The following is a 50,663-nucleotide window of genomic DNA, read 5'->3' on the forward strand; positions in this document are numbered from 1 at the left end:
ATTTATAGGTTTGATTGGTTAACTCAGGTTTTTTTTGTTCTTTTTTAATTAATTTTTTTTTTAAATTAGATTGATTGAGAATTAGATTTTATGATTTATTTTGATTTTGATTTTCTTTTTATATTGTTATTATAATCTCATAACTTGAATCGTAAATTTAACATAAGTTAATTCAATATATTATATGTTAATATTAAAAAAAAAATTATCTTGAAATTATTTTAATTAAATTATATTTTTATAAATTATATATATTATTTTTAAACCCATAAAAATAACCGTATTTTACTAAATAAACTCATATAATTTAGCATTTAAACTTTTGTTTTCACATTCAAGAAAAATTTAACTCTACATGCGCGGGTTAATCATATCTAGTTATTAGTTAGTTACAATAGCTGGTGGGAGTGAAGAAAATAGAGCAGTCGCTATATATAACGAGTACAAGCACTCCTCAGTTGGCTGTTGGAGAAGGCGCGAGAGAGAAGGTCGCGGGAAAAAAAAAGAGTGTGCATGGCATCTGGGTTTTGTCTTTTGTTTTGTCCTTGTGACTATACAAGGTAAAGTTCTTCACTTTTTCTTTGAAATTGTACATGGCATCTGGGTTTTGTTTGGTTTTGATGGAAGTAACTTCCTTTTTCTGAAAGATTTGAATTATATGTGTAAGTTTATGTTTTCATTTTCTAGCTTTATAAAAAATACTTTCTTCCTTAAAATTTATGTTCTGAATTGGTTCTTGGTTAGAAATCTAGCTTCTTTTTTTTTGCCAGACTGAGTTTTGTAGTGGAGAAAAATGGCAATAACACTGAACAATGGATTCAAGATGCTAATAATTGGCTTAGGTGTATGGCGGATGGAAGGGAAAGAAATCAGAAACCTCATTATTAATCCTATTAAGCTTGGCTACCGTCATTTTGATTGTGCAGGTACCTCTCTCCCTTACTCTTTCTTGTTTTTGATCACTTTTTTTTTCTGGGTTCATGGTTTGATCATCATAGCTTTGAAAGTATAATAGCATTTTTGGGTTCTTGATTGATGAAATCCACATGGGTTTTTGCTGGTTATCAATAGAGTTCTTGTCTTTGTGGAAAATGAGGAACCTTGCTTGATTTTATTGCTTTTTCTTAAGATAACTAGCATGTTTAGAAAATTTGAGACAATCGGTTTATCTGGTAAATTTTGTTTTGAGGAGTTTCTGTTTTGTGGTTGCAGCTGATCACAAGAGTGAAGCAATAATAGGGGAGGTGTTAGCCGAAGTATTCAAAACAGGGCTTGCTTAGAGGGAGGATCTTAGGTTTAGTTTAATCACAGATTTTAACACTCGCATGATCTCATTCAACCACAACAGCAACCGCAATATCAAACAAGCTTTAAGATACTGTTTGGTAATGTGGCTGCGGGTAAGATTCACCCGCAGCCACACATTTTAATATTTGATAAAGGAAACAAAACTGATTTTGCTTGGTAGGGCCCAATAATTTTTGCTGCCTAGCCACAGGATTGGAGAAGCAGCATTTTGCTACTTCTCGTGGTTATTTTTAGGAATAGTGGAGTCATGCTCCACTATCGCAATGTTCAGATTTTTTTTTTATGAAAAAACCAATGAGAAAAGTTTAGTTTTTTTTTCCCCGAAAAACCAGTGCAGTTAATCGTGAACAATATTTTTTTTTTGTTTTTTTTTAAATTAGTTTAAGGTGAATTAAATTTACTCGTACTGTAATGAAATTGTAAATTTTTTAAAAAAATTGTGTTTTATTCGAAAAACTAGTATTTAATATTATTTAATAACACTACATAAATTAGAAAGATATCGCATAATGACGTAGCATTTGTGGAATTTGATCGCAATTCTAATAATAAAGATATCACAATCTTTATTATTTAATAACACTATATAAATTAAAAAATTCAGTTTTTGTTGTTGCGCTCTTAAGAAACCATGGAAAATATAGTCCTTGTTGGATAGATTTTGTATGTAATGATATTGCACATAGTTTAATGGAATAATAAATGTGCAAATTGAAAAGCATTTTTTTTAACCAAACACGTTAAACTATATTTTGTTCAACCTCAATTTCAACAACAGTTTTAACCAAACATATATTTTTTCAAACCAACCTCAACTAAAAATACTTTTTATAAAACAACTTTTTTCAAATCACAACAGCAACGTCAATATCAAACAAGCTCTTAAGTGATTATGCATATGGTGGTTATTTTTCTTGCTCTCCGCCTGGTTTTCAGCTATGGAATTCAGATCATGGACATGTTGTTGAGGCCTGCAAGGATAGTTTAAATAAGCTTTAGCTTGATTATATTGATCCTTACCTTGTACACTTTGCAGTAGCCACAAAGCATGCTTGTGTGTAGCTTGATAATCTGATCAGCTGGAGGTTCTTATGATGAACATAGGAAACGGCTTGCAGAGCCGACAAAGAGTTGCGATTAATCATTGTCTATTTCATTGCTTAGATGGTGCTCATTCTGAACATGTTTTTTAAGGAGATTTGACACAGTCAATTTCCTGGGAAACATCGATAAAACAGTAACGAGGATTTTTCAACTTGCAGTTCTAGCTATCATAGAAATGGTTTCGCTGGCTCCTCTGCATAATATATGGGGAGGGGGAATAAAAACAGATGGAAGACACGACATGTAAAGTGGGATCAATCTTTTACATTTTGACTTTTTTTTTTTATGTAAAAAATATATCGAGATAGCTTGTATATCCTAGTATTTTTTTAGGAAAAAAAATGCATACCGCACACGAGTTAAATAGCTAGTATATACAAAAACGAGGTTTTGAAGTATTTGATGCCTAGGTTTAGTTTGGTTAATTCAGGTTCTTTTACAAAGCAATATCACTTGAATAAATTGCAATGGAATCAAAAGTTTTCATTTCCCTGAAGCGAACCCAATTTCATTTTCATTGATCAAGTCAAAAAAATTAAAATTAAAATATCTCATGATTGAAAGGTTGTTCTTTCTTATGAGTTCGACCTTCAAAAAGAATAAAAATAAAGGCTTGGGCCCATGAAATAAACTTCGTAGCTCCATCACTACTTGGGTCGCATCGCCTGCAGGTTCAGTCTTTTTCCTTTCCCTTTCCCTTTCAAGGTTTTTTATTAATAAAGTTTTTCCTAAGAATAGAAAAACTATAGATTTGAAACTCGGCCGGTGGGTTGATCCAGAATCTGGTTAATCTAGAGCTGAAACCGGGTCGAGTTGAAGAAAAAATAGAAAAAGACATGATCCAGTGTGACCCGGCCGACTCGGCAAAACCCGGTTGCAACTCGTAGACTTTTATTTTTATTAAAACGACGCCGTTTTGAATTTTTTTTTAAAATAAAAATTGACCCGGCTGATCTGGTGATCCGGTCAAAACCCAGAATCCGAGTCTTGGACCGGACCGGGTACCGAGCCGGGTTTAAAAACTATAAGAAAAACAGACCATTATTTGTAATTCCCCACACAACCCTTTTCAAAAACGATTTATGATATAATTTTTATTTATGAACCCGCTGCATCGCAAATTTTATTTGTTAGTTATTCTTGTTGTAAGGAGAAAATAGTTATGATGAATAAATAGAAGAAAATATAAAAATATTACTAGTCCATAATTATTATAGTAGCATTTTTAGCTCGTTTAGCTATACGATTGGATTTGTTTTTGTTAAAATTTAATTTTTTTAATTTAAATTATTAATTTAGTATTTTTTAATTATTTTAATGTGTTGGTGTCAAAAATAAATTTTAAAAAATAAAAAATATATATTATTTTAATATATTTTTACTTTTGCTTTCAAAAATAATAACCGATACCACAATACTAAAAACAAATAACAACTTCTACTTTTGCTTCTAGATGCTTCTCAAAAGTGTTTTTAAATTGAAAAAATATTAAATTGATGATTTTTTTAATGTTTTTAATATACTAATATCAATAATAAAAAAATAAAATATAAAAAAAATTTATTTTAATATATTTTCAAATAAAAAACTATTTCAAAAAAATATTCTCCACCGAAATTTCAAATATCCTCCACGTTCAAGTAGGAGCAATGTCAACATAGCTGTCTGGTGGGGATAGCAACCCCACATCTCCACTTTCTTTTATTCTCTGTATAATTATTGTATATATACACAAGCTGACTCAGTATACGTCTGCAGACTCTACTCTGCGGTACTATTATTTGTTTACCGTACAAGAATATACGTATAAAAACGTATTTTGTTGTATAAAATATAAATTCCATCGTAGCTGGTCTTTGTTCTAATCTAACCGAGGCATTTGTTATATTGTTGATATATTTATGAGAAAACCCAAATCTAACCCCTAACGTATGATCCAATTATCTATCGAGTCTCAAACTTTTTTATTTTACTAATTTCATCCCTAACACAATCAACATTAGCCCCGCCTTCATCGTCCCATTGTCAATGCCATCCGATTTACATGTGATCATTGAATGCTTCCATACAAAGCACTAAAATAAACATAACATCAAAGCATCTTGTTTTTTTTTCCCTATTTTATCACGATCTTTAATGTTAAAACTATTATTTAAGAATTTGTTTTTTTAAGTGCAAACTCTAATCAAGCATATACATATATGTGCAAAATTAGATCGAGATCGACAGAAACAGAAGCTGAAAACAACAACAAATAAAGAATACATAATTATTAATGAACGAAAGAGACTATAAATATGAACTTCAAATTCATAGGTTTATCTTCTTTAAAATAATAATAATGAAGTCTGTTTTTTTTTAGGTTTATCAAGCTTTTATTATGTTAAAAACCCTATCTCAATTAAAAAAATAACAAAAATTTTAAAATAACAAGGAAATAACCATAGAAACTAAATTCAGGGCTCAAGACGAGATTTTCAAATCTAAATATCTGAGTATCGTAATAACGATTTCATAATTACTATAAAAAAACAATATTTAAATACTCTTGTAAAAATTTGATAATGATCCAATAGTTGGATAAAAATTTAAGTTTTTTTTTAGCTATTATTATGGTATAATGCGACTAGATTTTTTAGACTTAGATTTTTCATACTAGTTTATAAATACACCTATTAAATCATTTATATAATTTATCTATAATAAATTTTTATTTAACTATAATAGATTTACACTCACTATTTAGAATCACCCATCAAGAAAAGCTCGACTAATAATTGCAAGTCTAGTCGCCAACAATGGATGGACGGATGGATGAATAACATTGATTGTTATGTTTGAAACAAAACTGATAGATAAAATGAAAAGGGTTGTTTATGAATCCTTAATCTCGATGTTTGTCGTAGTTGTTGTAGCATAGTACTTGCAGACAGGCAGGCAGGAAAGATGGGATGAGATGAAGAGGGCATCCATGTACAGGGACTAACTAGGGCATACAAGATAAATCTCTTATTACAACTTGCAGCAGCTAGCAGACACCAATTATACTGCTTTACAGCCCACACAAAAATAAACGACTACAGTTCTACTACTACAGCAGCAGCAGCAATAATAATAATAACAATAACAATAATTTATTGTTATTGTTATTATTATTGTTATTATTATCATAATAAATCTCTCTCTCTCTCTCTCTCTCTCACTCTGTCTATTTCTTATTCATCTTCATCGTCATCTTCTTTCCTTTTTTTTTTTTTCTTGATATTATTAATTACGTCAAGACTTTTTTCAGTAAGAATATGGGGTTTTATTTATTCATTTAATTAAATATTCTTTGTTGTATATAATAAAGAATTATTTGTGATTTAGACTTTTTAGAGTGATGGAGTTTCGTGTTTGAGTTTGGTAGTGAGGGTGAGGGAGTAATAGTAGGGAGTAGTAATAAACCACCTCTTCCCTGGTCGCGTTGTCGGCGCGAGGTCACTTTCTGTCGGCAATGTCTGTACTGTATCCAACGATGATTCTCAACTTTATTATTTATTAATATTATTTTTAAAGAGAAAAGGTACAGCAAGCTGCTGATTGGTTTCAGATTTTTCCTTGCTTAATCAGTCGCAGTTTGTTTGTCGTAGACCAGGCCTTGAAGCTGTGTTCATCTTCACAACTGGGGTTTGTTTCTTTCTTGTTTTTTTTTTTCTTTTGAGAATTTGTTGCTGGGAATGTGGGGTGATTTTTTATTTTGGTGATTGTGCTATTGGAACCCTGACTCAATTTGTCACTGGCAAATGAAGCTGAGGTTTCTGGGGATCTGGCTGCATAATTTATCTGTGAATACAGGTTAGGAGATTTCAGATTTCCATTTATTTTCATGTCTTTCATTCTTTTTAATCTCAAGGAGTTTCAGTTTTGACACATTTCTCGTTTCTTTTGCTAGTCTGCTAAGTAGCATTTGTCGGTTCTCAATGAATTTGATAGTGTGTTTAATTTAATTAGTTAGGGTTTAACCATATGATTAGAATACTGGAGAATTCCTCTCGAAGGTTACTATTTGTCATTAATGCATTTGTCTTTGCTTCCTTTACCTGGGATTCAACTTTTCGCGCAGCTCACTTATTTTAAACAGAAATTGTCTTTATGGTTGACTTGAAAGAAGATCTTTTTCAGGGACTAGATGACTGTTTGACTAAACGAAATATCAATTCCTGCACCGATGTCGTTGCGTTATGTGTTTCTGTCATCCATGGTTATATGGATTATTGAATGCTGCTTGTTTATGAGGTGGCATTTTCTTTTCTTCATTATTGCTTTTCTGCCTTTCCTTTTCCAGGTTCCATGTATATTGTCTCATATTCGACTAAAACCTTACGGCATAGCTGAAGCGGTTCCCATACCAGATGTCAAGGACTCTTGCAGCCATATTGGGAGGTGCTGCAGGAGTCATGGCATTGGTGGGGGCAGTTATTTTTCTTCTATGGTGCCTTTCTCACAAAAAGAGCGTGTCAAGAACTTCAGAGACAGGATCTTCTGAAACATCTGTTCAAGGTAATAGTTGCATCATACATCATTCAAGAGAGGCTCAAAAGCAAGTGATTAAATGTTAAATGTGGCTGTTCTTTCGATTACCTGCTGTAGGAAGGCATGCAGGGATTGAGTTGTCATTACAAGAAGCAAGGCGTTTTGAGATGGAAGAATTGTCTCTGGCCACGAAAGGTTTTAGCGAGAAAAATTTGATGGGGTTTGGAAAGTTTGGGGAGGTATATAAGGGTTTGCTTAATAATGGGATGGTTGTAGCCATCAAAAAGAGACCTGGAGCTCCTAGTCCAGAATTCGTTGATGAGGTAATCATCACTTGCTGAAAGAATTGAGTTTCAGTCTTTCGGATGAAAACATTCATTAATGAACGAGAACCATTTTCTTTTAAGTTTGGGTTCTCCCCATAATCGCTCCATTTTTCATTCATCATTAATGCTGCAATGAACGGTGGCAGGATTGTTTTGCTAGCTTAGCACACCAAATTTTCCGAGGAATGAATAATAAATGCAAATAATTATTACAGACATCATTTGAGCTTTTTGTTCCTCCTAATTTTTAAATTAACCTATGGCATGATAGTTTATGTCATAGCCTGGTTGTTTGCCTATATATAACTCCAGGCTTAATAAAATAAAGCTTTTCTTCTCCAATTTATATGGATCTATCCTTTTCTGGGAAACTCAGCTTCAATTGTGTGGTATCTTAGTCCGTTTGTTCTAGGAGCCTAAAACTAGCATATGAATTTCATCTATGCTGTCCGTGATTACTATTCACTTATCTCTATTATGTTATCTCTATTGTCACATTGTCGAAGTTTTGGTCTAACAAGACTGACTTCTCGAAAATCAGGTGCGCTACCTTTCACCTATTCAGCATCGGAATCTTGTGACTCTTTTGGGCTACTGCCAGGAAAATGACCTACAGTTTCTTGTATACGAGTATATCCCTAGTGGGAGCGTTTCCAATCACTTGTATGGTAACTCTCTATCCAGTCACCGCTTTTGCTTGTTTGATCTGTGTTGTATAGAATTTACTGAGCTATTATGTCTTCTATATTGTTCTTCTCCATTTAAGCATCCATGGGACATATAGCTAGAAATTATTTCACCTGGATTTTCTTCCATGCATTATCATGAGATGTGCGATACTGCTACTTCAAACTGTTCCTCTTGTCATCTTCTTCTTAGATCAATATATACAAACCCTGTATCCATAATAGTTGATTCTCATTTATAATAAAGTCCTGGTGTTTTTGTTTGCAGGACCTGGTCAAACTTTGGATGGGAAGCTTGAATTCAAGCATAGGCTCTCAATCGCTCTAGGGGCTGCTAAAGGTGATCCTTTGCAAAATCAGTCAGCATTTTGGCTTTCCTGGTATCAGTTTTTCTTTCCTTTAGATATAATGCCAAGTTCAGTACAAAAAAATAGAGAGAGAGGGGAGGGGGGAGAAAAGAAAAGGAATATTAATATTGGTTTCACAAAATACTTTAGAGTTTGGTAAGACTTCATATTTATAAAAGGTTCTTCTTTGTGTGTATGAATGGTCTCAAAGTGCATGTGCCACCTCATTCATCTCATCCCATGCTACAGGTTTGGCTCATCTTCACTCTCTATCTCCCCGTTTGGTGCACAAAAATTTCAAAACAGCCAACGTTCTCGTGGATGAAAATTTCATTGCTAAAGTTGCAGATGCAGGACTTCGTAATTTCCTGGGAAAAGTTGATATTGCAGGCCCATCTACGCAAGTGACATCAGATGAGATATTTCTTGCCCCAGAGTATTACTCCGTAACTCTCCGTGTTCTATACAGCTTTTAACACTTTATAGCTTGTCAGTTATTCATATGACATTTACAAATGCAGGGTGAGAGAGTTCAGGCGATTTTCTGAAAAAAGCGACGTGTTCAGTTTTGGTGTATTCCTTCTAGAGTTGCTAAGCGGCAAGGAGGCAGCAGAACCATCTCCAGGGACGAATCAAAATCTGGTTGAATGGGTAAGTTATCAGTCTTGATCACTGTAGATTATGCTGTGATGTGTCTGTTTTAAAGTAATTCACTTGCTTCATTTGTCACCAGTTCAACTAGTCATATTAGTGAATGTCTGCGTGAATGGGCAGGATCGAGAATAAAGATTGTTTTTACTGCTATCTTGCCATCACAAAATATAATTGCCACAGATTTTCATCATCTCTCCTCGTGTGCTTGAATGAAACATGCAAGTGCCTGTGTTAATTTCTAAATATTCCCGTACTTCAAAAAATCAATAGAACTTGCACCATGTGTGGTAGTAAATTGCCACTAGTCTGGAAGTAAAATTAATTTGGTATCTTTTTCTCTAGGTCCAAAATACTCAGGACTACGCCAACTTTGCCAGCATTGTCGACCAAAGATTGGGGAGTAGCTTCACTGCTGAAGGTATGGAAGAGTTTATACAGTTGATGCTCCGATGTGTGGAACCTTCAAGTGAGAGACGACCAGCCATGAATTATGTGGTAATGGAACTTGATCGTATAATCGAGAAAGAGATGAACTTGACGACAGTCATGGGGGAAGGAACCCCAACGGTGACCCTTGGAAGCCACTTATTCAGATCAGCCATATAAAACAAATTTGTTTTCCTTAAAAATTGTTGAGATTGATTTTTGTGATACTTCAATTGTTTACTTCAAGTGTTTATTCCCCTTTTTTGAGAGCTCAGTGAAGATAGTCAGCTGTTTGTAAGTGTATAAAAGAACAGCTGTGTTATTATTGTTGTTATTTTTTTAATTTTTTTTTATCATAAATGTATTGATAATCTTGCTGTAAACCATTACTTTTCGTATATAAGGGGTTCTGTTCTGTTAGTGTTGGAAGAATTCTCCCTGCGGAGGGGGAAAAGACAACGGTTAAAAATCTTGTCTGGTTTGGTGTTAGCTTTTAACAATATATCATAATAATAATAAAAAAGCTCTCTGCAGCTTATCCAGAGAGGGCTTTTTGTATAAGCAGCTTATCCAGAGAGGGCTTTTTGTATACGCAGCTAATCCACCGGAGAAAAGACGTTCTCTAGCAGGTCTCAAGCAGTGTGAACATCGACAGCATTGCTCTCACTAGCATGTGACCATAAAGAAATGAAATTCAAAGCTTTATTTTTTCTTTCTTTCTGTTTGTAGTTGCGGTTTTAAAGTATTATTTATTTTAAAATATATTAAAATAATTTTTTTTAAAAAAAAATATTATTGATATTAGCACATCAAAATAATATTATGAAAACATTAAAATTATAAAGCAAAAATAAAAAATAAATTTTTTTTAAATATTTTTAAAAATACTTTCGAAACGCAATGCCAAATCACTTGTGAGGTTAAGTTCCTCCCAGTTAACTGAGGAGCGCAACCTTAAAACCTTCTGCTTGGAGTATGGTATTCTAAGAGTCCAAAGGCTTCTTTGTTTTTATGGTTTAAAAGTATTTTTTTATTTTGAATTAATATTTTTTTAGGTTTTTAGATTATTTTGATGTGTTGATGTCAAAAATAATTTTTTAAAAATAAAAGAAAAATTATTTTAATGCATTTCTAAGTGAAAAACACTTTGAAAAATAACCGCTATTACACTTTCAAACATCTCTAAAGTGAATGTATAGACTTGGGATGTCACAAGCATCTTTATTCCATGAGGGGTAAAGAGAGCATGAAGCACAATCTTCCACTTTGGGGTATTTGAGAGTGGTAGTGGTTGTTTTTCAAAGTGATTTTTGCTCGGAATGCATCAAAATAATTTTTTTATTTTTTTTAAATTCATTTTTGATATAAACACATCAAAATAATAAAATAAATCTAAAAAAAATATTAATTTAAAGCAAAAAAATAAAAACTCAAATTTTCATGAAAGACAAGTTGAACCGTAGCCCTAAACGAGAACTTTAACTTAACAAGCGTAGCGATAGCATGCTCGATCTCTAGCAAATTGAGAATTTTATTTAAATCCCGGTGCAACGGTTAAAACTTTAAAAAAATTATAAAATTTATTACAAATCAAAACTCTTAAAAAACAAAAAAATAAATTCATAACCAAGAAGAGTCATAAAAAATACTTAATTTAAGTCTTAATTGCCTGAATATATTGAATCTCTTTATATAGTAATAATGTCCAAAGTTATTAGATGATTAGAGAAGTGAACACACAGGGTTTAGTTTATAAGTATATAAAAATATAAGATCATTGTAAACTTGTTACCGTAGCAAAAGACTGACATGCATACTTGGTAAATATAATGCATACTAAAATATATATTGAAATTATACGCTCCCTTGATTAGACGAGTCATAAATTCTACAGAATTTCTGTCCGAAACAGTGCGAAAAAAAAAATTGCTCAAAATACTCGTTTTCAAAATTTTTTTATAAATGATTACAGAATTAAAATTGATATAAAATTAATTTCAGTAATTATCGTCTTTGATTACCTTTCTTAAAACTAAAATTAAATTTAAATGTTTTGGTTTTAAATTTGATACTTTAGGCTAAAATAATTATTCAAGTTATGAAAATGACGAGCCAAGCCAAGTTGCGCACGTGAGTTTAAATTTAGAACTCATTTTTTTTAGAATTTTTTCCCTTTAAAAATTTGGGTACCTTTCGGACATAATTTTAACTTCTTATCTCCTTATTATATAAACATCAAGGAAAATTTATTTTTTTTCAACGTGAGATAGAGTTTTAGAGGATTTTGCTTATTTTTTAAAATATTCAAACCAAGAATTTTTTAGATCAATTTTTTATTTATCTATAATTTATTTTAATTCTGTTAATATTTCATGTTAAAATAAAAAGGTTTATGTTATAAAATAAATTCGAACAAAAGTTTTACCCTAACCTAAAAAGTAGATGTACTCCATTTTAAATTTTGCTTTAGATGTGCTAAGTAATCATGTTTTAAAACAAAATTTCCATCAAGTAAAACAAAAAAAAACCTCTAATAATACTAAATAAAAATTTAAAAATTGTTCTCTTTAAATAGAAACCTATAAAAACCTAATAATAGTAAATAGAAAAATTAAAATAGGGAAAAAAAATTCAAACTAAAAATAAAAAAATAATAATTAAGGAAATATTTATTTCCTAAAAAGCTCTTGCATGTAGTCTTCTAGTCAGAAACTGTTTAAGCATAACCACCTCGGTATAAATATGAAAAGACTCAAAAAAAAAGATAAAAAAAGAGAATTATTCATCAAAATCTCATCTGTTCTATTACACCAATCAATTTATGTAGTAAAACTATAAAATTCTTATAATAATAATATAAAAATAAAAATATTCTCTTTAAATTTAAAAACTAATAAAACTTAATAATATTGAATATTAAAATAAAAAGGAATAAAAATTAAAATTAAAAATTTTAAACTAAAAAATTAAAAAAAATAAAATAATTAAAGAAAGTTTTTATTTTTCTCACAAAACTCCTACATCAAGGCCCATGATAATATTTGAGAACGTGATAACGGTTACTTTTCAAAAGTGTATTTTACTTTAGAAAACATTAAAATAATATTTTTTTATATATAATTTATTTTTTAACATTAACATATCAAAATAATTCAAAAATACTAAAAACAATTAATTTAAAATAAAAAATAAATTTTAACAAAAAAACAAGTTAAAACTCTCTCCTAAACATTTCCATTTTTCTTAGTTTGATCTCATTCAAGGATGTGTATATTTTTGTGTTTTAATTTTTTCCAAAAATGTTTTTTTAATTTTTTTTTTTAAAAAATTAAATTTATATTTTTATGATTTTTTTATAATTTTGATATGCTAGTATTCAAAATAAAAAATCTAAAAAATCATTATATTAATATATTTTTAATGAAAAAATATTTTTATAAAGACATCTAATTGTCAAACTCAAACTTTAATCCGAGATAAAATCTAATCATGTGTTTGGGTTACATTAAATAAAAACTGAAGAAGTTAACTTTTTTTTTTTAATTTTAGTTAGTTGGTTTTTAATCTGGGAATTTAATAGATAGAATCAAATGAAAAATTTATTTATCTAGTTTAATTAAAAACTCAATCCAGCCCTTGTACTCTCCAATTCCTGAACCAGCTTAAGGTTAGACAACATTTGTTCTCACGAGGATAGTCCCAGTAACTCCTAAGAAAGACCCGTTTTTCAATTTATTCTTTTTAAATAATATTAAAATAATATATTTTTAATAATTTTAATATACTCGTATAAAAGTTATTATTTTAATTAAAAAATATTTATAAAAATTTTTCTACATCGAATTATTAAACGCACTAAGCAAGCAAAAATACAGCATTACAAATCCAGAATTGGGTTGGATTGTAACCGGCGTGACGGTATTCTGTGAGCAAAACCAATCCAGAATTGGATTGGATTGTAACCGGCGTGACGGTATTAAAACCAAGGTACCAAACAAATACTTCCAAAAAAAAGAAGAAGAAGTTATCCGTGAGATCAGATAAGGATATTTTTGATATTGTTGTTAAAATGATGGATGTTTAAAATATATTTATTTTTTTATTTAAAGATAATTTTTTAATATTTTTAAATAGATAAAAAATAATTTAAAACACAATATTTATCTAACAAAGTTTTCAAACATAAATGATAAAAATATTCCTCTCATAATAATTTTGAGGTTTATTTGAATAATAATAAGAAGAACAAGTACCACTAGTTGTGTTTTCTTTCTTCATCGTTGAGCTCCACTAAAATTTAAGACCCACACTCAGACTCACAGAGAGAGAGAGTGGGAGAGGGGGAGAGAGAGAGATACACAGAGAAAGAGAGCTCCGTAAGGTTTCCAATGGAGGCAGGAGCTGGAATTCACCGTTCTTCTAATCCATCTCAAGTCAGGCCTCCCCCCCCCCCCCCTCCCTCGCTTATTCATTTTCTCTATTATTTTCTTTAATTTTCTCTATTTTGTATATATGCGCATTTTCGGAGTTGATGAATTCGATTCTTGTTGGATTGATTTTATGTGTTTCACAAGTTCTGATCAATCATTATCAGAAACGAAAAGAGAGCAATGGGAAGTGATTTTACAATTTTATTGCAGTTTTTAGATGAATGAATTCACTGCTTCTTGCCTTCAATAAATCAAACAGCTTCATTAGGATTGTTTTCAGATGACTTCTTTCTTACAGTATAATATGTTGTGTTATCTGTAATAAGATAAACCAAATAATTATTTCAACTAGTTAGTTTTTTTTTTTTTTTTTAGAGTTAGTGAACTTGCTGTGTGTTTTGTTGGCCGCTTGAGTAGGTTTTTTTATTTTATTTTAATTTTTATTCACGTTGGTGATGTTAGCTTCTTTTTTCAATATGATTTATAACTCTTGGCCATAGCGAGAATGAATTTTTCACTGACAAAGTCAATGATTGATTTTTTTTTCTTCCTGATGTGATGATATTTTAATCTTTGTTATTCTAAAGCATTATCTGAATGGTTGTGTTTGGATGGTTGCTGTTGTGTGCATCTGTGTTAAGTTATATGCTGAATGATAAGAACCCAAGTGATAGAGGTCGAGTTCTTCATAGCATCATGGTCATCAATAAACATTTATTTTAAATTTTCATGTATAAAGAAACAATTTTATTTTAGTCAATGATTTCAGCATAAATAGCTCAAATCAATGGCAAGTCAGGTCTGTACCATGATGGAATAAGTTGAAAACATAGAGATTACTCACTAGAAATAAAAAAGTTTGATTCAATTTATTTTTTATTTCCTAATCGTATTGTGCCACTCATGCTTTTCACAAGTCTTGTTGCCTCTCTTTAGTTCTCAATTCAAGCTTGCTGTAATTCTTGGTGTCAGAAGTAAACTAAGCAGGAGGCTTTTTTTTTTTTTTAATGAGCTAAAATGCCAATAGTTTCCTTGAACCATAACTTTACTTGTGTGTGATTTTGCAGTTTTCATGGTTAATTCTCTCCAGGAATCTACTATTGGCATATCAAAGCTTTGGGGTAGTTTATGGAGACCTGAGTACTTCACCTCTTTATGTTTATACAAACACATTTGCTGGGAAGATGCAGAAACATCAGACCGAGGAAGTAATTTTCGGTGCATTTTCCTTGATTTTCTGGACCTTTACATTGATACCTTTGATCAAGTATGTATGTATCCTATTGAGCGCAGATGATAATGGTGAAGGTGAGACAAAACTTCTCTATCGGATATTTTTCTCACATGAATTCTGATTCCATGCTCTCTTTCTGATACACTTTAATTTATGTCAGGCGGCACATTTGCTCTTTACTCGTTGCTTTGCAGGCATGCAAAGTTGAGCTTGCTTCCCAATCAACAAGCAGCCGATGAGGAGCTCTCAGCCTACAAATATGGCCCCTCAACACAGGCTATTGCCTCCTCTCCATTGAAGAGATTTTTGGAGAAGCACAGAAGACTTCGAACTGCGCTACTTGTTGTTGTCTTGTTTGGTGCTTGCATGGTCATAGGTGATGGCGTGCTTACTCCAGCAATATCTGGTAATGCATTACTACGAGTTATCAATAATTATGTATTTCCCAAACTGCATGAGTGTCTTGTCCTTGTCAACTTTTGACCATTGGAGGTGCTGTAAGAAACTCTTTTGCTTCCATCTTTAGCCGAGTCTTCTATTCTGCAAGGCATGTACAAGCAAGGAAGATCATTTATATATCTCGCTATTACAATATACTTGGTTTGTAAATTAATTTAATGAGCCAGCTTTACAAATTAGAATAAGGAAGACCATTTATAGACCATGTCTTCAATTGATTTTATTATGCAGGCATGCATCATCTCATTAGCAACTGTCATTGATACTGATGACAGCAGGGGTTTTTAATTTCTGCATTCTAATTAACTTATGTTTTACCTTTCCTTTTCTTTTTATGTCTTTTCAATTCTTCTGCCTGATTCACTACTTCACCCTGCAGAAACTTCTTGCATAGAAGTAACAACATCAACAGTTCTTTTCCCCACCTCAATACTTGGTCCCTGGATTAAATTTATAAATCGAATTTGTTTTGTGCTTGCAGTTTTGTCAGCGGTATCTGGGCTACAAGTCGCTGACAGTAAACTGACTAAGGGTAATTTAGTTATTCTTACCAACCTGTCCTCACAAAATTTGTATTATGATGCCTATTAATGCTTCAATATTTCTTTACACCTTACGGCTTCATAATACTCAGTTTTGACAAAGTATGCTTGCTATTCTTGGTAGGTGAACTTGTCTTGCTTGCCTGTGTCATTTTGGTTGGCCTCTTTGCTCTGCAGCATTGCGGCACTCATAAGGTAGCCTTTATGTTTGCACCAATTGTAATAATCTGGTTGGTGTCAATTCTCTCCATTGGACTGTACAACATTATACATTGGAACCCGAGGATTGTTCGTGCTTTGTCGCCTCATTACATTATAAAGTTCTTCAGCCAGACGGGTAAAGATGGTTGGATTTCACTTGGAGGGGTCCTTCTTTCCATAACTGGTATGTTGGATCAGGAAATTGATCTTGCATGATTTTGCACTGGCTTGTTGCATGTGATTGTCACTATTCATTGGGAGTTTGGTTGATTTAAAGTTGTAGTTTGGTCGGAAACTATTCAGTGCTCCGAATGCAATAACTGATTCAGTTTTGTACATTGCTAATAGCGCACTAATTACCAACAATTTTTCTGGGTCTCACCAGGCACTGAAGCAATGTTTGCTGATCTTGGTCATTTCACTGCCTTATCTATCAGGGTGAGTGTAAACTGAAACTGTGTTATTTGTCACCAAGGTACTTCTTATAATTGTATTTCCAAGTGATAAATTTAATGATGCTCTTGCCCGTGCAGCTTGCTTTTGCATTGGCTATTTACCCTTGTTTGGTTGTACAATACATGGGTCAGGCTGCATTTCTATCTAAACATCCCAACTCCATGTCAAACAGTTTCTATGACTCGATACCTGGTATTCAATGTGACTTTAAGTAACAATTGTTCCTGAATTTTCTATCCTATTGGAGTTGGTTTAATTTGTTCCCTAATTGCATATTGCAGATCGTGTATTTTGGCCTGTATGTGTTATTGCCACCCTTGCTGCTATTGTTGGAAGTCAGGCTGTTATCACCGCCACTTTCTCTATTGTTAAGCAATGCCATGCCCTTGGGTGTTTTCCACGAGTTAAAGTTGTTCACACCTCGAAACACATATATGGGCAGATCTACATCCCAGAAATAAACTGGATCCTCATGGTCCTTACTCTTGCTGTAACTATTGGATTTCAAGATACAACTTTCATTGGAAATGCTTATGGTAAGTCATTGCTCTCCCTCTGTCATGCTATGTCATTCTTTTCCTCAATTATCTGATGGTTAGGTTACAAAAGTGCTTTGTTGATGCAATTGTGCCTGCTATTATAGCTATATTTTGAGCATTCAAGACAGATAAGATTTTCAGTTCAGCTGTGGAATTTCAAACATTTTATTGCTATATGTGAACCATTTAGGAGTTCAGCTGCACAAATTAGCTAGAAGTTCTCTCTTCACTGCTTGCTGCCTCTTAATTTTGCTGTCTGGTGATTCCATTCTAAACTCTTATGTTAATGTACGCCAATTTTCCTGGGGGGTCATATTGGGGCCCAAAGTTGCTGCACAAGTCTCTCTGCAGGGTTAGCAACAGAGGGATGGCTGATGTTCTTTCTGCCCTTTTCCATACTTTTATTAGGCCTATGAGTATCATTTTTTCAGGCGTACGAGTATCGTAGTTGAATATCATAGTGATTTTTTGTGTTTGCGTGTTGGTTCCCAGGACTTGCCTGCATGACAGTCATGTTTATCACAACATTTCTCATGGCACTGGTCATAATCTTCGTTTGGCAGAAGAGTGTCATTCTGGCTGCATGTTTCCTTCTATTCTTTTGGTTCATTGAGGGTGTCTACTTGTCAGCAGCCCTCATGAAAGTGCCCCAGGGAGGATGGGCTCCTCTTGTGCTGTCAGCCATTTTTATGCTTATTATGTACATTTGGCATTATGGAACTCGCAAGAAGTACAACTTTGATCTGCACAACAAAGTGTCGTTAAAATGGCTACTTGGATTGGGCCCCAGCCTTGGCATTGTTCGTGTACCGGGGATAGGTCTCATATACTCTGAGTTGGCTACTGGAGTTCCTGCAATCTTCTCTCACTTTGTAACAAATCTCCCTGCATTTCATAAGGTGTTAGTTTTTGTTTGTGTAAAATCAGTCCCTGTTCCGTATGTTTCCCCTGAAGAACGCTTCCTCATTGGCCGAGTATGCCCAAGACCATATCGCATGTACAGGTGCATTGTGAGGTATGGCTACAAGGACATCCAGCGGGATGATGGCAGCTTTGAGAACAAGCTTATACAGAGCATAGCAGAGTTCATTCAGATGGAAGCTGTTGAACCACAATTCTCTTCATCCGAGAGTCCATCCCTTGATGGCAGGATGGCTGTTATGAGCATCAACCCTGTCCAATCTAGCTTGAGTTTAATGGTATCAGAGCAAGAAATTCTCAGCATTGACGAGTCTATCCAAAGTAGCAGATCTTTAACCCTCCAGAGTTTGCGATCTGCTTATGATGACGAGAATCCCCAGATCAGAAGGCGCCACGTGAGGTTTCAGCTGCCACCAAATCCTGGGATGGATCCTTTAGTTAAGGAAGAGCTGATGGATTTGATCCAGGCAAAGGAAGCGGGGGTAGCCTATATAATGGGGCATTCATACGTGAAGGCTAGGAGAACATCCTCATTCCTTAAAAAACTAGCTATTGATATTGGCTACTCATTTCTTCGGAAGAATTGCAGGGGCCCTGCCGTGGCGCTGAACATTCCTCACATCAGCCTCATTGAAGTTGGCATGATATACTATGTGTAATCATTCGGACGTTACCGTCCATTTGACCCCAGGTGGCCATATTTGAACGGCTGGACACAGAGGAGGCTCATGCCTGGCCATGGTCGTGGAACATACAACGTGTTAGGTTATTTTATGGCAGGTTTTCCATGAAACAGCTTTCCCCCTTTGTACAGATAAACCTTCAGCAGGCTCTTCATCTGATAAATTACTAGGGCTTTTCTATGAGCAAGAAATAATGTGCAAGGCATTGAGGAATATATTGCTTAAAATCTTATTAAATAGAGAACATTCTTGTGCAAGAGGGGAGAATTGATTGTGTTCGTGCCAAGGTCTGTGGGTATTATAGCTGGATAGAAACTACCTAACCTCATCTCCAGTCATTTAATTGAAAAGGATCCATTTGAGAAAAAGGTGGATAGATGGTGAGCCCATTCCATAATATCAGAACTTAAGGGACTCAATAGAGAAACCTCTTCTTTTCTTTTCCTTTTCCCTCCCAAAAATACTTTTTTCCTTTTCTAATTTTCCCATTTCAACCGCTCCCTCCTTTGTTTTTATATTATTTTAATTCTAAAATTAATGAAATGATAAATGTTGTTGTTTTTTAAAGTAGTTTTTATTTAAAAATATATTAAAATAATATTTCTTTTTATTTTTTAAAATTTATTTTTAATATCAACTATATAAAAATATAAAAAATAATTTGATTTTTTTTAAAAAAATTACTTAGGAAATGCTCGGGATTAAGAAATTGTCTGGGAACGCGGTGTAAATCGTGTTTTTAAAAAATTAAAATTTTTTTTTTGTTAAAATTTAATATGTTTTGTATATTTTGGATCGTTTTGATGTGCTGATGTAAAAAATAATTTTTAAAAAATAAAAAAATATTATTAACATATATTTTAATATGAAAAATTATTTAAAAAACAATTATAATCACAGATAAAAATGATAATTAATTCTAATGGATTAAAAATTGACACGCCACATTGGTTTATATATGTGGCAAGAAACTTGAACATAAGAAGAAGAGAACAAAAACATTTTTGACGTTGTCTTCAGTTAAACCTCTCCAAAACCTCTCAGGTCATTATTAGTTATCCTCTTGTTGGAAAATAATATAATAATTAAAAAGTCCCATTTCCATTTATGAACCTCCTCCTCCTCCCCCTCCCCTCTCTCTTATCCTCGTTCAATGACTTCTCTTGACATATCCACACCTCTTATCTTCAAACTCAACTCCTCCACTAAGCTGCGGAGACTTTTCTCTGTGAAATTACCTTATCGCCACAACCACAAACCATCATTTTCCCTCACCAATGCCGTCCGCACCCAAACAGCAGTTCCCTTTTCCAGCCGTACAGCCACCCCGAAGTACAAGATTGAGACGGAGCAGGACCCCATCTCCATCCTCAACGAGAGAATTCGCCGGCAACACCATGGAAAGAGAGAGGGCTCAAGGCCCATAATGGATTCTGAAGAGGCTGATCAGTACATACAGATGGTGAAAGAGCAGCAGCAGAGGGGATTGCAGAAGTTGAAAGGCGATAGGGTGGCAAAAGAAGGGGATGTTTTTAGTTACAAGGTGGATCCTTATACACTTCGTTCTGGGGATTATGTTGTGCATAAGAAGGTGGGAATTGGGAGGTTTTTTGGCATTAAGTTTGATGTGCCAAAGGGTTCTTCAGAGGCTATTGAATATGTGTTCATTGAATATGCTGATGGGATGGCTAAGCTTCCTGTTATGCAGGCTTCTCGTATGCTTTATCGATACAATCTGTAGGTTTTTTCTTCCCCTCCTTTTTGAACTGATTTTACACGTGCAGCTTCTTATTTGTTTTAATGCTTGATGAATTTTATAGGTTGCTTGTTTTATCTAATCTGGTTGGATTTTTTAAATTGTTAGTTAACTTCATTGGTTTATTCAGTTGCTAAAGCAGTTAGTATGAATTCTTTACTTCACATGCAAAGGCCTTGTCATAATTTTTTGTCCTTGTCCTTGTCCTTCCAGCCCGAACGAAACGAAAAGGCCTCGGACATTGAGCAAATTGAGCGATACTGGTGCATGGGAAAGGAGAAAGACAAAGGGAAAGGTTGCAATACAGAAAATGGTGGTTGACTTAATGGAGCTGTATTTACATAGACTAAAACAAAGAAGACCTCCCTACCCAAAGACTCCTTTCATGGCTGAATTTGCTGCTCAATTTCCTTATGAGCCCACACCAGACCAGAAGCTGGTAGCTATACAATCTTGCAAATATTTACTTAACTGCGTTTTTTAAATTTGTAAGCGAGGTTTCTTAGGTATCCTCATTGATGTTAGTGAAATGTTTATATTCTTAGATAGCATAAGACAATCCTATTCAGTTTTTAATTATTGTTGAGATTATGTTTTCATTTACATCTATTTTTCATTTGTTTGGAGGGGATAGGAATCCTTAGCTGTAGCTTCCACAGAATTCAACACCTTCCTTTCCCTTTTCTCAGATTCAACATTCATTATCTCATAACAGATGGCACAACAAACTTCACTAGTTTATCTAAACAAGTGTTATCCTTTTCTGTTTCCTTTCCTTTTCCTGTTCTCACAAATTGGATTCTCATTCCAGGCTTTTATTGACGTTGAGAGGGATTTGAACCAGAGAGAAACTCCAATGGACCGATTAATCTGTGGAGATGTTGGGTTTGGTAAAACAGAAGTTGCTTTACGTGCTATCTTTTGCATTGTTTCAGCAGGAAAGCAAGCTATGGTTTTAGCACCAACAATTGTTCTGGCCAAACAACATTTTGATGTTATTTCAGAACGCTTTTCCAAGTATTCTCATATCAAGGTTGCACTTCTGAGTCGGTTTCAGGTACATAATCTATCCTTTTTAGTCAATTCAGTGTATCTCAGGAGTTGGCTCATATTCATATTTGTGTTTATATCTTGCACACAAAGAGTTAGCATGAAGAAAAATCTAGACAAGATTTCTCTTGAAATAGCGTTTGTTGGTTCATTATGAAGCTCTAACAACCATTTCTGGAGTCAGGCATGCAGTTCATTGTCAGTTATATGCTCTTTTAATTAACAATTACTACTTTGGTTTTAAGAATGTCAGACCTGTGACTGCATGCAGAGTAAAGCAGAGAAAGAGATGTATTTGAACATGATTGAACATGGTCATTTGGACATTATCGTGGGCACTCATTCACTTCTTGGAAATCGTGTTGTGTATAACAACCTAGGCCTTCTTGTAGTGGATGAAGAACAGGTTTGCCTCCTAAGCATATTTCCGTTATGTGCAATGATCTTTGCCTTGTTGATCTGCATTACTACATCCTTTTAAAAAAATAATAAGAGAAAAGGTAAAGGTAACTTTTCCGTCGATGATGATTTTTCTATTTGGAAGGAAAACAAAGAAATTTGGCTGTGTGGCTGTCTTGGCCATCCAATCACTTTAAAATAATCAAAGAAATTTCTTTACGTTTAGCTCCTTATATGTGTTTTACACACATACAGAAATTTGAAATTGGTCATATGGATGTGTCAAAATGTGATGTATGCGAGACTAGGTTCAAATTGCATCAAGTTTAAAACATAACTACTATACCGATCGTTGTATTTGATCTCTTATCTAATATAAATCATGCATTGTCAATTTTCATGCTTTTGGGTGTCAATAGACATTCAGGCTTTATATCTCTTTAAATTTAATGTTTTACTTTATATGACCCCCAATTAAAGTTATACGTTAATAAGGTGTCATTGGATGTCAGGTTATAAAACACTTTAAATTGAATGTTCTATTTTGTCCAACTAATTGATGAAGTTGTATGCTTAAACGTGGCATCCAGGATCCATTGCTTATGCATGCAGGCAAGAATTTGTGTGCCTATGCTTTTGGACATTACATTTGTATATAATTCCCAACATAAAACAAAATTCCATGCCATCTCCATAAAAAAGGAGGGCTGAGGGAATGAACTTATTTTAATAGCTAGTTTCCTAAACTAGTCCCATTATTTGCAAATTGTTTGAAATAGTTTTTGTTGTGATCTGCATGTGCAATGTTCTTTGCTTTCCAGAGATTTGGTGTCAAACAGAAGGAGAAGATTGCTTCATTCAAAACTTCAGTTGATGTTCTTACTCTCTCTGCAACACCTATACCTCGAACACTTTATTTAGCATTGACTGGATTTCGGGATGCAAGGTAATATACCTGAGGCAAATTTGTATTAGATGAAGAAAATTTTGCTACTGGAGTAGATCCTGGATCCAGACATCTAGTTTAGTTTAGCCAAGCACTATGAGTTTCTAAATGGCCATTTGCTGAAGCATGTAAAGTGAAAATTCAAAGTCAGTGCTAGATAATCATTTCCCCTCAATTTGAAATGTATCATCATGGATTATTGTGCGATACTGACTTTGGACCTTTTCTAAAGTAGGATTTGAGGATCTTGGTTTGTACAATTAAAATTCAGAAGCGTGGATCATCTAAAGTCCGCTATTGTATGGTACACATACATGTTTAGTCATTTTACTCAATTTCTTGATTTCGTGTTGCCCTTGTAGATTGGAATCGTACAATGTTGAAATAGGATCCTTGTAGATGACGTAGGATCAAGGATTTGTTAAGTTGATTATGTTATAAAAGGCTATTACTATATACTATATGTTTTGTCGGATATCTTTTGTAGAAATATTTCCATACATATCTATTATAGAAATGAATCCATACTCCATGATGCAACCTAAATAATGATCTGAAGATATTAAAAATTATCAAACTGTTTGAAGACATGAACCTCATCCCCTTGAACATTTTTTGAAATTACTGATTTGCTGGTCTATAATCTGGGAACCTTAAAGATGCACTTACATTTTTCAGTTTAATTTCAACTCCACCCCCAGAAAGAGTTCCTATAAAGACCCATCTGTCGGCATACAATAAAGATAAGCTAATATCAGCAATCAAATATGAGCTGGACCGTGGTGGGCAAGTATTTTATGTCCTGCCTCGTATTAAAGGTATTGAATATGCCTTTCTATTTTTTTTAAGTGCAATGCTCGTGCAAAAACTTTTCAATCCTGTTGTACACTAAATAGGATTAGAGTGTTAAACATGCATAGTATACACTACTGGCACTGCTGATAATCATATATAATCGCCTGTTTGGTACATAACTTTATTTGTTTATCATATAACTTTATTTGGTACATCGTAAAAAATCTTCATTTACTGCTATCAACAGAAATTAAGAGCCAAAATTAAATGTGAAGAAGTTTGGTAGTTGGCATTTTCTGTGGTTTGTTTTCCTGATAGACTTCAAAAGTTGTTTGCTTTTCTCAATTTGGTGATATGGATCTATGCTTCACTTTTGCCTAACAGGGCTGGAAGAAGTGAAGGATTTCCTTGAACAATCATTTCCAAATGTAGAAATAGCTGTTGCACATGGGCAGGTATTTTTTTTATCTGAAAAATGTTATATGTTTAACGGGAAATTATCTTTGTGCGGGTATACGATAGTAGCTCAGACCACCCAAAGGTCCACTTTTAAATGTGTGTTACCATATCAAGGTTTGATTTGAAGGGTGTTGTTATTCTAAATTATGCAAATTGAACATTAACATCCTCATGGATTTTTGTCTTCCTTGAAGTTGCTTTCTTTTAGTTTTATTTGTTCCATGTTTTACTGTTTTTTATATTTTCCCTTTTATTCTCATTTTTGTAATATGAAAAACTAGCTTTGTGACTCAGAGGAATCTACCTTAGTATTTCATAAGGTAACAAGACAAAGCAGCAAACCATTCTTTTGCCCAAATGTAAACACCCGATTTTTGCCTTTGGGGAGTTGATTTTACATTCTTTAAGTTAATGTTGATTAATTTGCTAGAACCAAAATTTCAAGGACTTAATTGTGGTTTGTTTTGGGGTTAAATTGCAAATATTGGAAAGGAGGCCATGTGGCATGCAAGGATGGAATATTGGAAAAAGAGAGCTGAAAAGTCAAGAAAACTAGTTCATACTAGAATGTCGTGGCTCATGTGAATTGATTGATGGATATGGATATATGAACATGAATTGCTTGCTAATAGTAGTTATGAATATATGAGGATGGAATGGGCCAACCGCCAAGTCCCATAGTGAGACTTGATGCACACCTGAGGGTGCTGCTCATTTGCTTTGTAAATAACAGGTTCCCAGCTTACCATGGTCCTTTCATGAAGTAAAGCGGCTTACCCTGGAAAGTCATGTCTTGATCAAAACTCAGAGTGTATACTAATGTAGTTTTAGTTCCTCCCATTATGTAAATTTTGTTTTTGGTTTCCCACACATTCTGTGATGTTCTTTTCTTGCTGCGTGTGTTTAGCAATATTCAAAGCAGCTTGAGGACACCATGGAGCAATTTGCACAAGGTGAAATTAAGATTCTTATATGCACAAATATAGTAGAAAGTGGGCTTGATATTCAAAACGCAAATACCATCATAATTCAAGATGTTCAGCTATTTGGTCTAGCTCAATTGTATCAGGTTCTACCCTCTCCACTTTCTCCTGTAAATATGTTGTTTAAATATTTCTACAAAATAGTCAGAAGTTCTCCATTTCTAGAAAATTCTTCTAAAAAGAATGAGATCCCAAGCATCTTTTTTTAACTTAAATTGCATCTCTAGTACCCAAGCTAATAACCCATTCTTATATGTTTTGCTTCTTGCTGTTTTTCTCACCTTTCAAAGATTAACATCAGATATACTCTAAAAAAGTCTCCTGTCTCCTACCAGAAGAAGAAAAATTGGGTTCCCCCCTTCCCCCCTATGTCCTCCTAAACCACGCATTTATCATTGGATCTCTCTAATGCAGAAGTGTTTGTAGAATTAAGTTACTTTTTTCATCCGTTGAGCTATTTTATCAATTAGGTAAACCCAGAAAGCATCCTCACTGATTTTTCATTCGTGTAACAAAGAAACTGGAATGCATCCAGAATCCTTTATCTTGTTTTTGTTGTTGTTAGAAAATATTTTATCTTATTTTCAATCTTTAATGTTATTGCAATAGTTACGTGGAAGAGTGGGCAGGGCAGATAAGGAAGCTCACGCGCATTTATTTTACCCTGACAAGTCAATGTTAACTGATCAGGCGCTGGTATGTTCTGTAATACAGCCTTTTCTTTTTATTATTGCACCTGGTTGATTGTCATACCCCTACTAGATTTTTATGTAACTTTTGCAATCGTTTGACTTTTCAGGAGAGGCTAGCAGCTCTGGAAGAATGCCGAGAACTTGGCCAAGGTTTCCAACTTGCAGAGAGAGACATGGGTATAAGAGGCTTTGGTACCATCTTCGGTGAGCAACAGACTGGGGATGTCGGGAATGTTGGAGTTGATTTCTTCTTCGAAATGCTTTTTGAAAGTTTGTCCAAGGTCTGTTTCATGATGCATTTTATTATATCTTACTTATACATTGAGAAAGAAGAAGCTTTGTTCAATTGTTACGTATTTAATCTTTTGGATATCTTTGCTCTCTGGTTCCTTTTCTGTTTCTAGTCTTCATCATGGTGTCTTAGTCTGATTGAACAGATAAAGTAAACCAACAGTATAGTTTCTGCACTACAAAATGATGGCTAGCGAATTCAGTATATATAATAGTAACTGGGTTGTATTTCTATTGTCATCAGTTTAAACTTCAAATTTCTGTTCTCCTATTTTTGCTGCCCTTAACCCTCTTGAATTTTGTTTTCAGGTTGATGAGCACAGGGTAATTTCAGTTCCTTACCAGTCAGTACAGGTGACTTCTTTATTCTCTGGTATCTTGTTAGAATGTAAATATGTTTGATTAACTTGAAAGGAAACTATGTAACATACAGAAACTATGAATATTTAGTGTGCCATGTTCTAAATTTTCACTTGCATCAGTTTGCTTATGTTAAGATATAATGAAATAATGGGTTTTGAAAAATCTGAAAGAAGCTTCCTCGGGACAGAAAAATAAAAGAAGAAGAAATCTCCACATTATGTTTTGAGAAATTATGCTCATGTGCTTGAGTTTCTTTGTGTCAAAGAACCAGTTCAGCTAAAAAAAACTTAAGTTAGTAGAAAAAAGAATGGGAGTGGTGATATTCGAATTCATGATTTTTTGCTCATTAAAACTTTGGTAACATGTTAAAGAACCAGTTCAACCCAGAAGATTAAGCTATCAGGTGAGGTCAGAATAGTAGTCTATGTCTGATCACTTACTTTCAGGAATAGAGTTCAGATTCTAGTCTTAGTAATCTTATGTTGTAAGATAGGAGATAGAGTTCACTACCTGTCATTGTCCGGGAAGAGAGTTCTCAAGATATGATTTATATTATTCTCTAATATTTTAATAGCAATAAATTCTAATGAGCTTCTAGCTCAGTGGTAAGCAAGAGTACGAGATGAGATATCAGGTTCGAATCTCACCTTTATCAAAACTCTAATAAAATCAGAACACACTCGTATGAAGAAGAAGAAGAAGAAGAAGAAGAATTAATAATAAGTTCTCAATGAGGCACAAATGTACAGGGAGCTTGTCATTAAGGGATAAGAGATTGACCTTATGGATTATATAGCAGGAAAGCTTCATTTTAGACGAGAGGAGCATGGTCATGAGTAAAAATCTGATGTCATGATATAGCAATTATAAGTGTAAAGTGTGTAAGAAGCTATATGTTAGCTCATAATTACATCCACGTTACTGAAGAAACTACCAAATTTCATTGAACGTCTTGTTTCCACTATTGATGTATGTGTAGAGTTTATGATTGGCAATGATTTTTTACTCATATTAATCCATTGTTTGCGGTTTTCAATGCAGATTGATTTAAATATAAACCCTCATCTCCCTTCTGACTACATAAATTATTTGGAGAACCCCATGGAAATTATTAATGAAGCTGAGAAAGCTGCAGAGACAGATATATGGAGTTTGATGCAATTTACAGAAAATCTGCGTCGCCAGTATGGAAAAGAGCCTAGCTCCATGGAAATTATATTGAAGAAGCTTTATGTAAGGAGAATGGCAGCAGATATTGGGATAACAAGAATTTATGCATCTGGAAAGATGGTTGGCATGGAAACAAATATGAGTAAAAAGGTTTTTAAGCTGATGACAGATTCAATGTCATCTGAAATGCATAGAAACTCTTTGTTTTTTGATGGAAACGAAATAAAGGTAATTTCTACAATATTGTTATACCTTTATTGATTGGTTTCTCTCTTCTTTGACACATGCTCACATTCAATGATGTGATAGATAATAATGCCCTTGGCTCCATAGAGGCGAAGAACGAGAAGAAATGCTAACTTTGACCCAAATTTTATGTTACTGAGTAGTGTGGAGATAAGAAAATATATATGATGCTCTTCTATACCTGATCACTTTAACATCGCTAATGTAGTTAAGAGTTTTCACTCCTTTTGTTTTCCGTACCAATATGGATTCAAGATATCTTCACTGATATAATCTACCAGTTATATTTAGGGTTCTTTAAAGATTTCTTTGGAATTTAAACATTGTCTTTTAACTCTCTTTTTCTTCTTTAATTATTTACAGGCTGAACTTCTTTTGGAGCTACCGAGAGCACAACTGCTAAATTGGATCTTTCAATGCATAGCAGAACTCCATGCTTGCCTGCCTGCCCTTATAAAATACTAGTATCATTTACTCTACAGAATTAGCCCTTCCATGAACTTTCCCTTTTGCACAGTTTCACCAGTGATTCTTGAAGAGGCAAACAAGAATGCGTATCTCCCAAGTTTTGTTACCCTCTGGTCTAAAGTGCGTGTGAAATTTCATGAAGATGTTCCAAACCAAAACTGAGCACCAAACTAACAAATATTTAGAAACATATTTGTTTCATGTCATGGCGCGTGGTTGGGATTATACTGAGGCATTATGTCAAGGTGAGTCACGGAAGCTTCTGTTTCTTGGTCAAACCATTACCGCTCTTGACCAGCTATGACTTTGCAGGATACACAGGTGTAAAGTGGTTGGATTAAGTCATTCTCGTGCTACAAAGAGCAGTTTTCACTGGGAGAAGACCGAACATATTGGTGATGGTGACCGTGACCGTGACCGTGACCGTGACATGTCTCGTATCATCTTTTCAGCATGAACAGGATGTACAGTATGAATTCAGCAAGGGCAGTGAGCACTGCTCCTTTTTCTGCGCCATTGTCACAAAGAAGCTTCCCTATCGGTTGGTGCTGAAGAATCAATAATGTTATTAACTACATCTTGGCATGCATTTTTGAGAGATGCATGATGATGGTCAGAAGGATGGTTTGTGTTGTTTATAGGTGATTTAGGAAAACATCTACTTCTTTCAGAAATCCGTGCTGAATTGCCACGAGATAATTGGGGACAATTTGTGAAGGGAGAAGGCATGGTGATTGTAATTGTTGAACACCATAATTTACCCTTGTGCCTGTGTGTATCAAAAAGTCTTGAATTGCCACGAGATAATTGGGGTCTTAAGATTATTTTTTTGTTGCTTTTTTTTTTTAACATACTAAATGCTAATTTAAGACCAGAGATAAGTTTATTGTAATCCCTGTAATGTTTTTTTAGGTTTTTTTAATATAAAACAATGGGTGAAAAATGTTTTTTTTCTTACACCTAAAAGTTTGAAGCTTGACATTTTGACTAGTAGATAACGAGTCATTTATTTTTGTAAATGACATGTCGTATGATATTTTATTTAAAAGAAAGGAGTGGATGACACATGGGCATGTTTTCTTCTTCTTTGGCCAAGTTAGAGAGAGAGAGAGTATTGCCCCGTTAGAAAATGTTCAAGGCTAGCTAGAAGTATCAGTCCGGTGAGAGGCGGAGCTACATAGAGAAGAAGGGTGAATTGCCCCATTAGAAAATGTTCAAGGCTAGCTAGAAGTATCAGTCCGGTGAGAGGCGGAGCTACATAGAGAGAAGTATCAGTTCTATCTTGTCATTATTTGCACCAAGTCCTGTATTACTCGTAGCACATCCCTTTCAAAGTAAGTGCTTAATGCGTTAATAAATGATAATTACGGTTCATAATTAACAAAGAAGAAAGATAATTACTAGGGTGTTTCTCACGGTTCAGAGCTTATCATATTAGAGTATGATATCATGTTCTTTCATGGAGATATATGAATCTCTCTTTTTTTTTAATTCAATTTTAATTAAAAGCTCATCCCCACAATATCCCGCATCAGCTAGCCTCATGCATATAAATAAATTTAATACACACAATCATCTCTCCGGGGGTGTGTTTATGGTTTTTTTTTAAAATAAATTTTTTTAATGATTTTGAATTGTTTTGACAAAAATAAATTTAAAAATAAAAAATAAAAATATTATTTTAATATATTTCAAAACAAAAAAATACTTTAAAAAATAATAATCGTAATAATTTCAAACACCACCAATAATTATTATTATTATTATTTTATTTTAATATGAGGAATTGAAGTTAACAAGTCAATTAATTAAGAAGGGTGTATTCGCACTTGAGATCGTGGCCTTGCGGTCCTAGCAGGGAATTCCCTGCCTTTTCATCAAGGTTCGATCCTTTCTGTGTATGCTTGTTATCCCCGCGGTGTCTTGCTTGTCTATTGGGCTTGCAGGGTGTTCAGTGGGTCTGGAAATTAGTCGTGGTGCGGGTAAGCAGGCCCGGACACCCCAAGGTTATAAAAAAGAAGAAGAAGAAGGTGTATTCAACTCAAATATTTCCATTTAATATTGCTTCCTCGCACATCCTAAACTAGTATATATTGATGAGCCAATAATTAATGACATCGATATATCGTAATTAACTCTCATTATTACAAGTTCCTTAAAATTTGGTTCTTCCTATAATTCCGCAATTAATATTTATCTTTCTCTTTATTGGTATTAATTACTGTTGTGACGTTTTTCCATCCATGCATAGACAGATTAACCAATTTTTCTCTTAATTAAAGGAGAACCTTAATGATGATAAAAAGGTAAATAAAATGAAATAAATCCCAATTTAATCATCCCTTAATGCTATCTCATGATTTTATTTTATTTTATCAATTCTTCTTCAAACATATATATTCTGTATTAGACAATATCACCTTTGTACGCAGTCGGTGACTGATATAGAAGCTAGCTAGTGAAATTTAGCAGAATTTAATATGATTTGATGCTAAAATTATTAGAACACATTCGGACTTAATTATTTAACGCCTTAGATCAAAGTATTATATGCGGGCGTGTAAATTGGACATTTTTGTTTTTGAAGTGACGAGAACACGACCAATCCGTGTTTTTAAAAAAATTAATTTTATTTTTGTTAAAAAATAATTTTTTTTATGTTTTGAATCGTTTTGGTTTTGATGCGTTGATCTCAAAAATAATTTTAAAAAATAAAAAGAAATATCATTTTGATGCATTTTAAAATAAAAAGTATTTTGAAAAGCAACTACAACCACACTTTCAAACATCTTAAATAATTTAATAAAATCAAAAGATTTGGAATGGTGGAAGGGACTAAATTGAAACAGAAATTGAATACGTGAAATTAAAAGTCAAGAATACATTGCCTTTAAGAAATTTAATCCACAAGAGATACAGGGAGGGAGAACGGCTAGGATCTAGACGTGAATTAACCATCCCCTGATATCACAAGGCCACGGAGGAATAAAAGCTTTTTGACACTAAAAAATGGACACACCGACACAAACAGAGCATAAAAACCTTACATTAACACCCTTAAAGGCAACCTTAACATATAAGTACTGCCCAATATATATTAATTGCTGGTCGAACGATCTTATTTTTTTATATGCTTATAAAAATAGAATATGCTTTCCACTACCGCAGGTTGTCTCCAGGAACTTCGTAATTCATGGCTCATGAGTAAATTGTTTGTTCTACTGGAACGCTGTGTAACACCACTGTCTCAACGGTGAGTCCTGGTCCGAATCCAAACAAAACACCCCACTCAAGCCCTTCACCGGTGGTGCTTTTCCCTTCCTCGAGAGACTTGTTTCTCATCTCGTCCAAGATAAACAAAACACAAGCACTTGACATGTTGCCATAATCACTCAGGACGTTTCTTGTAGCTCTCAGTTTCTCTTCCTTTAGATCTAGCTTAATCTCAACCTGGTCAAGAATCGCGGGGCCACCAGGGTGTGCAATCCAAAATATGGAGTTCCAATCGTTAATACCAATTGGAGCGAATGCTTCAACCAGGCTTTTCTCTATGTTCTTTGAGATTAGCCCAGGAACATCCTTTAGCAGGTGAAAGGTTAAACCAACCTCACGTAAGTGTCCATCGATGGCCCCATCAGAGTCAGGAAGGATGGTTTGTGCAGCTGAAACAATCTGGAATAATGGACGCTCAATGGAAGTGTCAGGATCAGCACCTACAATAACTGCTGCAGCACCATCGCCAAAAAGCGCTTGACCTACCATTGAATCCAAGTGAGTATCAGATGGTCCACGAAAAGTGACAGCAGTGATCTCAGAGCAGACAACAAGAACGCGTGAGCCCTTGTTGTTCTCAGCCAAGTCCTTAGCTAAGCGAAGGACGGTCCCGCCGGCGAAGCAGCCCTGCTGATACATCATGAATCTCTTTACGGAGGAACGCAGGCCGAGGAGCTTGGTGAGCTGGTAGTCAGCACCTGGCATGTCTACACCTGAGGTTGTACAGAATACAAGGTGGGTGATCTTGGATTTTGGCTGACCCCACTCTTTTATAGCCTTAGCTGCTGCTTCTTTTCCTAGCTTTGGCACCTCCACAACCACCATGTCTTGGCGTGCATCAAGAGACGGAGCCATGTATTCACACATGCTAGAGTTCTCTTTCAGTATCTCCTCCGTTAGGTGCATGTACCGTTTCTTGATCATAGATTTGTCACCTGTTCATGGAAATCATATAATCATAAAATTAATCCCATTTGAGTTGTAAATCATTTTAAGCAGAATTAATACATATATCCGTAATTTGGTCAGTCATAATCCCCCCCCCCTTTCTTTTACAGCTCCTTCGTCGTTTTCTCTTTAACTGTTTTTTTTTTTTTATATCATGACACACCAGTCACTTTCAAGAGTTAAAAATCAACTCGAGATTTCTAGTTAATCGCAAATTTATATATGAAATACAAGTAGCAGGAATCAAACTACGAGTATTTTCTATGGATAGATAGATATGTCTGTGTGTGTGTGTCGACAGAAAATATCAAGCATGTAAGAATGAATTCCATGAACGTTTTTGGATTGATTTCTTGGGGGTGAAGCAATATATATAATTAAGTGAAAATGTGGAGTTTAAATGTTGGAGTATATACTGTGTGTGAGAATATACAAAATAGACACTTACACATGCGTTTGAATTTCTCCTTCAACTCAGTCATGTGTTCACTGTTGGTGATCCGGAAGTAGTAGTCAGGATAGTCAGCCTGGGAGACACAGTTGGCCGGGGTGGCCTTGCCAATGGCCAGGATGGTGGCTGGACCACTGGCTCGCTGGGCCTTTCTGATCTCCTCAATCGACGGTGCCATCTTTATGCAGCTAGCTCTTTGAATGTTCACAAGCTAGCTCGGGAACAGAGAGAGAGACTGAAAGACAAATGCAATAAAGAGGTAGAAATTACTATCGATGGCATGTATGAAAGTAAGGTAACAGAGGGTATTTATAAAGTGAAGCAGCTTAGAGGGACAGTTGGTCCTTGGTAGGTTGGAGGGACGGATAGCTGGTTGGCCACGTGGGTATGGGGGTTAGCTGTTAACGAGTGGTAGATGTGGAACCACATGCCTATCTTAGTTTCTGCAAACAGTGAAGTCATTAACCTTTCCTACCTCACCTCCTCATTAAAAAAAAAAAATAAATAAATAAATAAAATAAAATTCCCAACTAGGATCCCCTCGCCCGCCAGGCTAATATCTACATTATCCAAGTCATCAACAATAATTTATCCTTTTTTATATATGGATTATTAGTTTTAACAACTAATTAATTATAATCCTACCATGATTATTTCAATTATTTTAATTTTAAAAGCTTATGGATTCTCCAACCAATTTCTATCACGAGACCAAGTCTATTTCTATTAAAATTTTGGAAGGGTCAACATGAAATGAGTGATCATGCAGGGAGCAAAACACACTTAATTATTATATGAAGAAACACTCGAGGATTTCTTGTGGATATGGGATGTTAAAATATATGATATAATATATGATTCTTTTCAAGCTTTATTTATTTATTAGATGAAATTATTAACTCATTTATAGCTATTCTACCTATGCATATTATATAATTTCAAAAAAAAAAAAAGAATAGTTCATTCATTCATTAATTATTAGAGTTTTTGATGTACAGATTTTTTTGGTATATATAATTTCTTAAATACAAACTTTTATTTTAGTATTGTATTTGAATAAGTAAGAAAGATATATAATGTGCGAATAATATTATACTTATTTCCATGCCTAACTTCCTACGTATAAAAGTAAAAATACATTAAATTCTCTAGTTTATTGAAGTTTCAATGTAAGAGATTAACAAGAAATCACTTCTTATTTAATAAAAGGCAGTCACCACCTAACTGTTAGAAGAAAAAAAAGAAGTAAACTTTTGTTAATTAGAAAACAAATGTCAAATTATTTCAATATGCTAAGAATATAAACGCAACAAAAAATTAATAGCATATATATACTTTCTGTTATGATTGATTACGTGTTGAAGTAATTGTCCAGAAATCTTTGTGTTGTGAAGAATTAAAAGTTTTTTAATCTATGCCAAAACTTTAGGATTTTTTTGTATAGATTAAAGACACAGACTTTTCATTAATCTATTTTTGCCTAGACTAATGACATTTTATATATAACCTAATTTTTTTGTACCTTCATAGCTTCATCCATCATGGATATGCTTGGCTCACTACTAGAGTCTAATGAGCTTTGAGCTTTAATTGTCAGTGTGTTTGTTTTTGAGATAACTTTTGTGGTTGTGGTTTGAAAAAAATAAGTTTTTAAAAAATGCGGTTAGCTGTGGTTAGTTGGATTTAGATACATGATTAGTAAAAATTGTGGTTGAAGTTTATGTGTAGCAAAAAATATGTGTAAAATGTTTGGTTATGAAAGTCAATTAAAAAAACATGTAAAAACTGCTGCACAAAAACAACGTTTCAAAATCAATTTTTTAGTGGGCCTCGCAACATAAAACACAGTTTGGTTTGTTACCAAACACCTTGCTATGTTTGTTTCACCGCAAATGGAAAAGTTAGCGGAAAACAAACGCAACCTTAATATTTTGAAACGTACTTAATATATGGGCCATCTTAAAAATATTTTTTTCCTAACATTTTTCCACTTGGCCTATATGACATCACCTGAAAATGACAATATCTTTATAGAGTTCAAAATATCTAAGTAAGTGAAAACACTCACGCTTAAATCAAGAATACAACATATGAATAATAACGATCACACTTTATAATCAAACATTTTTTTTCATGTATTGCAATATATTGCATCCTCAACATAAATACTTAATGGTTGACCATAGACTAGAGCCACTTTAGATTCTGCAATATTTTCTTCATTAATTACTCTATATTCTTTCATTTCCATGTAAAGATTGTTTCCTTCACAAGTACGTTCACCTACTTCGCAAAATACGGATACACCCCTATGAGCTTTCGCAATGTTGTTGATTAATTAATTCAATAAGAAATGGGAGTTAGTACTCAATTTTGTTGGTACCCTCTAACGAATCCAATTCAATTGTTTATTACTAAATAAAAATAGAGATACATAAATCTAGAATGATCATCAATGAATGAGATAAAATATCTCAGACCATTCAAGTATGAAATATTAAATTGTCTGTCAATATGTATTATTTCTAAAATTTATGAGCTCTTTATGGCACTTTTAGTGGTCTTGTTAGTTTACTTTCCCTTTATACAATCTACACAAGTTCTAAAATTAGTAAAATCAAAAGTGTTTAAAATTTCATCATTTATTAATCTTTTAATTCTTTCAATGGAGATGTGATCTAATCTCTTATACCATAACTTAGAGGAATTCTTATCAATTTTGCTCATTTTAATACCAGAATCAACATGCATTAATAAATAGTTAAGCTCAAAAGTAGGATTTAGATCAATTCTATGTAAACCATCAATTAATATCCCACCACCAATAAAAACTTTATTTTTCAAATTACTAAAAATATTTCCATCAAACAAAAAACTATAAGCAATGTTATAGAGTCTAGAAACTAAAATTGAATTTCTAGAAAAAATGGAATATAAAAGACATTTTTCAAATCTAAAATAAGTCCAGATTTTAAAAATAATCTAAAAGTCCTTGTAGCTTTAACTTTAGAGCACATTTGATTTCCTGAATAAACTTAAAAGGCCCTACATGGTATTAACATTATGGATTGTAGAACTAAAGTCAATCCACCATGTATTACTAGGAGCCTTAATGAAAAAATATTTGTGGCATGCTAAAGACATGGGTTTACCTTTCTTTATAAGTAATTTCTGATACTTAGAGCAATCTTTCTTAATATGTCCCCATTTCTTGCATAAGAAAACATTGGTTATTTTTTCCATGTTATTTGTTGACATATTCTTATGTTTCCTCACTTTAAAGGTTGTTTTACCCTTCTTACCACTTTCAAGTTTCTCAAGTTTCAATCTCTTTTTTTTTTTAACACACATGGTCAATAATTTATTAACTGATCATTTTTCCTTATGTGTGTTATAAAAGATCTTAAACGGGCTATATTTTGTACGGAGAGAGTTTAAAATAAAATGAACCAAGAATGACTTGGAAATCTCAACCTTTAAGGACTTCAATGGAGCAGTAATGTCCCTCATTTCCATAATGTTCTCGTGCACACCTATAGAATAGTCAAATGACATATCTGAAAGCCTTTTCATTAAGGTGTTGGCCAATGCCTTATCAGAATGAACAAATTGTTCCTCTACGGCCTTCAAGAAATCTTTTGCCTTGGAGAATTGAGGGATGAAACCCCTAATACTCTTACTTATACGAGACTTTATGAGTATTAAATTTAAACAATTAGATCGCTCCCACCAATCATAATCAATCTTTTCTTGAGCATTATTTTATTCTGTGAGGATGGGTGGTTCATCCACACGTATGCAAGACCAAATCTAAATCCACACACCCAAATACAAAATGGATACTTTCCTTTCAATTAGCAAAACTATCACCACATAACATAGGAATACTAGATATGTAAACAAAAGTAGTAGAAAAAACTGCAACAACCAAGAAAATATTTTAATGCTAAGAAACATATACTTTGTCTGAATTAACCAATGTCAATTTAGTAGTAAATTCTAACCTTCTTGTGGATAGAGGTTGCATCATACATAGAACTTACTAATTCTATAATAATAAAACTAACAGATAAAATACCAAGAATAAAATTTATTCACACTTGAGAGCCTAGAATAAAATTCAACATTCATGTCCATTTATTATCTTATTCCAATTAAATCATAAAAAATAATAACCTTCCTGTAGGGTCAAGTCATTACCTTTTATAAAATAATTGTAATTAAGTTATATAACTTATAAGCACATTAATTTAATAAACCTAAATATGATCATCAAAATAACTTAAGATGTCATAGCTACTCCTAAGTTAATTAACATCACAATCTCATCCTAGTATATTTAATTATCAACCAAAAACTTTAAATTGATATGCCTTAATAATCATGTAAACTATATCATGATTTAATTTTTTATCATCATCATCATCAATAATAATAATAATAATAACTTTCTACAAATAAATATATCTGGTACAATAACATTTGGAATTGTATTTAAGATCACTAAGAGACCAGTAATATCAAAGTCATATAAATCGCATGGCCAAATTATTAATCTCAGCAATTTGAAAAAAAAAGTTGGCACCTCATTTTTTTAAAAAAAAAAATTGTGTCTTCAAAGACTGCGATGAAATCTTCTTGGTAGTCCCTTCATCCTTAGACGTGCTGTGTAGCTTCATCATCTCCGGTTTGGTGTCGACGATCATTTTTTTCTTCTTATTTTCTCTTTCATTCTGGGAAACCATGTTGACCCTCTAAATTTTTTAAACAACCTTTCAATTAGTTTTTCCTTTAGATCTAGTCCTTGTTCTTTTGATTATTACTTTTTGTATTTGAAATTAATAATATATAAAATTAGATTTTTTTTTCAATTTCATCCTCCTTTGATTTTTTTTTCACCTAGTAGATTTGATCCATATTCTTTTGATTGCTATTTTTTTTTATTTGAGAGGATTTTCAAGATTGGTTTTTTTTTTTACGATTTCATCCTCCTTCAGTTTTTTTTCCTATCAGACTTGATCCTTATTCTTTTGATTTTTATTTTATTTCACTTTGGTAGATTTGTTAGATTAATATTTTTTTCTCGATTTCATCCTTCAACATTAAATTTATTGGGAATTGAGCTTCTTGATTGGATCCGAGTCTAGAATTTTACGGGTTGCGAGTTTAGAGGATTAACTCAGGTTTAGAAGATTCACCGGGGTTTGCTTGGTTTTTTATAATTTCCAAATAAATGTCAAATGATCAAATTACACTTTAAATAAAAAAAATTAACTGGCATCCTGGAGCATTTTCGTTTCTTCATCCTATTTTTTTGCAACGGATTTGACCGAGGGGCAATTCACCATTTTAATAAATATAAAATATTTTTTAAAAACAAAAAATGGTTGGTGCGTCCTTCCACATGAGGCGACGCCTCCTTCTAGGGGGTTTCTTTTCACTTATTATTTTTTTATTTCATCCTTCGACGTTATTTATTTTGAAAAATATGCTTTGTGATCTTCTTTAGTTTGATCATTTCAATCATGTTGTCCTAATCTTATGACCTTGGCAATAGATTTGGCGGTTAACCCGAGTGTTTTTTTTTTGTTTTTAGTATCTTTTTTTCTATTTTATACTTCAAAATTAAGTTTTTTAAAAAAAAAAATAAGCGTTGTTGTTTTTTATTTTTTACCTTCTATTAAGTTATCTCGTTCACGTTATCGAACTCGCGAGATATGATAGCCTTATATTGGGTTTTTTTAAAGTTTGCTTTCTACGAGCTTGGCCTAGCTTCACAACAAGGGTTGTGAATTTCGCATGCTAGCTCGGCTTTACTCAATACATTTTATTTTATTATTTTTATCCTTTAACATTATCTCATCTTGGAATTCAGCTTTATTATTATTTATGTTTTTTAACGAGCATTATTTTCTTTATATTTATCGTTACCAACCTTTCTTTTAATATTCAGTCCATCTATCATCACTGTTTTTCTATCATATAATTAAATTAACATAGATTTTTTTTATAAAAAAAAACACACGCTAGCACCACCGAGCATTATTTTTTATATTTCAAAAATATCACCTGACCCGTCGCAAAGCACGAACGTTCAATCCACCAGAACCCAGAAAATGAAAGTACACTATTTGTAGGGCATACGTGACCTGGGCACACCTTCCGTGCTCACCATCGTGCAACCCACCGCGCATATTTAGAGATGTGTCTTCGTCTAATCTATCAAACTTCTTTTCAATTTCGATTTCTTTACCCCTTTTTCCCCTCTGGTTCAAGTGCAATGAGTTGACTCTTATTTTTGGTCAACGAATCTGCAGTTTTATTTTATATATATGATTTCAATAATTTGTTTTCCAGTTTTCTTGATATAATCATGCGTTAGGTGATCGATCTACTGCTCAATATTCATTATTCCACAAATGATTGTTAGTTGTTATGGGCCTTATGGCTGTGCTGGAAAAATTCAAATTTAATTTCTAATACAAGCAGAAATGATGTCAGGCCTTGTAAATATGCTTTTTTTTATAACATATGATTTATTAATCAAGAAATATAAAGGTACTTTATAACTGTAAATTACAAAAAATTCTGCTGCTACTCGACATTAACATATGTGCACGATAAACTATAGAACAGAGGTAAGAGCATATTTTCGAAGCTAGTTTTTATTTAATTATGGAAAAATTAAAATAAACATTTGAAAGAGTTTCAAGGATTAAAATTTTAAAGAAAAAAAAGATTTATTTAGTCAATCTGTTTAAGGGTGACCTTTATCAATTTGTTTTATGTTTAAGTGTGAAGGATATGTTCAAATTTCAACTATTGAAAATATAATTAGAAAATCAGGTTTAGTATTTTTGAACCTAAAATTCTATTTTTAACTTATATTTAGAAGAAATTAAGTAATTCATAAACACTCGTAGAATCTTAATAAATTCATTTCCAACATTAAAATACTAGTAAATCAATAAAAAAACACAAAACTAAATTGAACAAAAAAATTTATTCTTTAAACTCGATCCAAACGAGATGAAAGTTTAAAAACATTTTATTAATACTTTTTTATTAAAAAAAATCTATTAACATCATAATAAAGTTTTTTTTTTTTTTTTTTTTTTGAAATGAAACCAATCTGATCATCATTTAATTCGGTTGGTCATAATGACCAAACCAAAGGCCATGAAATGGAATTCGAGGCCACTCTGCCAAATTCTTGGCACTGCTCCAGCCCAAATTGCCAAGACACGCAGTCCAGCTAGTTATGCCAAAGGTGAACTGTTCCCCAGGTGGCGATCTTAAAGACTGATAGTAAGACGAGGACACACCAGAGACCTTCAGCAAAGTAATGAAGTCTATATATAGACAAAGCTCAAAGACGACATCCAGAGAAAGGTAACTTATCCATCAGGTGGCCCCAAGGAAGCACCAATAATGTACGTGAAAAGTGAGAAAATTAGAGACTTGAGCTCTTTCAACTTAAACAACAAATAAATTTTCACGCCTGTAAACCAACTTTTTATCTGTTTCCATCTTGAACTATTTCTCTAACAGTGTGAGGTTACACAAATGGAGTACGTACAGCATATAATACAGAATCAAACAACCACCACTCCCAAAATCTCACCTATCGGCTTACTTCGTTGTTGTTAATGCATTATTGGGCTGGAAAAGAAAGATGCATGAGACAGAAACAAGTTACACCTTACTTGAAACTTCCGCTACCAAGCAAATCCCACTGACAGGGACTTCAGTATAGTCACTGAAATGAATACTAACCAAGTAAGAAATCAAGAAGCACACGACGAGGGAAGAAAATGAGGAAAAGAGAGGCTCAAAATCAAAGGAAACGGGGCTGAAAAAACAAGAAAGCAAAAGGGTTTTGCATGCACAAAAAGTACTCGTCAAGTTTCAGGAGGTTACCATGTCTTATTCAATCAATCAACGTTAGGTGTCAAAAGAAGTGATGCAATAACTTTCCTTCTTCTTCGACTCTCACGTACGTAGCATAATTACACTCGTAATCAGCATGCTTCTCATATCAAAATAAAAGGAAAGAAAGAAAGAACCACCCAAAGATCAAGCCTGCATGCCCGTCAAAGCCTTCATTTGAATATGATTTTCGAAGAATCAGCAGCAAGAGCCGTAGTTAGCAAAGCTTCATAACATACTCCTAATCTCCTAACCCCAAACCCCAAAAATCTTAGCAAAAACACCATGAACAACCATAAAAATGAGCACAACAAACATGACATTAATTAACCACAAAAACCAGATCCAAAATAGCCACCGCTCTCAACATAGAATCCTCCAAATCACACGTAGTCAACCCCTCCACACCACTCTAGACAAGGTTGTTGGAAGTGAAAGTAGGTTCTAGTAATGGAAGAAGGCAAGGTTGGGGAGTAAGGAAGAGTTATGGTTAGTCTCATGGCCATTCTAGACAGGAAAATTATGAAGAACGAGTTGTGATCATGGGATTAATTAATTATGAAGAACGAGTTGTGATCATGGGATTAATTAATTATGAAGAACGAGTTGTGATCATGGGATTAATTCAGCGGTCTAAATTGTTTAAAGAGGATGCTGCTTGGGTAGATTTAGAAGAGCTTAATTAATACTCAATTTCTTGCCTTGATTATTGAGGACATGAATCTCATAAGAAGGGGAATTGTTATGAATCTTAGGAAAGATCTTACGTGGCAATTAGTAGTTAGTAATTAGCTATTTATTTAGTTGGTCAGTTAGAATTCTCTTAGAAGTTAGGAGGAGGGAGATTGATTGTATAAAAGGAATGGTTGTAGAGAAACTTGGTAATGAAGAAATAAGAATTTCAGTTTACTAAAACTGTCAACTTTCTTTCTCCTCCTCCTCCCCCTCCCCCTCTTCTGTTATACTCTTATTTTCATTCTCAATCACTTCTCGAGTCTCTCGGTGGGAGTTCACGCTCTTTTGGCTTACTTTTAGCCACGCGGGGCGGCTATCCGCATGGTATTGTTAAGAAGATTTTAACAGATTAGAGAGAAGTGAAGCGGTGGACCGGAGTGCTGCCTTCACAGTTTAGGGTTTGGTGAGCGAAGGAAACAAGGAGGCTGAGGATTAAGGAGGTATTTGATGATGCGTATTCAACCGTTTATTTTTATATTTTAAAAATGTTTTTAAAAAGTATTAATTTTTTTTATTTTAATTTTATATATATATATATTTTTTTAGATATTTTAATATACTGATATCAAAAATAATTTTTTTAAAATAAATTAAATTTATTTTAAAAAAATCATTACCACACTATCAATAGTAGAAAGGTTCGGCGGTAAGAGCGTGGTGGAATATACCATCTCCCATTTTATCCCCTCTTCTCTTCTTCTTCCTTTCTATTGATTTTGCCTCCGTTGTTCTGATGAAACAACGAGCCGAAATCAGGGATTCCCAGGGTTTGGAACAGCATAGCCCTCTAAACTTAGTTTCATTGGCTTACAAACATCCCTGTTATTACATGCTGCCAAGGTTAGCGAACACCGATGTCCCCTGGAAATGCAATCGGCAACCGTCCCACATTAGCCAGCTTGATCTATTTACACCCACGAATTTTGAGAATGCTTCCACTGCTGAGGGGAGAACACATCACCATATCATCCAGGCAAAAACTACTTTGAGGGCTGAAATTGATAAACGAAACAGATCCTTATACCAGCTCTCCCGAAGTTGCTGTACCCTATGATTTAAACCCAAATTCTCCACATTGCAGGGGTAAGAATCAACTAACCTTACAAACACATTTCACAATTGTAGATCATATTCATCTTGGCCTTGATAGTCCACACCACTTGCTAGCAAACGAGAAGATGCGTTCTACTGATAAGGAAAAGTGATGGCAACAATAAAAGCTGGTTTATCCTCTATGTTCAGTAATCAATATACAGGAGTTGTGACTGCCGCAAAGCCAAACCAAATGGACGAGAAAGAAATGAACGACCATTACACTCTATACACGCCAATAACATGCGGGGAGGAAATGGAGTTATATCAAAGTTACAAAAAGAACTAGATATCAGTCCACACAAAACTTCGTACTGTGAAGGCACACCACAAATGCACTCATGTACTCGCACACTATAAAATGAGGATGAGGAGAAGGACAACGAGTACAACGACAGCAATTCCCAGTAGCCACCAGCACTGCCAAAAAGAAATAGCAATATCACGATAACAACACTTTCAAGAATGAAAATACTTCAAGGACAAAAGGCCACAAATAATAGCTAGAAAGATAATCCCAAGTCCAAATTTCCGCTCGAATTATAATTTTTTTAATATAAAAGTTGAGCAATATAAATAGCACAATTAAATATGAATATTCTTTTAAGATAGATTATAAAAGGGAACTTGTGTGTTTTCTTTAACATATGATAGAACTATTTGGTTTTTTGCTTTATATGAATGAACTTATCTTTACTTTTACCCGACTTTTTCCACGTTTCAAAAAGGCAAAATGGTGCATGACTTTATAACCTGCCTTGTAAATCTGTGCTATTTTTTTCTTATCCTGGACCCCGGCTGCTAAAGGAAGGGGAAAATATATGATGATAATTTAACAAACCCAATAAAGACAAATTGACTCGTTACTGATATTTATAGTGATTGGAAGCTATTTCTGCTGGAATGAGTTTTTGACTGAAAAATAATAGCACTGTTTGTGAAAATGACAAAAACTTTGTCACATCTTTTCCACATTTCAAAAAGGCAAAAATAATATGAACCCAAATACTCCAGGCCACGGAAACTACATTGCAGAGGTAAAAATCAACTAGCCTTACAAAGACATTTCACAATTGTAGATCATATTCATCTAGGCCTTAATAGTCCATATCACTTGCTAGCAAACGAGAAGATGAACAAGGAAAGGTGATGGCAACAATAACAGCTGGTTTTATCCTTCTATGTTCAGTAAGCAATTCCAAATGGACATGAATATACAGGAGTTGTGACTGCCATGAAGCCAAACCAAATGGACAAAAAAGAAAAGAACACCATTACATTCTATTGGGATTTCTATGTTTTTGTCATTTCACATACAATGCTATTATTTTTCACACTTCCACCAGTACTGGTCTGTATTTAATGTTTTCACACACAAATTCACGTAGAAAATTCCGGTTCCTGAATTCAATAAAAAGAAAACAGAGATGGACAAGGTGATGGACTATATATCTTTAACCAAGTGCACAATGTCATCCCTTCATATTAGTTTATATCCTTCATATTGTAACATTTTTCTTCTACTGATTAAGAAATGACCTAGCATTTTATATCTGAAAGCCAGTTTTGTCCAAATGCTACCACAAGGCATAACATTGAGTCAACATTTATTAGCTCAACTTAATAGAATTGACTACTTACCCATGAGCATTTAGATTTCACGGTTTTCGAAGCCTTGGATAGCTGAACTCTTGCTTGCGTTGTTGCAGTAGCAGAAGAATCAATGTTTGAGTGAATATCATCTGTTGTAATGAAAGAAATAAATTAGATATTGTAAGAGAAAAGCAAAAAAGGCCACAAGTGTCAATTAAGAGTAACTGGCACAAAGGAAAAATCCATCTTATAGGGATTGGGGACTCACCAATAACCACACCCTGGTCATGAACTAGAACAGCAAGATCCTTGAATATTTCATTTGCTTCTCCAATTTGTTCCTCTATGTCTCTAATACCCTGTTCCCTTTCCTCAATTATGGCTTCATTAAATGCGACTTCATTATCCAGAAGTATTACCTCCTGCCTGCACGTTTTTGTTCAAGGACAAGAATCAATGAAGGTTGTTTGAATCTTCCAACAAAAGCAACAACGCTGCTCTTTTTTTCCTTCTTTGAAGAAAATGAATCTACAAGGGGTTTGTCAAGATTTCAACGAGAAGAAAAAAGGGGAGTCTCAGAGTGGATTAAGGGTAGCTAGTTTGCACTGGTATGTTAAGAAACGAGCTACACAAAACACATTACAGAAAAAGACACACGATTACAATCCAATTACGAAAAGGAAAGACAAGCAGCAACCCAACGAGTACAAACACAACCACAACCGATGAAAATTGACAACAATCACTTGCTCAAGCTTCTGTACAGACAGTGTAACTGATTTGACTCTGTACACATCAACAGATTTGCAAATTCAACTGTTTTAATATATCCCGACATACTTGCAAATGACAACTCAAAATTCCAAAAAGAAGCAGCAGAAACTTTGATACACGAGTCAAGAGTAGGAGTAGGCAAATAACACAGATACCTTCTCTGTTCCCTTAAAAAAGGTTGGTTATCTTGATCCATACTAGCGATCACATATTCACCAGAGCCAGAGCTGTATCCCAAAACAAGAAGAAAAAAACCCAGCAAAGTTAACAAATTCTGAAAGGTAACAGCAAAAAAATAACAGGCAAAAATTAAAAAGTAGAAACAAGCAAGGTAAGTAAAAGTTAGTGTACGCACGAAGGAGGCAAAGAAGATTGAGGAGGTAGAGAAGGAGAGTAAGTGGACTCGCGCTCAGAGGCAAGCTGTTGGACTTTCTGGAACTCTTGCAATGTGATTTGAAAATCTCTTGCTAGCTTCGCATCTTCAATTTTCTTGCTCGGCTTCAATTAAGAATCACAATCACAGTTAGTAGCATAAAAATCAAATTAGCAAGGCAATAAAAAAAATACATTGATGTCAGGATCGTGGTCGAGTTCGCTCAACGACTTGAGTTTAGCAGAAGTCTCTTTAACTAACTGCAGAATCCGTTGCCTTGAATTATGCCTGAATGTGATTGAAGAATCGATGTTAATTAATACATTGATTTACAGAGGAAGCGATTGACACAAAAAAGGAAGACAGACAGTTTATGTCGGTGTTCAGGAGTGTCCTTGTCGGTTCCGATGGCATCGACAAGACGACGGAAGCCGGCAACGGCTGTGTTGATTTGGAAAATACCGGCCGCCACCGCTTGGGATGGGCTTCTGGAAGTGGAAGAACTGGAGGAAGGTCTCTTGCCATTTTGAAAATCTTGGAAGCTCATGATCTTCCGCTTTCTGTCTAAAAACCAGTAGAGTGATTTGGAATTGAAATGGAAATAAGAGAAGAGGGCGAGCAGTGATCCGTTACTGTGCAAAAAGGAAGAAGAATATGCCAACCGGTCAAAAAGTCTTACCAATAAAATACTCCCATTTATGAAGTAAAAATAAAACTACAAATTAGTCCCCAATTTATTACATTTTTTATGAATCAGTCCCAACACTTTAACTTTTTCTAGTTTTGGCTCATACTATTAGTTGGACCTTGCTGTTTAAAACTAGTTATCTTGTTAACCCATACATAAACGAATTAACACCAAATAGCACCTATATTTCATTTCAATATGAATTAATTAATTTCAATTCTTAAAAGAAAAGATATATATGAATAAATACAAATCACTTTTATACTTAAAATACAATATTCTATATTATTTGGTTCAGTGTCCAAATATCAACCTGCAATATCTTTTTTTCAAAAAAAAAAAAGAACAGATAGCTAAAGTGAAGCAATGTTAGACAATTCCAATACTTTTAATCAAATTTAACAAATTAAGTACATTCTTGACTAACCATTTGGTATTGTGACTACGGGTGAGGTTCACCCGGAGCCATAGATATTGTTGTTTGGTTAAGCAGAAAACATAATTTTTTACTGGTAGGATCCACCATAAACTGTGGTTATGTCGCAGGTTTACCAAAAGCACAAGGAAGCAACTCTTTGCTGCTTCTTGCGCGGAGAAATCATATGAACAGTGTAGTCATGCTCCACTGTTCACGTGAACAGTTTTAACCTACTTTTTGTTTTTTTAAATTATTTTATAATCTCAATTTTAAAAATATTTTTAACCAAACACATTAAACTATTTTTTGTTCAACCTCAATTTCAACCATAGTTTTAACCAAACATACATAAATATCAAATCAACCTCAACTAAAAATATTTTTTATAAAACAATTTTTTTCAAATCACAACCACAAAAAAGCTATCACAATACCAAACAGACTATCTATAAAAAAAAACTTTACGCAAACAATGGGTTTTCCATGAGTTGTAATGTTAAATTAAGACGTGGATTTTATTATAAGCTTTGTATTTGAACTCGGGTGTTCCTAAAAAAAATAAGTTACTCGTGGAACTATGAATTCTTTAATACTTAAATAAATAAATATAAGAGAAAAATTATAAAAATATAAGTACAAGAGCTAAATAGTAAATATAAAAAAATTATGACCGATAAAATTTTATTATGTTTATATGATAATCTAAAATAAACTAGCTTTTTATATAGTTTTTTACGATAAAGCCGACATTAAAATCATAAAAAAAACTTTGGATAGGTAATAAGTTTTTCATGGGGTAAAATTCCAGATTAAAACATAGACTTGATTATGAGTTTTATATTTGAGCTCAAATATTTCTGAAAAAATAAATAATTAATGTAACGAGGATTGATACTCTAGGTCAATAAACATAGGAGAAATAGTTTCATCAAGTTCAGACTTTATTTTTATATATAATAATTATATATTATAATCACACAAGTCAACTTTCTCACTATTGAGAGATGTTGGTTTACAATGTTTTGTACCCAAAGGACTAAACTGAAACTTGTTGCAAGAAAAAATGGTGTAGAAGAGGCACAAAAGCCAGGGACGGTGTTGTAAATTAAGAAAAAAATATATTCGGTGAAGTATAAAAAGCGAAGTGTATTAAAAAGTTCATTAACGAGGCAAGGTAAACAAGAAAAAAATTTCTAAATCGCAGAGGCAATAACTTCAGGTTGAAAATTTCATGTCCATCTTGCCTACACAAGTCCAAGGTTCCGCATCGTCATCTTCGCTTGAATCTCCTCCTCTAAACCCTAGTTACTCCAGTCATGGCTCTCCTCCACAATCTCGCTCCCCTCTCTCCCTCCAATCCCAGATTCAGCCTCAGTCTCAGCACCTCTCTGGTATTTCTAGGGTTTATTCCTCCATTCCTTAATTGATTTCTACTATTTTTCCTTAACTTGTTTTGAAGCTTCTGTTTTTGCCTCTTTATTTAACTTCTTTGTTTGTTTGTGTGATTCGTTTGGGTGAATATAATAGCTTATTTTTCACGTGCTTAATTGAGAGTTGGATTTTTCACTTGAATTTATTTATTTATTTATGCAGAGGTGAAAAACTAAACGAAATTTAAAAGAAAAAAAAACATGAAAGAGGTTAATTTTGTTTTTGTATGAAAATGCAATGAAATTGTTTACTTACTATTTTTTACTGCATTTGTTTTGGCAATGCAATCCTTATTTATCTATCCGTGATTTTTATGGTTAAGATCAGATTAAGTTATAAAACACTGAAAATTAGAATCATAAAACAATTCGGATCACATTATAGATGGGAGTATAGCATATCTAAGATGTCCTGGCCAGCATCAAGAGTTGTTCTTATACCTGTGGGAGAGTCTTCAGAGACTTACTGTGTTCATGTTTGATTAGTGCAACTTTTGTGGCAGGCGAATCGGCTCCAGTTACAGAAGATTCTGCCGGATCCTCCGCAGAGGTAAGGTACCAATTTGAAGTTCAATCGTAGAATCTGCTGATGAACTTATGGGTGCATTTGTTGGATGAAGTGTTATCATAAACTTGAACCACGAAAGGATAGTTTTACCCATTCTTTAGATATCCAAGGAACATAAAAGAAACGGCATAGTTGAAACAGTGACAATAGTGGTTAACCACTACAGCTGACAGCTTGTGTTCGTTCTTTTTTGTATCTCTATTCAGGTGAATGAATTAGGGACACCAATTAGTAAAAGAAGTTGGGCCCACCAAAATGCACTCACAAATTCTCCGTCTCAGTCAGGTGGTGGAGGGGTTGGATGTGTCCAGTCTAAAGGAAATATGTTAGGAAACATTGCCTCTCCTCAAAGTCAACAAAGTGTTGGGTCTGTCAACTCTCGAGGAGGAACTACACATGCTTCAGGAAGAAGAGCCCAGATGACTAATGCCAATCATTTGCTCAATTTTCATTATGACCCCATTTCTCGTCCTCAACCAAGGGCTCCTCCTCCAAGACGACCACAAAAGAAAAGGGCTTACAACAAGGATTTGTTCCTTCAGGCTAATTACAAGTTCGTTGTGTTAGATACTGGAAGCTATGCTCCTGAATCAATGGATCCAGATAAAATGCTTAAATGGGAGGACATAATTTGTGTTAGGTATTCCACCACATTTCCAGTGCAGTGTCCAATTTGCCTGGAATATCCTCTATGCCCACAGATAACTTCTTGTGGACATATTTTTTGTTTTCCCTGTATTCTTCGTTACTTGTTAATGGGCGAGGAGGATCATAAAGGCGATTGCTTCAAAAGATGCCCCCTATGTTTTGTGATGATATCTCCAAAAGATCTGTACACCATCTATATTGAGAAAGTCAAGCAGTATTGCATTGGTGAAACTATAGAGTTCATGCTTCTAACTCGACAAAAACATTCTTTCGTTCCATCAATGAAAATTGAACCAGAAGCAGACACTGAACTGTGTAGCAACGATAACATCTATGATCCCTTCTCAAAGTTCACTTTCACTTCAGATGTGGAATTGTCAGTAAGAAAAGCAATATCAGATTTGGATAGTTGGTTAGTCAGAGCAGATTCGGGTCTTGTGGATGATTTAGAGAAGCTTCCATATGTTTGCGCTGCAATGGAGCAGTTAGAAAAGAGGAAGAAGTATTGGAATGAGCAGAAGGCATGCCATGATGATAGATTCAATGTTAGCAACAGTCAGAAAGGATCTCAAGGGCTTTTGTCATCTTTAACTACTGCTAAAGGTGAGCACAAAGCCTGTAGTTCTAGATCTGCAACACCATCTATTGATATCAATAACAAAAATAAGGGGTCTGATAATGTGATGGGGGATGTGGTTGAGTCACCAGAAGATGAAGATAGTGCTTTATCATCCTCATATGAAGAAAATAAGAATTTCCAGACACATGCAAATGGTTATAGAGATGTTAAGGATAAGGAGTCGTACAATTTCTACCAGGTTTGTGCTGTTGAGTTTGTATTTCATTTTCTTCTCTATTGCTTATTTACCTCTCTGTTTACTTAAGAGGATAGAACTGTAACAAATTTGCAGAGTCTGATAGGGACCAAGTACGGGGACAACGGCTTCAATTTATAATGTGTTCAGGATTGCTTGCCCTACTCAGCACTGCTCATAAGTTGATAACTAACATGGTTTTATTGATATCGCGAACACACAAAAGAAACTGTTGAATTGCAGGCTTAACATGCTCTGGCGGAGTTTGCTCTTTTATTTGTATTTGTTCCATGTGTCTGAAAGATGTCTTGATTTGCATAGACTGTTATCTGTATAATATGTGCAAAATGAAATGAAAGAACACAATGGAAGCAACCAAATGAAAGGACACAGTGGAAGTAAACTAAGTGCATTTAATGGTATTTTTAAGTGTAAGTTTGCTGTCGATGAAAAGGATTGGGCTCTCTGATAATTGGCCT

At 33.8% G+C, this 50,663-nt stretch overlaps 6 protein-coding genes and 1 long non-coding RNA gene across 11 annotated transcripts in view; 5 read left to right on the forward strand and 2 right to left on the reverse strand.

Moving 5' to 3' along the window:
* Positions 1-379: 379 nt before the first annotated feature.
* On the forward strand, positions 380-1,568 carry LOC7462006 (uncharacterized). The gene is made up of 3 exons (XR_002977524.2): positions 380-560; positions 771-926; positions 1,213-1,568. It is a non-coding gene; the product is annotated as an uncharacterized LOC7462006 (long non-coding RNA).
* A 3,611-nt stretch (positions 1,569-5,179) lies between these two features.
* On the forward strand, positions 5,180-9,786 carry LOC7466310 (proline-rich receptor-like protein kinase PERK8). Of its 5 annotated transcripts, none has more exons than XM_024585867.2 (9): positions 5,180-6,249; positions 6,740-6,954; positions 7,045-7,250; positions 7,795-7,921; positions 8,208-8,319; positions 8,498-8,535; positions 8,635-8,722; positions 8,808-8,937; positions 9,283-9,786. In XM_024585867.2, the coding sequence occupies exons 2-9, from the start codon at positions 6,807-6,809 to the stop codon at positions 9,544-9,546; spliced, it is 1,113 nt and encodes a 370-aa protein (XP_024441635.1). In that variant the 5' UTR covers positions 5,180-6,249; positions 6,740-6,806; the 3' UTR covers positions 9,547-9,786. The 5 variants fall into 5 exon arrangements, with proteins under 5 accessions (XP_024441635.1, XP_024441634.1, XP_052303182.1 ...); XM_024585866.2 differs by having other exon boundaries at positions 5,180-6,081; positions 6,204-6,249; positions 8,498-8,722; XM_052447222.1 differs by having other exon boundaries at positions 5,181-6,249; positions 8,498-8,722.
* Positions 9,787-13,618: 3,832 nt separating this feature from the next.
* Positions 13,619-19,088, forward strand: LOC7466311 (potassium transporter 4). Its single transcript, XM_002320390.4, has 9 exons — positions 13,619-13,799; positions 14,864-15,104; positions 15,191-15,436; positions 15,971-16,021; positions 16,156-16,416; positions 16,618-16,670; positions 16,766-16,880; positions 16,970-17,224; positions 17,720-19,088. The coding sequence occupies exons 1-9, from the start codon at positions 13,755-13,757 to the stop codon at positions 18,805-18,807; spliced, it is 2,355 nt and encodes a 784-aa protein (XP_002320426.2). The 5' UTR covers positions 13,619-13,754; the 3' UTR covers positions 18,808-19,088.
* A 735-nt stretch (positions 19,089-19,823) lies between these two features.
* LOC7466312 (ATP-dependent DNA helicase At3g02060, chloroplastic) lies at positions 19,824-29,273 on the forward strand. Its single transcript, XM_002320391.4, has 14 exons — positions 19,824-20,568; positions 20,801-21,026; positions 21,399-21,644; positions 21,909-22,043; positions 22,858-22,982; positions 23,661-23,800; positions 24,162-24,232; positions 25,144-25,305; positions 25,829-25,915; positions 26,019-26,192; positions 26,512-26,556; positions 27,607-27,963; positions 28,345-28,694; positions 28,762-29,273. The coding sequence occupies exons 1-13, from the start codon at positions 19,985-19,987 to the stop codon at positions 28,444-28,446; spliced, it is 2,454 nt and encodes an 817-aa protein (XP_002320427.1). The 5' UTR covers positions 19,824-19,984; the 3' UTR covers positions 28,447-28,694; positions 28,762-29,273.
* Positions 29,274-31,289: 2,016 nt separating this feature from the next.
* LOC7466313 (chalcone synthase) lies at positions 31,290-33,416 on the reverse strand. The gene is made up of 2 exons (XM_002321045.4): positions 33,119-33,416; positions 31,290-32,657 (listed from the first exon to the last, which is right to left on the reverse strand). The coding sequence occupies exons 1-2, from the start codon at positions 33,297-33,299 to the stop codon at positions 31,648-31,650; spliced, it is 1,191 nt and encodes a 396-aa protein (XP_002321081.1). The 5' UTR covers positions 33,300-33,416; the 3' UTR covers positions 31,290-31,647.
* A 9,574-nt stretch (positions 33,417-42,990) lies between these two features.
* Positions 42,991-46,282, reverse strand: LOC7462007 (syntaxin-22). The gene is made up of 7 exons (XM_002321046.4): positions 45,986-46,282; positions 45,812-45,905; positions 45,600-45,742; positions 45,400-45,471; positions 44,739-44,896; positions 44,519-44,619; positions 42,991-43,297 (listed from the first exon to the last, which is right to left on the reverse strand). The coding sequence occupies exons 1-7, from the start codon at positions 46,162-46,164 to the stop codon at positions 43,232-43,234; spliced, it is 813 nt and encodes a 270-aa protein (XP_002321082.4). The 5' UTR covers positions 46,165-46,282; the 3' UTR covers positions 42,991-43,231.
* Positions 46,283-47,873: 1,591 nt separating this feature from the next.
* The window catches only part of LOC7462008 (uncharacterized), a 5,710-nt gene continuing 2,920 nt past the window's right edge, over positions 47,874-50,663 (forward strand). Inside the window, exons 1-3 of the mRNA XM_002320392.4 lie at positions 47,874-48,114; positions 48,657-48,703; positions 48,928-50,187. Coding sequence (XP_002320428.3) covers positions 47,955-48,114; positions 48,657-48,703; positions 48,928-50,187 — 1,467 coding nt within the window. The 5' untranslated portion in view covers positions 47,874-47,954. The remainder of the gene's footprint in view (positions 48,115-48,656; positions 48,704-48,927; positions 50,188-50,663) is intronic.

Source organism: Populus trichocarpa, chromosome 14 (genome assembly GCF_000002775.5).
Source record: "Populus trichocarpa isolate Nisqually-1 chromosome 14, P.trichocarpa_v4.1, whole genome shotgun sequence".
Lineage (NCBI taxonomy): Eukaryota > Viridiplantae > Streptophyta > Magnoliopsida > Malpighiales > Salicaceae > Populus > Populus trichocarpa.

Bases quoted from the DNA above. Each gene is read 5' to 3' on its own strand.
- LOC7466313 (XM_002321045.4), bottom strand. From the start codon at position 33,299: ATGGCACCGTCGATTGAGGAGATCAGAAAGGCCCAGCGAGCCAGTGGT. The intron at 32,658-33,118 runs GTAAGTGTCTAT...TTCCATGAACAG, and splicing joins GGAGAAATTCAAACGCATGT to GTGACAAATCTATGATCAAG.
- LOC7466312 (XM_002320391.4), top strand. From the start codon at position 19,985: ATGACTTCTCTTGACATATCCACACCTCTTATCTTCAAACTCAACTCC. The intron at 20,569-20,800 runs GTAGGTTTTTTC...TTGTCCTTCCAG, and splicing joins ATGCTTTATCGATACAATCT to CCCGAACGAAACGAAAAGGC. The intron at 24,233-25,143 runs GTATTTTTTTTA...GCGTGTGTTTAG, and splicing joins TAGCTGTTGCACATGGGCAG to CAATATTCAAAGCAGCTTGA.
- LOC7466310 (XM_024585866.2), top strand. From the start codon at position 6,807: ATGTCAAGGACTCTTGCAGCCATATTGGGAGGTGCTGCAGGAGTCATG. The intron at 7,922-8,207 runs GTAACTCTCTAT...TTTTGTTTGCAG, and splicing joins CGTTTCCAATCACTTGTATG to GACCTGGTCAAACTTTGGAT. The intron at 8,938-9,282 runs GTAAGTTATCAG...CTTTTTCTCTAG, and splicing joins ATCAAAATCTGGTTGAATGG to GTCCAAAATACTCAGGACTA.
- LOC7462007 (XM_002321046.4), bottom strand. From the start codon at position 46,164: ATGAGCTTCCAAGATTTTCAAAATGGCAAGAGACCTTCCTCCAGTTCT. The intron at 45,472-45,599 runs GTGCGTACACTA...TTTGGGATACAG, and splicing joins CAATCTTCTTTGCCTCCTTC to CTCTGGCTCTGGTGAATATG. The intron at 44,897-45,399 runs GTATCTGTGTTA...AAAAACGTGCAG, and splicing joins TTTTTAAGGGAACAGAGAAG to GCAGGAGGTAATACTTCTGG.
- LOC7466311 (XM_002320390.4), top strand. From the start codon at position 13,755: ATGGAGGCAGGAGCTGGAATTCACCGTTCTTCTAATCCATCTCAA. The intron at 15,437-15,970 runs GTAATGCATTAC...TTGTGCTTGCAG, and splicing joins GCTTACTCCAGCAATATCTG to TTTTGTCAGCGGTATCTGGG. The intron at 16,881-16,969 runs GTATTCAATGTG...TGCATATTGCAG, and splicing joins TTTCTATGACTCGATACCTG to ATCGTGTATTTTGGCCTGTA.